The 60,335-nt window shown below is 31.0% G+C and overlaps 2 protein-coding genes across 5 annotated transcripts; one reads left to right on the forward strand and one right to left on the reverse strand.

The window, feature by feature from the left end:
• Nucleotides 1-27,221: 27,221 nt before the first annotated feature.
• Nucleotides 27,222-34,924, reverse strand: LOC132292246 (serine/threonine-protein kinase Nek6-like). Of its 4 annotated transcripts, none has more exons than XM_059790343.1 (14): nucleotides 34,653-34,924; nucleotides 33,968-34,103; nucleotides 33,499-33,565; nucleotides 30,582-30,647; nucleotides 30,406-30,452; nucleotides 30,044-30,089; nucleotides 29,870-29,950; nucleotides 29,747-29,789; nucleotides 29,603-29,652; nucleotides 29,165-29,246; nucleotides 29,033-29,082; nucleotides 28,834-28,907; nucleotides 28,619-28,670; nucleotides 27,222-28,535 (listed from the first exon to the last, which is right to left on the reverse strand). In XM_059790343.1, exons 2-14 carry the CDS (start codon nucleotides 34,084-34,086, stop codon nucleotides 27,348-27,350), a joined length of 1,965 nt encoding a protein of 654 aa, XP_059646326.1. In that variant the 5' UTR covers nucleotides 34,087-34,103; nucleotides 34,653-34,924; the 3' UTR covers nucleotides 27,222-27,347. The 4 variants fall into 4 exon arrangements, with proteins under 4 accessions (XP_059646326.1, XP_059646329.1, XP_059646328.1 ...); XM_059790346.1 differs by having other exon boundaries at nucleotides 34,590-34,654; XM_059790345.1 differs by lacking the exon at nucleotides 34,653-34,924 and adding an exon at nucleotides 34,199-34,540.
• Nucleotides 34,925-49,416: 14,492 nt separating this feature from the next.
• Nucleotides 49,417-51,765, forward strand: LOC132292302 (zinc finger A20 and AN1 domain-containing stress-associated protein 8-like). Its single transcript, XM_059790348.1, has 2 exons — nucleotides 49,417-49,586; nucleotides 50,845-51,765. Exon 2 carries the CDS (start codon nucleotides 50,858-50,860, stop codon nucleotides 51,368-51,370), a length of 513 nt encoding a protein of 170 aa, XP_059646331.1. The 5' UTR covers nucleotides 49,417-49,586; nucleotides 50,845-50,857; the 3' UTR covers nucleotides 51,371-51,765.
• The last annotated feature ends 8,570 nt before the right edge of the window (nucleotides 51,766-60,335 follow it).

Here is a 60,335-nt window from a genome sequence, read left to right on the forward strand (position 1 = left end):
AATTGTATAACCTATTCCCTTTAAAGTGGTAGTGAGGGATGCAAAAAGAATCGACGGAACAAGTTAGAACCGGTGCTTCAGTTCCTGAGCTTGGAATTGGAATCGAAACCGTACTAATAATTTTATATATATATATATATATATATATATATATATATATATAGGTTTTTTGTTAAAAATATTTATAAGGGGTGTTTTTTACAACTGGGTGATAGTCGAGGGGAATTTTTTGCAATAAATATAGACATACATATTAGTAATTAATATATATATACATATTAGATACCAAAAGGGGAAGCGCACAATAACTTAAAACAAGTTAAACATTAAATTAGATAAGGTGGTGTATAACCGACCAAGATACATATATAACAGAATAAATTAATTAAGGCAATATATAACCGACCAAGATATATAACAAGATAAATGACTGAATATTAAACTGATATTAGAATTAGAAAGTAATTACAAAAGATTACTGAAATAAACTTACAAATTAATGTAATTGATATATATCTGATGTATACAGCATACTGGTGGTGTATTACACTCAAAAAGGATAAATAAACAAAAACTGAATATTACAAATGGAACTGAATATTGAAGCCTGGATTCTCTCTCAAGCAAAGTCTGAAATCTAAGCCTGAATGAAGCCTGATGAGCAATGAAACTGATCACTGCATTTTACAAAGATCTTCACAAGCAATGTAAACCCCTATTCGATCGACTTCAAAGTAACCCCCCTCCATGGACCTCTGTCCATACTAATATAGTTAAATCTATTAAGTGTTATGTCAAGTCATTGCCTTGTCTTGGCATTCCTACTACTGATTCATTCAAAATAATTGAAACTGATGCCTCTGACATTGGTTATGGTGGCATCCTCAAACAACGAGTCAGTCCAAATGCACCTGAACAATTAGTTCGATTCCATTCTAGTGTTTGGACTAAAGCACAAAGTAACTATAGTACTATTAAAAAAGAAATTTTTTCTATTGTTTTATGCATTAGTAAATTTCAAGATGATATTTTAAATCAAAAGTTTTTAGTCAGAGTTGATTGTTAAAGTGCAAAATATGTTTTAGAAAAAGATGTTGAAAATATTACTTCTAAACATATTTTTGCCTGGTGGCAAGCTATATTAAGTATATTTGATTTTGATATACAATATATCAAATGAAGTAACAATTCTATTCCAGACTTTCTTACAAGGGAATTCTTGCAGAAATCTGATGGCAGGCGGCCAGCCTCCCCAGAGGCCCCAATTACTTAGAACATTTGATATTTGCTTCGGCAAAGCCCCAGTTACCAGATCACAAACCTAGTCACAATACTCTGCTTTAACAGTCACCAATAGATTCCAACCACTTTCTTCGCCCCATAGTTACCGATCAGCCTTAGTTGATCCAACCCCAGATCCTTATTCCAATTCCACAAAATCCCAATCACAAACACCTGATTACCCAAAGTCACCCAGTGATTACATTGAAAAACCTTACTCTCCTTTGTTTTATATTGAGCCTTCCCTAAGTCACCTTACTGACCCTGCCGAACTAGTCAAAGCTTATTTCCCTCCTAATCTCCATTATAGTGCCAGTCATCCCTTTAAGTCACTACAATTTTATAAGAATATTTTATATTCCACTAATTCTATTCGGATTAACCCAATTTATGATAAAATCAATCCCAAGAAAGTCATCTACTATTCACTCTATATCATCCAGATCATGTCTCTGGATGAATGGGGATCTCACCCAGCAATTACTAAACAATTACCAGATCATGATTGTTCATACAACTATCATGATTACATGAAAGCCTGGTCTGTTATTTTACTTCACCAAAACCCATCATTCACCCATTCATGGTTCCTTTGTTTTGATAACAAATTTAATTACAAAGCCCCTATTCCTACTTGGTTTCTCAAATGGTGGTCAACATTTGGCTCCATTCCAGAAGTCCTCCCTCTTACTCTTGCAGATCAAGTCAAGTATTTCCATACGATCTACAAGACCAGTAAACATAACTCTCAGTTCCCAATTTTATTCTTATTTTCTTGCAAATACAAAGTCCCCTGGATTTTCAAATCGCTATATGACATTCAGGGAAACATAGTCATCCGTCGCCACTATGTCAAATGGTGGGATGCTTTCAAAATTGCTAGGATTCTTGATTATATTAAAGAAGAATTCCCAGCTCCAGTTACAGTTGCTCCAATTACAGTTGCTCCAGTTACGGACATTCCTCCACCCCAGCCAGTTACTCGGTTAAAACAATTAACCTCTGCCACTCCTTCAAAGTCACGCAAATCCACTCCCAAATCAGAGTTGGATTCCCTCAAGAAAATTGTAGCAGATTTAACTACTCGCATCCAATAGATGTCACAAAAAGAAGAAGAAGCAGAAGATACCCCCTCTGCTGAAGAATCTAGTTACCCAGTTACCAATCTATATGATGACCCAGTATTCCAAGATAGTCAAAATCCCTATGATGATCCTTACTAAGGGTTTTCTGGGAATAGTCAACATTTCTACAGTCACAGGTCAAAGTCAGTATTTCTACAGTAACTGTCGGCAGAATCACTATTTCCACAGTGCTCCCGACAAAGAACTATTCATCTACAGTAACTGTCGGCACAAACGATAGGAACAGTAACTCACTATTCACCTACAGTTAAAAGCAGTCTGAAAAGTCAAAAGTTACTTTTTGAAAACCGGAAATTGCGCCTCAAATGTCTCTAGCCTCGCCTATAAATGCAGTGATCAGTCTCATTGCTCATCAGGCTTCATTCAGGCTTAGATTTCAGACTTCACTTGAGAGAGAATTCAGGCTTCAATATTCAGTTCTATTTGTAATATTCAATTCTTGTTTATTTACCCTTTCTGAGTGTAATACATCACCAATATGTTGTATTCTTCAGACCTCTATCAGTTACATTAATTTGTAAGTAATCTTTTGTAATCACTTTCTGATTTTAATATCAGTTTCATATTCAGTCATTTATCTTGTTATATATCTTGGTCGGTTATATACCGCTTTAATTAATTTATTCTGTTATATATGTATCTTGGTCGGTTATACACTGCCTTATCTACTTTAATGTTTAACTTGTTTTAAGTTATTGTGCGCTTCCCCTTTTGGTATCAAAGCCATTTATTTGGTTATTTGTATAATCTATTATGCGTCTTCTTTCTTAATTATCTTGTTTGATTGTTCTGTTTAATCCATTCTGTTTATTGATTCTCAAATCGTTGTACTCTTACTCCTTCCTATAAGTCCAGATCCAAACAATAAGACCCGAGCCAAACAGTAAGACCCAAGAGAGGCCTGAGCGGGACGGCATGAGGGGATGAGCGCGTGGACAGGAATTAGATACCACTTTGAGAGAATCATGAAACTAGTATGTTTTACCCAGTCGGTCAACCAAAGGTAGTTTGAGATAAGTAACCATGAATAGGTTATTCAGGTCTTCCTCTTCAATGAGTTCTAGATCCAGAACCAGCCTACCTCCTATTCCAAACATAGTAAATGAAGAAGAATACCAAGTTGAAGATATTAGTTTAGATTTTAGTGATTGGAGTATTCCAACCCGAGAAATCTACAAAACTAGTTTCTTCAAGTCAACTTTCCTTAGTGACTACACAGTTAAAACAGTAGAACAAATCTACTCCCTATCTAGAGGACATGAGAAATGTCAGTTACTCACTAGTAAAGCAATTAAGAGACATAAAGATCGTGGATCCAATTTCATCCACATAAGATTAGTCCAAGTAGCTATTAACCCATTTGGTAGAACCGATCTCAATGCCTCAGTACTCCTAGCCCTCCGAGATGCTAGATTCTTAGACTATGATGACAGCCTCTTAGGAATAGTTGAAACCAGTCTCTGCAATGGTCCAGTCCATTTTAATTGCTATCCAAATCTAACCCTTAGTCTCACTGATCCTCATCTATTAAAGGCATTAACCCTTAATATTTAAACTTCTGGTTACAAAATGCTTCCTGGTTCACAACCTCTAGGTCTTATCTATCGAATTTACTATAAGATAAGAGGAACGAATCTCAATATTAAAGCAATCAAAAAAAATGCTAAGGGCCATACTCTATTAATTGAGAGTAGCTCTGCTGATGCTAATATTCAACTCAAGAAAACTATTGTTTGGAAAGATATTTCTTTACCAAATGAATGAATTCTTGAGAATGAAAACCATCCAGTTAAAATACAAAATGATATTTGCAGTCTTGATAGAGTCCAGGAATATCTTGACGGAACAGTCAGAATAAGCTTTGATGAACAACGCCTTCTGACCCACTCTCGTCCTTCTACTTCCTCCAGATTAGATCATGACAAAGATAGTAACTCTGTCCCTCCTCTTGAAAGGAAAAATTCAAGACTTAATCATCAATCCAAATATCTTAAGTTAAAAGGCATTCACATTGAAGAACAAATTAGTCATCCCTGTTATGAGTAGACCCCTCCAGCCAAGTCTCAGTCTGCACCAAATTCCCCTTCACCTTCTGATTTTCTTGGTAACCTTAACCCAGTAGATCCCTCACTAAACACTATTAGTAAACCTTTCAAATATGATATCTGCCAGTTACATGAGGAATATTCTTCCCCAGAAAACAAGCTTAAAAGAAAAGCTTTCAGAAAGTCACATACTGAAAAAGAACAACAACGAATCCTACATCATTGGCAAAGATTTATGACAGAACATCAATTAGAAATCAAATTTTTTGATTATCTAGAAAACTGTTATAATCAAGTCAATGTCCTCACTAAAGTCAAGTGGAAAAAACCAGATAAATCAGTAACTTCTTCTTCCCATCCTCCTCTAGATCTATGTCAAATGGTGGGATGCTTTCAAAATTGCTAGGATTCTTGATTATATTAAAGAAGAATTCCCAGCTCCAGTTACAGTTGCTCCAGTTACGGACACTCCTCCACCCCAGCCAGTTACTCGGTCTGCACCAAAATCAAAAGGTGAAGGGGAATTTGGTGCAGACCGAGTAACCATAGGACGTGCCATTCCTGATGGAGTCAATACCCTTGTTATTCAAAAGGATAATGATGGTATAAACAAGGGTATATTTTCAAAAATGCTATTCAAAAGGATAGTGATGGTCTTCCTATTTTTGATGAAACCATAGGACGTGTCATTTCTGATGGAGTCAATACCCTTGTTTATACCATAATAAACCATTTTATAGGTACTCCAAGTAACATCACCTCCAGAATACATGACCAACTTACCAATCTCTCCTGCCCAACCATGAGTGATTTTAGATGGTATAAAGATGTATTCTTATCCAGAGTTATGATGCGAGATGATAGTAACAAACCATTCTGGAAAGAAAAATTCATTAATGGATTACCTAATCTTTTTGCTCATAAGATTAGGGATACTCTTAGTAAAGCCACAGGTAACATTGATTATGATAATCTCACATATGGCAATATCATCAGTTTAATCCAAAAAGAATGATTAAGGATGTGTATATGAAAATTAGTAACCAGTTACAAGATGATAGGAAAAGAGCTAAATATGAAATAGGAACCTTTTGCGAACAATATGGTCTTCCACCCATAACTCCTTCTAGACAAAACCCCACATCACAAAAGAAGAGTTACAAAGGTTATCGTAGAGATTACAAAAACAGGAAACCAGTCTTTCCTAAAAATGAATACTATTCTCAAAAACCTAAACCTAAAAAGACATTTAGGAAAAAGGATTTTAAGAAAAAGAGTACCCCTGCCAAAAATGATAAATGCCACAAATGTGGACGTCAAGGTCACTTTGCAAAAGATTGTTATGCAAAGACAAAAATCAATCAGTTACAAATCCCTAGTGACATTAAAGAATCTATTTACCAAATTCTTCAGTTAAAAGATACTAATGACAGTAGTAGTGATCCAGAAGTTGGTTCTTCTTCCCAGTCATCCGATGTTTCTCCTAGTTCACCTAATATTACACTAGGATGTAAAAATACTTGTTGCAATTAATATATATATATATATATATATATATATATATATATATTGTAATTAAGTAGTAATATGTATGTCTATATTTATTGCAAAAAATTCCCCTTGACTATCACCCAGTTGTAAAAAACACCCCTTATAAATATTTTTAACAAAAAACCCCTCTCAAGTATCATGAGGGGTTATTTTAACCGACTTGTGTATGAATGATTGTATAAGAAAAACTTTTCAGACTAAATTACCCCTTAATAGACTATTGTTCAAACAATTTATTTATTTGTCTCTCTTCTCTCCGTCAAGAAAGGCTTCTCAAAATTCAGACAATTTATAATCAATGTTTTTGGAAGTCTGGTACTGTCTCAATGGTTGAGAGCACAAGCCAGAAAACACTCATTGAAGGTTTTTCCTATTTGCAAGTATGTTAGACATACAATATATATATATATATATATATATATATATATATATATAGTATGTTGCTGATGCACATGATATATATTTCAAAAATTACAGAATGATGGGTTTGTCTGACTGTAAGTATTCAATTATTTTAGAGCTGCAAACTTGGTATTTTTTAACCGACTCTGATTCAAAACAAAATAATCAATCATACTATGTCAGTGTTTTAATTCAGAGTTGCTATGATTATTAGGGTATTAATAATATTGGGTTGAAAACTGATAGCTGCTTGGGTTTGGCTTAAAATTTTGATGGACTTAAAAAAAAAAAAAAAAATTATTGTCTTAAAAATAATGACTTGAACTCAAGTAACTTTGTTCTTTGTGTAATTTGAAAATTATTATGAGCTTGTCGACCCAATTGTGAACTAGACTCGTGTCACTTTTAGTTTTAATACAATGATAGAATTGCCTTTGCGTATATTGCAGGACATATGAGGTGGTCAAAAATGTCATTCGTGATGCTGCAACTATGTTCCCAGAACCATTCTACCATGCAGGGAGTGATGAGATCATCCTTGGATGTTAGAAAGCTGATCCATCTGTTCAGGCCTTCCTATCAAAAAATGGAACCCCTAGTCATTCCCATCATTGAGCCTCAGGCGAACTGAGTTCTTGAATACTTGTGCCTCAGTCGAAACCTTCGTGATCTGGGTGAGTGAATTACAAGAGGAAGACGAATGACACTAAGTGGATGATCGACCTGGTGGTGTAAGTCGAAGTCCTATAAGTTCATAGTCCAAGCAAGAACAATTGGAAAGAAAAAGAGAGGGAAGTCAACAAACAAAGAAAAAAGCAAAAAGTTAGTCGTGGGTACTTTACTTTAGTAATAATGATTTTGTTGTTAAGGGTAAAATCACCCCTCATGATACCTGAGGGTTTTTTTTTTGTCAAAAATATTTATAGAGGATGTTTTTTGGTAACTGGATGACAGTGGAAGGGTTTTTTGCAATTTACCCTATTTATTAAAATTATATATATATATATATATATACTTGTTTGGGCGTGCGTTTCGATTCGGTTTTGCTACCAAATTGGACCATGCTCACTCTTTAAGGTGAGGAGTTCAATTATGTAAAGAGCATTGATATATATACTTTTTACACATACCTCTTTAAATAATTGTTTGTATATAAGAGTAGTCAAAATTTAGACCTAACAATTGTGTGACAAAAAAAAACACATTGAAAATGAAACACATGGATGGTGTCTGGAGCACCCAATTGACAGCCTTAGAATTGGTGGTAGTGTGGGAGATGGGTAGTCATGTTTATCATAAAAACAGGTCAAATTTTGAAATGATACAGAAGATCTCGTGGTGCTAATAATTGATACAGATAGCCAGGCGGCGCTGTATAAAAGCTTAACACGTTATGAATGTCGGTAGGCCTACCTTTCTCATGTGTGTTGGTCTCTTTGTCAATGCCAATTCAAAATTTACTTATCCGTGTCTCTCTGTCTCACCTCCTTGTTTGCATCAGGTTACACATTCTAGCGCCAAGGTCTGTTGAAAATAAATATCAGGACTACTAAGGAATTAGCCAAATTAGGAGACAACACTTCCGGTTATACTAGTAAAATATATATATATATATATATATATATATATATATATAAAGTAAAAGTTTATATGATAAATTATATTGACCTAATATACGTCCCTTAATTTATTTATGGGTGGCTGAAAAGTGACTTCGAGCATAGTAATGCATTTATATTATAATAATTTATTAAATTGTATTTTATACAAGAGAATGGTATAAAATACACCAAATCTCATTATTAGAGTTCAAAGTAATATATATTGAAAGGTCTATCCATATGTAATTTGTCCAAATCTTATAAAAAGTCAGTGTAATTTACCTAAGTTTATAATAGCACTCCAGAGAGTATGGTCAAGTTTATATGTCACAATATCAGTATTTAATTTTATGTGTTGGACGTACACTTGGAGCAAAAACTTTGCCTACAAAGTAATATTTACTTTTGTGTCATGTTTGAAAGTACCGTGGTTTGAAATTGAAAAAAATAATAATAATAATAATAATAATAATTAAAAATTTTAATTAAATCTCAAATCCTAAACACAATGCTGCCAAATACAACATTAGAAATGTTTCAAGCGTACTATGTTATATAGGACTTTAGGTCTATTTTATTTTTATTTTTTTAAAAAAAAAATAAAAAATAAAAGGAAAAATAATATTATAAAGAACTACATCAATGAGAAGGCGAAGCCAGAGAGGCTCCACCTCCCATTCAACATCAGTTATATTGCAATGAAGAGCCCATTTACTCCACTAATATTTATGATAGCATACTGAATGTTCACATTTGTTAGCACATCACCCGTTTTTTTCTTTCTTTCTTTTCTTTTCATTTAAATGTACTCTTGTTGTTGGGGGAAATAAAAATGGATATATTGTAATCATGCTACTTATGTCCCCTATCATTTTTATTTAACTCTTTCTTTAGAGCCCAACGATGGAAGTATCTGGAAATTTCTTTAAAAAGTCTCATGTTCCGGCTTTAAACAATTAATCTAAAGGTCTTCACACACACAACGACACGAACACAAACATGCATATATAAAAATCTTAACAATAATATTAACAAGTAGTATAACTTTATTCCCTCATAATGTATTTATTGACAAAAGAATGGAGTCAATGGAATACAATAACAAAGTCTCGTCTCAACAAAAAATATATATATATATATATATATGGAATCAAATGGCTCTCAATACACAACCATCACACATCTCTGATTCTTCGCTCCGTCTTTCAGTCCAAAACTTAATGCTTTAACAGAGCGAGGAAAGATAACAGAAGAGACACTACCATAATGGCGCCGGGAACGGGCACTGTGAACGCCGCTCCGGTGGAAAGTCCAGGTGCCGGTGCCGGAGCCATCCCGCTATCCTGCGCCGAAACAGCAGCAGAGAAGATCGCCACGACAATGGCGAGCACGAATGCCTTGGAAACGCTAACTTGAGCCATCTGTGAGTGAGGTATTTATATGTAGTCTGTAGGTGAAAGAATGGAGGAGAGTTTGACGATAAATTTTGATTTTCTAGGTTTGCAACTTTGCGCTTTGTAAGAGGAGAAGAGAAGGGGGTGAGTTATATAGTGGTTTGACGCGGTGTGTGGACCCTACAAGTAAGAGTGGACAGCTGGGAAAAGAGATGGGGTTGTTCACCCCCAACAGCTTTGAGTCTTGAACGGCTATTACTTACTGGCTTCGTGGTGGTTATGATTGGTTTGCACGTTAGTCGGTTACAATGACGAATAGAATTTTGACACGTCGTATATTAGTTTGCGGCCCAGTTGGGCTTTCACACGTGTAAATTATAAACTTTCGCAGCTTTTACTGTTTGGAAGTGTGTATTTACGACTTTTACAGTTTACATAATAGAGGATTTTTTTTTTTTTTTTTTTTTTTTTTTTTTTTTGTGGAGTAATACGAAAAATATGTATTTGTAATTTGTACGTCTAGTTAAATCTCTTTTACTTTTTAAAATAAATAGTCAAATATTGAGTTTTCAAATGAGCAAAGTAAAGATGTATATGTTTCTTACCAAGCAAATAATCATAATAATATAATTCTCAAGATTTGTTTGAGTTTTTTTTTTTTTTTTTTTTTTTTTCCTTCAAAAAATGACAAGAAAGATCTTACACTCAATAACTTGTCATCTTTTATTAAGGCAAAGTACAGAAAACCCTCCTCAACTTATAACATTTTTCAATAAACCCCCTTATTTATTTTTTTACCAAAGAATTCCCATCGACTTATATCATTTTTTCAATAAATCCCCCTTGTCTAATTTTTTACCAAAGAACCACCCTCAACTATCTGAATGGAGTAAAAAAGTTGATAATTGGACCAAAATGTCATTTTATTTAAATATTAATTCTCCCGAATTTCAAATTTATATCTCACAAATCGTACATTTAAAAATTATAAATAATATATGTACGAAAAGCTTATAAAATTAGGATTCCAGCAATATAAGATTTGTACAATAAACCTTTATAACCAGAGAAAAATAGAAAATCTAAAAATCTACTAAAATAATCTTATTTTATTTTTAATAAATAAAATACTTGAGATATTTGCAAGAAAATTTTCAGAATTATTCATTTACATATCGAGCCAAATATATAAAAAAATTTAACTCTGACAGAGATCAATTTTATGAGATATCATATATTTTGCGTCAAAGTATTTTTATTCTTTTATAGACTCGTCATTTAAAAATATATAAAAATGAATATTGGGTCTCTATTAGGGCTAATTTTTTTATATGTTATGTTCCATATAAAAGTGAATAATTTTGAAAATTTTCTTTCAAATAACTCGAGTATTTTATAAAAAAAATAAAATAAAATAAAATTGTTGCAGTAGATTTTTAAGTTGTCTATTTCTCTTTGGTTATGAAGTTTTGTTAAACAAATCTTATATTTCTGAAATCTTTATTTTATAACATTTTCGTGCATATATTACTTGCAATATTTGGATGTATGGTTTGTGAGATATGAATTTTTGAAATTCAAAAAATTAAGGTTTAAATAAAATGGCATTTTGGTCCAAATATCAACTCTTTTACACCTTTTAGATAGTTGAGGGGTGGTTATTTGGTAAAAAATTAGACAAGAGAGATTTATTGGAAAGGGTTACAAGTCGAGAGGGGGTTTTCTGTACTTTGCCCTTTATTTTATAATAGAGTAAAATACAAAAAAAAAAAAAAAAAAAAAAAATTCTCTGACCTTTTGGCCAATCAGCAACAAACTTTCTAAACTTCAAAAGTTATTTCAAAAGTTACAAAAAAAATCTCTTAATTATATATTTTTCTTCCAAATAGTCCCATTCGACAACCGGCCGATTGAATGTCGCCGTTAAAATCATCATGTGTGGTCACATGACCATTCAATATATATTTATTGGCTATAATGAACTTATAAACATAAAATATTACCCCAATATCCCTTATTGTGACCATTACAACCAAACACACTCTTATCTTATTGTTACACTCAAACACGTCATTAGTTTACTGTTACACCTAATTACACAAACACACCCTTGTCACTTCATATATATATATTAGTTAATATTTACACTTCCTTTTTTCTTCAGAAAATTACAAGAAATATCTTACACTCAATAACTCGTCATCTTTTATTTTAGGGCAAATTACACAAAGGACCCTTCAGGTTTTTAACTTGTACATGTAGATAGAAAATGGCCACAATATAAAATAAAAAAAAACCCAAATTAACTGTTTGTGATTAGTAGATTGATATAGATTTACATTTTTGTCCTTAGAGTTAAACTATTTGTTTAATGAAAAAATGTAAAAAAAAAAAATTGTATTTTTAAAGTTATGATTTTACCCCTAAGACTCCGTCACAGCCAACACAGACCAAATTACAAAAACCACAAAATTATCTGCAACAAAACCAATCATAGACCCAAATCCAACCACAGAGCCATAATACCAATCACAGACCCAAATCCAACCACAGAGCCATAAATCATTCCGACCTCATCACAGTCGAGTGGCCCGAGTCCTCTGTTCCATGCGCGTCGGTCCGTCACCGCCATCACCACACAACTCTCCCTCGTCCGAGCTCGCTGCCTCCTCCATCACAGCCGACATCCGCCACAGCCAAGCTCATCCCATCCGAGCTCACCACCACCTCCATCACAGCTGACATCGGCCGAGCCTATCAAAGCCTAGTTCGATGCCATCTTTTCTCTCCTCCAATCTCTCTCTGCACAGACCCATCCGGCAAAACATTCAGGATTAGATCGAAAAACGAATTACAAATGCTACTTCCATGAAGTCCTCACAATGGACCTCAACTACAAGGCTATGGTCACCGAGCTGTCTGTCATCCCCGCTGTTCCCATCTCTCCACCATCTGAGCTCTCTACCATCGATCTTTCCGAGCACTGCCGCGAGTCATCCACGGACACCTCCGGCTAGATTGAACTAGCTAGAAAGGACTCAAACGGCACCGCGAAAATGGAGGAGGTGGCAGTGTACAGCGGCAATGGTGGATGCCATTGGGAATTTAGGACTGTTCAGGGCGATGTACTTCGAATCGGCAAGTACACGAAACGGCGAGGCACAGCATGGTTGAAGCGTCAGTGATGGCGGTTCACAGTCACGGTTCTGGCAGCATTAAGGGACGGCGAGCAAGGTCTGATCCTCGTACTAGAGAGGATTCTGACGGGTGAGCAAGAGGGGGCTCGACGCTAATGGATGATTTTTCGGTGCGTGTTTAGAGAGAGAAAAGAGTGATGTGGTAGGGAAGGGATATGGTATACCCAGGGGCAAAAATGAAACTTCCTACTATATAATATCTTTTATTTTTTTATTAAAAATAAATACTTTAATTTTAACTTTTAAGGTCAAAAATGTAAATTTATATTGATTATTTGTGGTCAAACGGTCAACATGGACCTTTCTGTAATATTGCTATAACTTCTATCTACATGCACAATATAGAAATCTTGTGGTTGATTTGTGTAATTTGCCCTTTATTTTATGATATGATACCCGCTCTTTATATTACTAGTATAAACTAATTGATGACTGTTTTTCTAGGGGTTGTAGAATTAAGACATTTTCTTTTGTTTTCCTCTTTCTTTTCTGTTTTTTTTTTATGGTTGTTAAGGCAATTTGAAAAAAAAAATTAAATTATTTTCTTCATTATTTGAAAAGAATAGTTTTTTTTCTTTTTTGTACAAAACGTTCTGAAATTGATAAATAATGCTACAAATGTCCATCAAGTTATTGTATGACTCCAATAAATAAACAGTGTTCAACAAGAACTCTTATTAGTATTAAATAAAAATATACTCTCCCCTCAATGACAAATTTATTCCTTGTCAGTCAGTTGATAAAAACAATTGACAAATTTGTTTTTTCTTGATGAAAATATGTAGGCCTATCTTAAACGAAATGAGACTTATAATTCTTAACTTTATAAGTGAATGGTTTTTCTTTTCTTTTCAAATTACACCCTATTTTGCTTGCACTTCCAAGTTTCCAACCTCTCTCAACTCTCTCTTTTTCTACTTTTCTCTTGTCCCTCTTTTTATGTTTTGATATTGATCTTTCTTGTCCCTCTTTTTATGTTTTGATATTGATCTTTGTAAACATGTAACAACAAAGAGCTCACAAATAAAAGAATGGTTGAGTTGAACGAAGTAATTGATCTTATTAGCACCATAGTTATTGAAGAACTATTAAAATTTTATGAACCATACCATTCAAGTTATTCAATGCCAATAGTACTGATGATCATATTATTATTATTATTATTATTATTATTATTTCTTTTCTTGTTTTATGCTTGGAGTTTAGTTTTGGACTTTTTTTTTTCTTTATGTTATTTTTAATAATTAATTTGAAATGTCTTTGAATATAAGTTTACATATGATAAAAATAGAGTTACTCATGCCTTGAGTAAGAGAGCTCTTGACATAAAATAGCGTCATTTTAATTATTTTTGTTTGACTTGTTTAGGTGTATCAAGGTTTTCTCTTCCATCACATTATTGTTGGGTAAAATCAAGAACTTTTAAAAAGTATATATTATGCTTCTTCTGAACACCTTTTAAGAGTCGACCCAAAAAAAAGGCCTTGTAACAATTAATTTTATTTATTAATGAGTTTATTTATTAAAAAAAAGTGAATGAAATTCCCAAAGTCATTTGAGTACGAGTTTAAAGAGTAGATACAGAGTATAATATTATAAAATAATAAATAATTCATTAATTAATGAGTTTAAAGACCTTCTTTATCTTTTTATTTTTTCTTTAAAAAAAAAAAGTGGAGCACAATGGTAGAAGATGTGAGTATGAATATAGTCTCCCTTTTAAAATATATATATATATATATATATATATATATATATATATATATATTTCATTAAAAATTTTAAATATTGTCCAAAAAAGGGTGAGGAGATGAGAAAAACTCCAAAACCGGTATGATAAGTTTTAGCAAGTGAATGGTAAAGGCAGTTAACACAGTTAGGCAGTTAACGAGATCAACATCAGTTTGATTCTGACTAAAAGGATTAATGTCGGGCTGAATGGATTCTTATGATTTTTGTGGTGGGATATTAGTTTGTAGAATTAAAAGAGTGCTCAGACTGTCAAAAGTATCAATGATTAATTTTTAACATTGAAGTAAAAAAAAAAAAAAAAAAATACGACATATATAATGGTAGTATGCATTTAAATGTAACAAGTGACTAGTGGCCCATGATTCAAATCCTTCCTTCATATACATAGAATTGCTAGCAAAACTATAAACTTAATTATATAAATGAAAGAAAATGCGTTTCAATTTATTTAAAATCATATATCAATACAATATCATAATCCACAAACAAACAAAAAACAAAAATTCATAATCACATCCCTAACAAATATTATGATTTATGACAAAAGAATACCAAATAACTCTCAAAGATCATCTCCATCACCACCGTGACATACACAAGCACTCCCCATGCAAGAAATAGTATGTGCCCAATTCCAAATCTCTAAAAATCAGTTCAAGAAAAGGGCAATGAGAGAGAAAAAAACAGAAAACCCAATCAATGTCCCGGAAACCGGCAACGCCAAGCCAGCACCGGTGTCCATTGCTGGTGAAGGTGCAATCGATTGTGCCATTGCTACCGATGCATAGAACAATGCCACGGTGAAGGCAACCAGAATATGAGCTGCAGAGGAACCAAATTGTGCCATTTCCTCTTAGAATGGAGAGCAATGGATCAGAAAATAAAGAAAAGTGTGGGAGAGAAATCAGAAATGGCTTGTGGTGATTGATTTGGCTTTGGGTTTATGTTTGGGAGAGTCTGAGACTATCAATATATAGTGTGGTCTGAGTGTCTGACTCCTGTTTGGTGAGTGTGAAAATGTTTATTGTTTTCGTATTGTTTTGTCGTCACGGCTTGTGGGGCCAGTAAAGTAATGACAGGTTGGCTTTGCATCCCAATCGTGGGGTCCACAAACGGTAATATTGGACCGGAGTAATTCAGATGCTACGCGATGTGCAAAGAAATTTTCCTTTTGTTTAATGTTGTTGTCTAATGTCGACATGGCGGTTTGTTTGCATTTATTTGACGTGTTGGATAGTAAATGGCTGAAGTTGGACCTTCATACCATGCGGTGTATTGTATTTTCCCACCTTTCCTGGTTGGTGTGAATGCTTTATCAGAAAGCGCGTCGTCGTGACGTAAAGGCAAATTCTGTCCGTTAGATACGCGACACGTGTGGGCACAGGAAGTTCCATAGTCCACCTCACGTTAAATCACCCTACCTAATTGTTTGTGGTAAAACTATTCAGTTCAAGAGATGAAAGACCCCAAAAAAAAAAAAAAAAAAAAAAAAAAACAATTTAAATCTAATAATGTAATTACAGTATTTGCTACAATCAAAGTGAAAGAAAAGTATTTGAGTAGATTTATATATATAATTAATTAATTTTTTCTTTTTTTCTTTTTTTCTATGAATGGTGCAAAAGTAAATAGTGTGTTACTTGTAAAAAAAAAAAATAGTGTGTCAACAAAATTATATGATATTATCATTAAATCAAGTTTTTTTTTTTTTTTTTTTTTTTTTTCTAGAGAGTAGATGTAGATCCTGAAATTTGAAGAAAGATACAGGTGGCTACTTTTAATCATGTGAGAAAAGTAAGCTGTCATTGTGCAATAATGGAAACAATAGGAAGAGAAATTAAGCCGTTACACCTCTTTCTGTCTAATTGTGTTTGATTTTAAATGGTCATGGTTTCTTACGTGGACCAACCAGATTTCTTTGAGGCCGATTGGGAAAGTTCTATGTCTAACTGTTTTTTTTTTTTTTTTTTTTTTTGGGGTGAAGTGTAGAAAACACTATGTATATTTCTTTAAACATCAAACGGAAACACCTCTCAAATTACTTTTCATACAAATTTTTTTTTAGAGCAAAAACGGACTATCAAATGAATTTTTTTGGAAAAACATAAAAAAGAAATTCCTCCCGAAATCGAGTTTTCTACCCGGCCAAAATTACTTTTCATATAAATTTTTTTTTTTGATAACCCAGAACTCTCCAAGACACAACCCTTACGAACCCCACCCTGAAGTACTAAACTGGGGATACGGCAACCTACCCCACAACTGCAATACCAGGTAAGTCGACAAAACTAGAGGCTTGGTAGAGGACTCGAACCCTGGCATCCTGTGTGGCAGTCCCAAACCCCACCATTACTGCTAGCCCGCTGGGGGCCTTTTCGTACAAATTTGACATAAAATAATGTTATGATTATGTCTTTTTTTATCTTTTTTATTCTTTCGAAAATGTTCAAAGGAGTTTTGTGTAGATATCATTTGTTGATGGGTTAACCTAGCTTCAATTTAGGGTAGATTCAAATCAAAGCGGGCTCACCTGCGAAAAAAAATCCTCTCCAATTACTTTCTTACTGAATTGGTCTAGTGGGGTAAAAAAATTTACTTGGCAGTTAAGTTAAATTCATATTTATCATTTCTAATATATACATACAACTACTGTATACAACATATTTATTATTTAATGAATTGATTTTCACTTCATGAGTCCCAATTGATTTCTTTGGGAAAGTGGAAAAAGGAAGGAAAGGGGGGTGGGGGGTTGAAGAAAGAGAAGAACACGAAGTACGAGGGAAAAAAATAAAACCTAGCTTAGGCATTTTTTTTATTTTTTTTCAATCATCCTCTTTAGAATTTAAGGTTAGTGGGGTAAGATTTAGTTTGTAGTGCAATAATTAAAATTGTTCAAATCGATCGAATCCTACGCTACTATGATTCAAAATTTTGAGAATCGAGTTATTTGAATCTATTTTTGAGGTAGGGGTATACTAATCCTAATAACCCATTATATGATTTGTTCTTCCTTCTAATTTGTTTGAGTAATATGTTCTGCACAAATATTTTAATTTTTGTTGAATTGTTTTAAAGTGAGGTTATTTTGCATTTTAATTTTATTTTAATTTCAGTAAAAAGGTACAGTTAAATTGTATAATAATATACTCTGTATAATATATTATATAAAGTATAACGTATAGAGTAGTATTTTTACATATGATAAAATAAAAGTAAATTTTTTCTTGACTTGGTATGACAAGGCTAAACTGAAAATGTGACGTTAATCACCACCATTAGATGCTCACTGAATATTGTCCAACGAGAGAGTGACTGAAGAGGATTTTTTTGAGCTCACATGTATACTCCACCCCTGTTCCTAGTAAGTTAGGACCAAGTGGGTGCACAAACCCTTATTTGGATCTGTTTTTGCGAACCACAGAGCTAAGCTCTCTCGCACATCAAGGTCTGGCGACCATGGTCGTCGGCCTTTGGTCTAGCAAGGTCACCGCAATCCAACGGTGGGCGATGACCCTTCTATTTCTTCTTTTTTCTCCATTTTTCTTTTCTTCAATTATTTTTCTCTCTCTCTCTCTCTAAGCTCTCTTCATTTTTCTTTTCTTCTTTTTGTTTTTTTATTCAGATCAATGGTGTTGTGCCTTCTTTGATCATTTCATAAAATTATATTTTGTTTTATATAATTTCTCAACAAGGACATTTTAGTTATAATTTATCTTAAATATGTCAGGAATATGTCAGGTATGACTTATTTGCACAATGTGATACTTTAGTGATATTTTTTGCACTTTACCTTCATGTTTTTTATCATATAAATCATTATACTAATATTTATAGTTCAATCATATGAATCTTTAAACTAATATGTGGACGTGAGATATATCTTGCTCCTCAAAGTGTTTTATATAGAACTTTTTTTTTTATTTTTTTTGGTCGGAACTAGCTTATATACAACACTTGTACTCTATTTCTTTTATCCTTTTATGGTTTTGGTGAAGAAAGAGTAAATAACAGGAATACTCCTTAGAAGTACACTAACGCTTCACAATTATTTGATTGAAGTCCTCTTAGACTCCACATAAGAGGCAATTGTATTTTTGTAAATAGAAAATAGTAAAAGGGGTATATTAAATATGCAAAGTGTTTCAGTATTTCAGTATTTATTTATTTATATGAAAAAATATTTACTATACTATTATTAAATGTGCAAAGTGTTTCAGTGTTTAGTATTTCAGTATTTTAGTATTTATTTATTTATATAAAAAAATATTTATTAATTGATATAAAAATAATTTTTGTAAAAATAGTTTCTATAAAACTCTAAAAATTACTTAATAAAATCAATCACATTCTATACAAAACTCTTATTTTTAGTTATTTTTTATGGATAATTATAGTTTCTATAAAACTCTAAAATTACCTACAAAAATGAATCACATTCTATATAAAACTCTTATTTTTACATATTTTTATGGATAATTATCATAATATAATCGGCCCGACCCAGTTATGGTTTTGTAATTATCAGAAAATGACACATGTCATCATCCTATTCATCCAAGAAGCTTATAAATAGAGACATGGAGGAAAAAGGAAGGGGTACAGAAATTGAAAAATTCTAAAAATCCATAATTTCAGAGTAAAATACAAAAGCTCTGCTAAAGAGTTTAGTATTTCAATAGTTATTTATTTATATAAAAAAATATTTATTAATTGATATAAAAAGAGTTGAATTCTGAGTTTTTATCTATACTATTATTAGATGTGTAAAGAGTTTCCGTGTTTATTTATTTATATAAAAATAATAATTTATTAAATTATATGAAAAGAGTTCTTACAAAAAAAAAAAAAAAAAAAAAAACACCTCTATAAAACACTAAAATCTACATAATAAAATTTAAATTAACCTATTTATCTATTTATTATTATCCATTTTTTAATAAAACAAAATCTAATTATACAAAATTTATTAATATAAAAAATATTTATTAATAGATATATAAAATAAAATAATTTTTATAAAACTCTACCACAAATTAACTTTTATTATGAGTATCTAAATAAAATTAAATCTAATTAAACAAGTTTATATATTTAAAGAAAATAAAATAATTTCTATAAAACTCTATTACAAATTACCTATTTTATTATCAATAAAACTCTATCAACAAAAATATATTTAAAAAGTTTCTATAAAACTCTAACACAAATTACCTATTTATCAATTTGTTATGAGTTTTTTAATAAAAAGAAACCCAATTAGACAAGTATTATTAATATAAAAAATTATTTATTAACTGATACAAAAAGAGGTTTTAAAAGAGTTTTTAAAAAATTCTAACAAAAATTATCTATTTATTGATTTATTATGAGTTTTTTAATAAAAGTAAATCTAATTAGACAAGAATTATTAAAATAAAAAAAATTATTAATTGATATAAATAGAGTTTTAAAAAAAGTTTATATTAAACTCTAACACAAATTACCTATTTATTTATTTATTATAAGTTTTTTAATAAAAGAAAATCTAATTTACCTAATAAAATCAATTACATTCTATATAAAACTCTTATTTTTAGTTATTTTTTATGGATAATTATAATTTCTATAAAACTCTAAAAATTACCTAATATCAATCACATTCTATATAAAACTCTTACTTTTTAGTTATTTATTATGGATAATTATCACAATATAACCGGTCCGGCCCAGTTACGATTATGTCATTATTAGAAAAGGACATATGCCATTATCCTATTCATCCGAGAAGCCTATAAATAGAGAGAAGGAGTGAGGGGTACAAAAATTGAGAATTCTAGAAATCTAGATTTCCAAAGTAAAATACAGAAGCTCTGCCAAATAATTTCAGTATTTCAATATTTATTTATACAAAAAAGTAGTTATTAATTGATATAAAAAGAGATCAATTTTAGAGTAAAATACAGAAACTCTGTCAAAGAGTTTCAGTATTTATTTATACAAAAAAAATAATATTTATTAATTGATATAAAAAGAGTTTTTATCTATACTATTATTAGATGTGTAAAGAGTTTCGGTATTTATTTATTTATATAAAAAAATATTTATTAAATGGTATGATAAAACACTAAAATCTACATAATAAAATTTAAATTATCCTATTTATCTATTTATTATTATCAATTTTTTAATAAAAGAAAATCTAATTAGATGAATTATTAATGTAAAAAATATTTATTAATTGATATATAAAATAAAATAATTTTTATAAAACTCTACTATGAGTTTCTGAATAAAATTAAATCTTATTGGACAAGTATATACTTAAAGAAAATAAAATAATTTTTATAAAATTCTATTACAAATTACCTATTTTATTTTCAATAAAACTCTATCAACAGAATTTCTATAAAACTCTAACACAAATTACCTATTTATCTATTTATTATGAGTTTTTTTTAATAAAAGGAAACCTAATTAAACAAATATTATTAATATAAAAAATTATTTATTAACTGATGTTTTAAAAGAGTTTTTAAAAAACTCTAACACAAATAACCTATTTATCTATTTATTATGAGTTCTTTTTTAATAAAACTAAATCTAATTAGACAAAAATTATTAAAATAAAAAATATTTATTAATTGATATAAAAAAAAAAGTTTTAAAGAGTTTATATTAAACTCTAATACAAATTACCTATTTATTTATTATCAGTATTTTAATAAAAAAAAAAAATCAAATTAGACAGAATTATTAACATAAAAAATATTTTTAATTGATATAAAAAATAAAATAATTTTTCAAAAACTCTACCACAATTACCTTTTATTTTCAATTTTTTTAATAAAAGCTAATCTAATTAGATAGGAATTATTAAAATATAATAATATTTATTAATTCATATAAATAGAGTTTAAAAATATAATTCTATAACACTCTAACACGTATTACATATTACAATTTTTTAATAAAAGAAAATCTAATTTTCAGAGTAAAATATAGAAGCTCTGCCAAAGTGTTTTCATATTTATTTATTTATATAAAAATATAATTGATATAAAAAAAGTTTTTACTTATACTACTATTAAATGTGCAAAGAGTTTCAGTATTTAAGTATCTATTTATATAAAAATATATTTATTAATTGATATGAAAAATGTTTTTCTAAATAAAAAAAAAAAAAAATCTCTATCAAACTCCAAAATCTATTTAATAAATTTTAAATTAACCTATTTATCTATTTACTATTATGAATTTTTTAATAAAGGAAAATTGAATTAGAGAAGAATTATTAATATAAAAAATATTTATTAATTGATATATAAAATAAAATAATTTTTCTAAAACTCTACCACAAATTAACTTTTATTATGAGTTTCTTACTAAAATTAAATTTAATTAGACAAGGATATATTTAAAGAAAATAAAGTATTACATGTGCAAAGAGTTTCTATATTTCAGTATTTATTTATTTATATAAAAAAATATTTATTAATTGATATAAAATGAGTTTTTATAAAAATAAAAATAAAAAGAAAAAAAAAACTCTATAAAACTCTAAAATGTACCTAATAAAATTTAAATTAACCTATTTATCTATTTATTATTATGAATTTTTAAATAAAAGTAAATCTAAAGTTTCAGTATTTATTTATTTATTTTAAAAATATTTATTAAATGTGAAAAGAATTTCAGTTTTTATTTATTTATTTAGACAAAAAAAAGTTTTATTAATTGATATGAAAAGAGGTTTTTTTTAAATAAAAAAAAAAAAAAAAAAAAAACTCTATAAAACTCTAAAGTCCACCTAATAAAATTCAAATTAACCTATTTATTATTATTAATTTTTTAGTAAAAGAAAATCTAATTTTTAGTGTAAAATACAGAAATTCTACCAAGGTGTTTCAGTATTTATTTATTTATATAAAAAAATATTTATTAATTGATATAAAAAAGTTTTTATCTATGGTATTATTACACGTGCAAAGAGTTTCAGTATTTAAGTATTTATTTATATATATATAAAATATTTATTAATTGATATGCAAAGAGTTTTTATAAATAAAAAAATAGAAAAAAAAAAAAAGAAAAGGTCTATCAAATTTTGAAATCTATCTAATAAAATTTAAGTTAACCAATTTATCTATTTATTGTTATGAATTTTTTAATAAAAGAAATTTAATTAGATAAGAATTATTAATATAAAAAATATTTATTAATTGATATATAAAATAAAATAATTTTTCTAAAACTCTACCACAAATTAACTTTTATTATGAGTTTCTTAATAAAATTAAATATAATTAGACAAGGATATATTTAAAGAAAATAAAATAATTTTTATAAAACTCTATCACAAATCACATATTTTATTTTCAATAAAACTTTATCACACCAGACAAAGATATAATATTTATAGAGTTTCTATAGAATTTTAACACAAATTTCCTATTTATATATTTATTCAGAGTTTTTTAATAAAAGGAAATCTAATGAGACAAGTATTATTAATATAAAATATTATTTATCAATTGATCTAAAAAGAGGTTTTAAAAGAGTTTCTATATAACTCTAATACAAATTACCTATTTATCTATTTATTATGAGTTTTTTAATAAAAGGAAATCTAATTAGACAAGCACTATTATGATAAAATATTATTTATTAATTAATATACAAAGAGGTTTGAAAAGAGTTTCTATAAAACTCTAACACAAATTACCTATTTATCTATTTATTATGAGTTTTTTAATAAAAGGAAATCTAATTGTAGAAGAGTTATTAATATAAAAAAATATTTATTAATTGATATAAAAAGTGTTTTTCAAAGAGTTTCTATTAAACTGTAACACAAATTACCTATTTATTTATTTATTATAAATAGATTTTCAGAAAATAAAATAATTTTTATAAAATTGTACCACAAATTATCTATTTTATTTTATTTAAAACTCTGTCACATATAACTTGTTTTTATCTATTTATTATAAGTTTTTTAATGAAGGAAATCTAATTAGACAACGATATATTTAAAGAAAATAAAATATTTTTTTTAAAGAGTTTGTATAAAACTCTAATACAAATTACCTATTTATGTATTTATTATGAGTGTTTTAATAAAATATAATATAACTAGATAAGAATTATTAATATAAAAAATAAAATAATTTTTCAAAAACTCTATCACAAATTATCTTTTATTATGAGTTTTTTGATAAAAGAAAACCTAATTAGACAAAACTATATATATTTAAAGAAAATAAATAATTTATATAAAATTTTAACACAAATTACTTATTATATTTGCAATGAAACTCTATCACATTAGATAAGGATATATTTAAAGAATTTTTATAAAACTCTAACACAAATTACCAAAATTTTACCACAAATTAACTATTTTATTTTCTTTAAAACTCTATCACATATAACTTGTATTTATCTATTTATTATGGGTTTTCTAATAAATGGAAATCTAATTAAATAAGGATATATTTAAAGAAAATAAAACAATTTCTATAACTGACAAGGATATATTTAAAGAAAATATATAATAATATAATAATAAATATAAATAAAATATAAATGTTAAAGAATTTGAACATCTCAGTATTTATTTTTTAATATAAAAAATATTTATTAATTAATATAAAAAGAGAACTCTATCATATATAAGTATATAACCCTTGTATTTATGTATTTATTATGAGTTTTTTAATAAAAGAAAATCTAATTTTACAAAGATATATCTAAATAAAATAAAATAATTTTTATTAAGCTCTACCACAAATTACTTATTTAAAGAAAATAAAATATAACCTAGGGTCTTCGAAAAACCACAAACTCCATATAATAAATTTTTATATCAATTTCAATCTAATGTATGATTAGTGTAATTGAATCTCTATTTTAAAATTTAATTAAAAATTAATATAATTGAATTTCTATTGTAAATTAAAAATTATATTAAATTTCAAATTACCTAATAAAATTCAAATTACAAATTACCTAATAAAATTCAAATTACCTAAAAGAATTTATTACTTTGCAAAACTCAAATATTTCAGTATTAAAATAAAAAATTATTAATTAATAAAAAATAAAATATATATATTTCAGTATTAATATAAAAACGTAAAAGAATTTGTTAATTTACGAAACTTAAATTCTATCACCAATTTCAAAATATTTTAATACTTATTTATTAATATAAAATAAATATTTATTAATCAATATAAAAGAGTTACAAAAAATTGCAATTTATTTGTAACGTTTATTGTTACAAGCTTTAAATCAACCATTAGAAAAAAAAAAAAAAAAAAAAAAAAAAAAAAAAATCTATAAGTTACAAAACATTCACCACGTGCATCGCAAGTGCTTTTTCCTAATATATATATATAAGTGGTACTGATATATTATATTCATTTATCTATGTATACTTCAGAAAAATCAAGCCGACTAGTTGAGTGAAACTTGGGCCCACCTACTTGCGTGTTAGGCCACGCCATTTTGCCTAAAGGCCTTATGGGCTTTGCAGTGAATTATTAGATTTATTATTTTTAATTGGTTATTTATGGAATAAATAAGATTGTAAGGTGTTTTACTTATTTGTATTTAATATAAATAATCAATCAAAAATTATTTAATTAGACAATTCACTACAAATCTTCGATCTGAATATTACTGCTCAATTCTTAATATTGCACTGTTGTTGTCTCGTCTGGCTATGGCTTCACATGAAATAGTTTGGGGTTAGATTTGGAGTTATATAGGTCGTCGGAATCATTATACTCTCCTGCTTCATTTTGGTCTTTGTGTCTGTATTGTACCTGATACAATAATTTTAAATGGTGAACGTTGTTTTTGTTACAAAAATTTTACATAGATAACCTTTTTTTTTTTTTTTTAAATCAATAATGCAACAATTAAATAAATATGTTGAAAATTTTATTTAATAGAATTATAATGTTACATAACTATCAAATATATTACTTCATTTGTTTCAAATTAGGTGTTCATTTTGGAGAGTCTAACATCATAAAGAGATATGTAATTATTGTATTATCTCCTTTTAAAATTACTTAGTTGTCTTTTCAAGTTTGAATAAATATATAAATAAGTTTGAATTTTTTTTAAGTTTAACGGTATCTTATGAAAAGATCTTAAATGTGTTATTTGAATTTAGAAAGTATATACAGCTTAAATATATATATCTAGAGAGAGAGAGAGAGAGAGAGAACTAAATTGCTACGAATGGGGGTTGAATTTTTTGGACGCGGTTCACTCATGTTGCACTAGGCAAGTGATGAGTGTACTAGTGCAACATGATAGAGTATACTTGAAAGACACAAATAGTTCTATTTTGTTTGGTGCTAATTAAATGAAATGCAATGCTTGCACTATCCTGATTGTATATGTTTACACCATAAATTTTTTTTCAGCTAAAAAGATTGTCGTGGCCAATCCCAATGGAAAAGTGATATGCAAATAAGGTGCAATCATGAAGTAACACATGGCTTCATCAAATGAAGCCATTATTTGGTACGAGCAACTACACAGGGACATGTGGAGGTAAGCAATTACTTACAGTTGGAAAGACATGACTTTCCAAATGGACACGTAGCAGGCAGAGAAGGAAGCAGTTACTTGCAGTTGGAAAGACATGACTTTCCAAGTGGACACATGTCGGCCAAGGTGGGAATCACTTACATTCAGTTGGAAAGTTGTTACTAATGGGACACGTGTCAGCCAAAGAAAAAGATAGTTACTTTCAGTTAGAAAGACGTGTGACTTTCCAAGTGGACATGTGACAGACTTACTTGCAAGTTAGGGGCAGTTACAGGCAGTTAGGAAATCATGGCCCATTCCATTTGTCAGTTCTAGAGTGTGGCTAAAAGACTTCAATTAGAATTGAATCACCAAAACCATTCCTTCAAAACTAAAATTCATGGGACATCATGTTCTTACATGTGTCAACATTATGAGAAAACTAAGGAATACATGGGATACGTGGCACGATCCGGACTTTCCAGATGGAATTTCTCAACTACTGCGGGAAACCGCAGCCTTTCCATTTGGGCAGTTCTAGAACGTGGATAAAGGCTTGAATACATGCATTCAATTGCCAATACCACTATTTATCAGTTGTAGCTTATGGGAAAACGTGATCTTACACGTGACAACATTGAGAGAAGGATGAAAAATCATGGGACACTTGGCAATCCAAGGAAAGGCCAAGTGTAAGCTACTGAAATTGCCACATTTCCAACTGCTGCAAAAAAACTCTATAAATAGAGGACTTAGGCTGAACATACAAACCATGTTCAACACACACATTATATTTTATGTCTCTTTATATTCATGTAATACACCTTCAATATGTTTAATTCAAGCCATGCACTTATTATTCCTACTTTCCAATACTTTACATTAAAGCCCTGCACTTTCAATACCATTTTTCTTTCCACTAGTCATAGAGTAGTCCAAAAGTGCTTTTTCAAGGCAAAAAGAACCTCCAAATATTGTAATTCCAGTCCTTTGTACAGTCGTCTAATCCATACAATCTCCTACTGGATAATTGTTCGGATACTCACTTTGAAACGACAACAGTTCCTGGCACACCCGTAATTCACCCTCCTTTCCATACTTGGAAAGGACCACGGTTTTTAAGGAGCCGAACAGTATACTTGTCCCATCAAAGAAAAAAAAACTTAAAAAATTATCCGTCGTAAGTTGTAACCATTATGTTCCTCTGTAGTCATTGTGATTTAGTATCATTCGGTGTGTACATATATATTATATAAGGCTGTTGGGTCTCCGTTTCGTCTCTGCTAAACCAAAAATTTCATACATGTTTTCGAAGGATAGCATAACCGGCAGCAAAACATGTTCTCATCAAATTATATTGCTCACAATCGTAAACATCCAAGTAGAAAAGCATTTTATGTCAACAGTTCTAACAACACACCATCTCTTGGGAAAAAAATATATAAATGCCTCATAATTTTTGTGCATTTATGAGGCTTTTAGTCAACCAAATTGCCGTTTCTCTGGATGAGACAGCGTCTTCCCCAAACGGTTTTAGCACACCAGCAAGTTCATCAAGTTTGTTCTGTTTAAGTAATCGGGCACATAGCTCAAGCAGAGACTCTAGAGCATCGGCCCTCTGCTGAGTTGGATTCTCCCATTTGCTCTTACTTTCACCACCATCAGTAGCAGTTACTGTACTCCGCAATGGAATCTCAGTAGATGCCCGATTTATCACTTGAATGTCCTCCTTCTCTACTTGCATTGACTCACTAATATTATCTGTTTTTACTTCCACTCCAGCTTTGCAAAGAACTATATCATTACATTCAGATGAAATGTAGTCTCTATGACCATCTTCTGCATATGAAGAATCGTGATTTTCCACCTTTTGTATAAAACCGTTGGGTTTTGTATCAGGTTCACATGCTGCAGTTTGTACAGCCGAAGATGAACTTCCTTCATCAATGGACTCATCCTTGCCGCTACAGCCTGAGCTAGACATTTTCGTTCTCCCGTAGTTCTGCAAAATAGTATGCTCTTCCACTATTTCCACTTCCCCAGTAATTTCTTGATTGGGGAATGCCTCAGGATCCTTTGTTGTCTCACCCTCACTGACATCCATTTGCAGCTGTTGAACACATTCGGGAGCAAGTTTCTCATTTTCTTCATGCGGATAATTTGATTTGCTCCTTGAGGTAATCTGAGTATCCGAGCTTTCTTTTGTTGGCAGAGAATTAGAACTGTCCTGCTCATCTCCATCGCAAATAGTTGTTTCACAACTTGTAACTCCTCCTTTTGAATCATCACTATCATTGGAAACAGTCGCGGGATAGCTTGTAGGATCAACCCTCTTGGTTTCAAGATTGTCTTCCGCCATATTGATGAATGTTGGATCGTCACTTTTTGGTGAACTTCTTGGCTGCACATCAGCATTTCCCTCAAACTGAGGAACTGTCACCATCTTTTTTAGTACTGGGAACTCCTTTTCTCTTTTGTCTTTTCCACCACTAGGTTTGCTAGGTGATTGTTTTTTTGTTGTGTTATCATTTGTGCTGTTTGCAGACTTTACTGGAAATACTGGAAGAAAGACAGAAGACGGGTTGCGGCATCGAAGGAGGTGGGGCTGTATATGTGGATGCCTCAACAGTTCTGCAGCCTAAAAATTTAGACATTTACGAATTAGGATGACTTCATAATTTTCAAATTGATCAGAATTACATAAAAGCCGCTTTTACTCACAGTTGGTCTGTGCTCTGGACTCTTCCTTAGCATGCTCTTGATAATCTGTTTCCTACAATGCTCAAGCAAATTCCATCCAATGAAATTTATTAGGGTTGTAATAAGATTGAAAAATTTGAGGGTCATTGACACTGAACAATCTATCACAATACAGCACAAGAGCATATATAAACAAAACATCTGAGATTTGTCTCGGACTTGAAGAGAATACTTACAATGTGGAGGAATATACAATTGGGAGTGGAGAAACAGTGGATCTGTTTATCTTGTTGATAAGTCCAGCCATATCCTGTTCAGTTGAGTTATTAAAGGATTTTAATTTATTTTCAATTTATCTGAAAGTATAGATGCTTCATTTGTGCTTATATATGATATCAGAGTGCTGTTATACATATAGCACAAGCGTGAACTTACCAAAGCTCTAAAGGCTGGTTGATGTGCCGCAATTTCAAACATACAGCAACCTGAAACAATGAAAAGATGTTATTCAGAGCAATAGCATGGACATAACTCTGCGAACATATTTTCATTAAATTGTCTTCTTACCAAGCGACCATATATCAGATTTGTAGCCATAAGGTATATCTGCAAGGAGCTCAGGGCACATGTAGGTGGGAGTACCAACAACCTATTTTAAATATGATGGTAAACAGAAAAGGTTTATGTGAAAATTAGACGTAGCTTTTAAAAGAAGAAGACTTGAGCTTTGTATTTTCAACATAAGCTCCTCAAATCTTGAAGTGCAGAACACTGAGCACTAGAGAACTACCATCACTATAGTTTGTGTGCATATAAAACTGATGAAAAAAAACAATTAGGCTTCGATAAGAGCTCGTCTCTAACAATAAGGCTTCGATAAGAGCTCGTCTCTAACAATAAGGCTTCGATAAGAGCTCGTCTCGATCATGATAGGGTTGCTTCCTTGAAACAGGTTGAGGAATTGAGATGAAAATAGATCTGTTAAGTAGAGAAGTAAACACATACCGAGGAAGCGAGGTCTTCTGCATTGAGTAGTTTTGCGAGTCCAAAGTCACCTGCATACTCCATGTAAAAAGAATATCTTTTAGAAGGAAATGGAAGCAGAACCTGATGCCAGATAAATTCCATCACTATTTATGCCCTTCTTACCAAGCCGGACGTCATTGTCCTTCGTGAGGAATATGTTGGAGCACTGCAATCAAATGGGTTTGAATTACAGGTTAGCATCAGTAAAAGCTTCTCTTTACTATGTGGATGAGTATATATGTGTACCTTAAGATCCCTGTGAAGGACGCGGTTTGAGTGCAGATAGTCCACAGCTAGTAACAACTGAGCAAGCCATTTGCAGAGTTTCTGAGGAGCAACACAAAGGAACAATGAGTACGAGCAAGTTAGCTAGTGTAGGAACCAAAATAACTTCAATTATGTGAATTTTCTTTCAGTTACCTCCTCTGGGAAGAAAGCACCTCTAGCCTTCCTTATAATCTCAGCCCTGATTATCCAGAAACATTTGAATTTTTGGTTTAGTGTCAAAGAATGCTGAAACTCTCATCTTTCTTTTCTTTAATTTCAAAAATATTGGTCGCAACATATTTCATCCTTCTTAATTGCATTGTAAAAATCAAAGATGAGCATATTCACAGCTGAATAAAAAGGATATATATATCTACGTCTTTGCTGGTTGAGAAAAATGACTTTATGTTTTGTGCACAAAATTTCAATGCAAAATTACATTTACCATACCCCGTTTGTACTTAAATGAGAGAAACCACATCTTATGCTAGTCAAAGTTATGGGTAGTCACTTACATGTCGCCTCCTTCACAGTAGCCAGTTACAATGCATACACAACAACCCTAGAAAACAAAACAAGCCTGTTACTGTAGATAAAGCTTTAGCAGCAACAGTTTTCTATATAATATTGAAGTTATGTGTTGCCTTTCAATCTCAATACAGATCTATACATACAGAAATTATGCATTTACCTTGTCTACCCAAGCATCTTTGTAGTCCACAATATATGGGTGGTTCAAGTTAGCTATTAAATTCATCTGCAACAGGAGTAATAAGATTATTTTTTATATGAGTGAGGATCATAATTCTTTAATCATATCTCTAATCAATCAATGTCTTTGGTCAAGTGAAAAAACCTGTTTAATTCATGCCAGGGCCATCTACCACTGAGTTTATTTTCTTAGTTGATGAAAAAAGCTAATTCTAATTGATGTTGAATTATTTACTAAGAGCTGAAGAAGAAAGAAGCTACCCTAGAATATATGACCTCTGCAAAAGGACCTTTTTTTTCTCACGGTGAGTTAGTATATTAAAATCGAAGGAACAAAACTACAAGGATAGTAAAGCCCCAAGCCAACAAAACCAAATACATCCAGCTAACAAGCTGCACGAAACAGAGGTTACAACCCTAAACCAACATTCTAAATTTCTAACAACCAACTTGAGCAAACAGATAACAACAATAGAAACAAATACAGATAAACAGCAAACAAGAAAATGAAGAGATCATGCGCAAGAGTATTAGAAACTGGAGAATCCATCTTCCACAGCAGATATACCCCACTGCAGAGCTGAAGCAAGCTATTGATCACCAACATAAGGCCACAACTATCTGATACACACATCAAGAAGCTCCCATTGACCCATTAACCATCTATTGGCTTGAGTATCTTTGACTTTCAAATTTAACGATTGCAGTTTATGAAGAATAATAAAGATGATGTCCTGCTAAACATCAACTGCAGACCTTGCTTTGAGTAAAAATTCTAGCATTCCTTTCTCTCCATAAAAAGTACACGGTAGCTGCTAGACATAATTTTCCACTCCTTTTACTGAAGCTGTGACCTTTTAACTTAGAACTAGATCATTCCAAGATGTGCTTTGGAGATTAGGACCACATTAGCCATAATACTCCAAACAGAGTTAGAGAAGGCACAAGAGAAAATTGTGATTATTGGATTCCTCAGCAGCTTTGCACAAAGGACATTTTAGAGGTACAACTAGTAAAAAAAGAGAGAAAATAAATGAGATGATGTTAAGAATTATTATACATCGTGCCAAGGACTATTTAAAAGTCTCCGTGTTTTTCATAGATTATGAAGAGGTTAGTTGCTCATATGGGGATATGTTTATTGTATATGCAGGCTTTGTGTTATTTGCGTGTAGTGTCAGTAGTGTTCAACTGCTCCCTAGTGAGCAGAAACAATATATTTTTAGTTGTAGCCTTAGGATCTAATCTAACGGTTAATTAAAAGAATAGTTGCTTTAGGAAATTACCATTTTTTTAATTAATCACTAATTAAAATTGAGGTGGAATGACTATAATGAATAGTTTCTGAAAATTAAATAAATAAATTATTTATTTAATTTTCAGAAACTATTCATTTAATCTTATTAACCGTGAACTGCCACCACCACCTCCCCCATGGCTATAATGGATAGTTTATGAAAAAGAAAAAAATAATTTTTTTTAATCTTATTAACTGTGAACTGCCACTGCCACCTCCACTGCCACCACCACCACCACCTCCCCCACCACACCACTGCCACCTCCACCACCACCTATACTACTGCTGCCTTCCACCACCGCCACCATCTTCCACCACACCACCGTCACACATACTATTTTAACATTTACCATTGATGAATAAACCAGGCTACTAAACTAACAAGTCTAATAATGAATGTTATTTTCACAACGGCAGTTTCAATTGATAGATATGAATAACATCTTGCAGGTAAATAACAAGAAATTCTGTAATCTAACAGGTTTTTGACAAAAAGTCAGAAATGTGGATTTTAATAAAATTAAACATCATAAAAGAACAAATGGTTAAAATTGATGACAAAGAGTAGCTTTAAACCAAGCGTTATCTGAATCTTATTTGATTGATGATAATATATGAGGTAAAATGCAAAAATAAATAAATGTTGCCATAACAAGATCAAATTAGTGGATAGCTGCTCTTAGAGAGAAAACCAATACAAAGGACAGAAGAAGAAATAAAGCATGCTCTAGAGGAGTGAAATCTAACATGCAAGGACGAGTATGTAGATTATAGACGAGAGAATGAGAAATGAGGCTGTGGCAGTGGCGGTGGTGTAGTGGAAGAAGGTGGAGGTGGTGGCGGGATGGTGGCAGTGGAGTGGTGTTGGAGGTTGTGCGGTGGTGGCAGAAGGCAGCAGTGGTTCACTGGTTGGTTAATCAAATTAAAATATATATATATATATATATATATATATATCCCTTTCCAGAAGCTATTGATTATGGTCATTTCACTTCAATTGTAATTAATAGATAATTAAAAAAATATGGTAGTTATTCTTCTAATTAGCGGTAGGATTAGATCCTAAGGCTACAACTATAAGTGTGTATAGTAGAACATTACTGCGTGTTGTATAGTATCAAACATTCAAATGAAAATGTGATGACACAGGTAAATAAAAAATTGAACATACTGGATGCAACTTCAGTAAGATAATTAGTCACCTATCAAATATATATATATACATAAATAAATTATGTGTAAATACTTCTATAGTTAAGGTTGATGATCAGAAAGTAACAAATGCATCTATTTTCAAATGAGCCTCCCTGGACTGAATTCGAGGTTATCCAAGAAAAGAAATATATATACACTTGAACTAGATGAGATTTGGGCATTTAGATGTCTGAGACTTCAGATGAAATCTGTTTGGTTGCCGAAAAATTGGATAAAAGAAACTTCAGAAGATGAAAAATGGATTGCATTAATGCTAAATTTGGTTGCTGATAATACAGAGACCTGAAATTTGACATTATGGATGAAATGTAGCGTTTGATGAAACCCAGTGGATGAACAAAGCAGTGGCATTCTATATCTAATAACATCCCAGTAATGAACTGACCTCCTGATGTGCAGTTTGCTTGAACTTCTCTGTTTGCTTAGCCAAACGAATCTTCTTCAAGACATACCTATTCAGATTTAATAACAAATAGAACATTAGACCTCCACCAAACGCCCACAACCAAGAATACACAAACGGATCAGAAACAAAAGCAGGGAGATAAAATGATAAATTAAAAATATTGGTACTTTAAGTACAATTTTGACTGAAAAATTTCAGTTCGATTGCAGATGATTTGCACAATTAAATTCAGTTTTTTCTTTAGAATTGTTGAAAAATTTGAGGTTTCTTTTAGGTCATTTTATCCTAATTGTCATTTACAGAGCTTTCTTATTTATACTGAATCTTTAGAAAAACAAGCATGGACGTTTAAGCATTTAATGTGATGCACTAAACTTGATTCTGTAATGCAGAGGAAACACAGATATAAACATATACAAATTCAATATGGGGATGGGAATTCTCTTACTTCTTTTTCTCAATTTTATGGAGAACGAGGAAAGCTGCTCCAAAAGCTCCTCTGCCAATCTGCTCTATCACTTCGTAATCTTCCATCTTCGACTTCGTATCGCCGTTCTCCATCTCCATTAAAGAACTTCAAAAACCTAAACATTTACACAGAAAAAATCTAGCGTTAGTGGGTAGATCCAAATTTTGGTGAATTGAATTGGGTCAACTTCATAAATCACACAGTTCATACAGAGGGCGAAATTTCAGATTCTGACCCAAAATCTCATGCAAAGAACCCAGAAGATGCAAGTGTTTGTGTGCACAGAAGCAATTAATGAGTAAAAGGGTTCCAAAAAATGATTATTGAGACTATAGAAGTAATAATAGCCTTTAGAGGGGATGTATAAGTAGGGAACATGAGCTTGAATAAAGCAACATTCGAGAATTATGACAGCAAGCTCTAGAGAGAGAGAGAGAGGTGGAAAGACACACTCATGTAAAGCAACACATCACAATAATAAAAAGTTGATAATCTCCAGAGAGGTAGAAAAGCAAATTGAAGTAAAGCAACACAGCACAGATATAATGATAGTTAAGTTGATTATGGACCAAATTGAAGATGAGAGAGAGAGAGGGTTTACCGAAAGATAAAGTGAAGTAAGAAGAGAGAGTAGTGAGGTTAATTAGGAAAGTTGCTTACTTACCAATTAGAGAGAGAGAGATGAGTGATGGGTATGGAGGACCAGAAAGAGGCAAAACTTTGCTTGGCTTGACAGTTTGAGAAGGGATCGATCAGATCATATCATATCATATCATTCACACCACGGAATTGGAATTTTCCCAACCTGCACGTAGTTGCGATGTCACCATCTTCAACCGAAAGAAAGCCTTCCGTTTTTGTATATTTTAGAGTATCCCAATGCCCACCATTCCTGAATTTGGAATGATGGAAGACAAAATTTAAACTAAATGCTTTTTAATTTTAATTCTAAAATGGTAGTAAAATTTATGCATTTTATTCCATCATTGTATCATATCTGATTTTATTTTTTAGAGGGTCTTCCTGAAATTTCCAATTTTTGATCAAATTTGACCTATCTAAATAATTGTTAAATGTCTTTATCTGAATTCATCAGTTCTTATCAATTACCAAGTATATAAATTATTTTAGAAGTGATTAATGCAAAGGTAGTCATTATTTAGCCTCATTGTGGATGATGGAACGTTCATAATGGTTGTTCCACTGCTTAGACGAATAAAATATAGTAAATCTTTAGACCACTAAGCCACCGTATTCGTTTCTGGGTCAAAGCATTAGGTAAAATGTCACCATTTGGTATTGTTGAGAAATAATTAGGAAAAAAATATATATATATTTAATAAGACCTGGATGATAGCTTTTCTTAGTTGTCGGTAGGCATGACGTTAGACTTTTCCATGACTACGCAAGACGATATTAAAAGTTTTATTCAAATATATATATATATATAATCTTTCAGATCCTTCTCTGCTAGAAAGAAGCACGGAAATTATAATTAAGCTTCAATGTAAATGAAATACTGCATGATACCTTCCCCTCGTAAACAGAATTTTAAGCCGGTGATGACTCAATTGCAACAACCGGGTCTAATGAGACATTATTAGAATTTCTGGACCATACCCTCAATTACTCATTTTCCAGTTGCTGGGAACCAAAATTATCATTACAGACCAAGAAAGAAGTAGGAAAATAGACCCAATGGACCCATCCACTCTCAATTTCAATTACATTTCAGCATCAACACATTTGACAGAATCTTTAGAGAGAAAAATAATTCACACAGCACAATGCTTTCAATCACTTCCGCCTGGATTGTTTTGGAGCCTTTCGACTTTCTAGTTTTTTCTTTGCAGCTTCAAATTCCTCTTCAGTGGGCTCTGAGACCGCTTCTGCTCCGCCGTATTTGGACAACAGAGGTGAGAACATGGAATGAAATAGACTCTAGAAAGAGAGAGAGAGAGAGAGAGAGAGAGAGAATTTCTCAAAATAAATAAATAACATGAATGAAAAAAAAAAAGAGGAGGAAGAAAGAGAAGTGAAGGTCTGATTCAGGACAGTAAACGTATATAAAAAATATGAAGTAACGGTGTGAAATTATATGGCACAAAATAACGCAACCATCCTTTTTCACAATATGGTTCTGAGGAGGAATGAAAGAACAATTATTTGGTTCTGATCTCCTACTTCCAAGTTTTGAGTCTAAGACGGGAAATTGAAGTTCCACATTTCATATGACTTATTTGCTAGCCAAAAGTAGACTCAAAGCTGATAGAAACCCTCACCTTGCAAGTATTGCCACATCAAGAATATCCTTGAAACACTGTGAATCTAGCTTAGGATGATCCGAGTAGAGCATTGAACAAAACAGCCTATGAAAGAAAGCACTTTAGAAGAAACAGACAAGCCCAAAGGAAATGAGAGGAACACTTACCATAGGACTCATATGCCAATGAATTTTCTGCAATGATGACAATTGCGTTCACTACTGATTGCATTATCAAGGATGGTTTTGGCACTATTAATTGTTAGCAAATAAAAGAAAAAATTAAACACGCACTAAATTATTTGTTCTAAATAGATACAAATAAAAGGTTTGGCAATTACTCACAGTGCTTGTTTCTCCTCGCTCACCAAGGATTTATATCACCTTTTGCAGTTGCCGAAATTTCTCTTTGGCTGCCTAAAAAATAAAAAAGTAGGGTTACAGAACCACAAAATATCCAACTAAAAAACAAATGGAGAATGAGATTCAGCTTAGTTGAAAACCAATTTTCACCTCATCACCAAGATTCTCATCAGGGTGAAGTCGCAACGCTAACTTAAAGTATGCTTTCTTAATTTCCTGTTGAGATGCTGTCCTTTCCACACCAAGAACCTAGAAGACATTGGCTTATTATTTGGTAATTGTCGGCCACCTTTATATTGAATTGTAAAATCAAGCAATAGTAGACTACAAAAGCATTGATAAAACAAAACGAGCGCAAGAACTAAATGTCAAAGAATAATATTGAAACACCACGAGGTAAACATTGCATTTCCGGATTAATCAGAAGCCAAACATGGTGCTAATAGTAAGTCAATACACCTCAAGTACTATCCAATGCAGTTTATTCTCGCTAAACAATCTTCAGTCCAGCTAATATTGATGACATGTTTCCATTAGAATCATATTCTCACACAACTTAAGATAAAATGCAAATGAAATTATTATCATAGGGTAAACAAGGCAGCTAAAGAAGACCTTCAATGTGGATTTACAACAAAAATCCTCTTTATCAGAAAACAAAGCATTTAGCATCCACCATTAAACAAATATATTCCAATAAAACTAAATAAACCAATAGTCTACGATTCTCTATAACAAGACCAATTACATTAAATTGTCGATTCTCTATAAATTCCGATGAGAAGAATAATGTTATGAAGACTGCAATAAGGAATCATAACAAGGAAATGAAAATCATAGTATCATCAAATCTACCGAGTCTCCAATTATCAGAATAAATGAAAACAGAAGATTTAGAGATTGAACCGATCTAACTGAAAAATTAGAATGCAAAACAGTATTTTACATATCAAGATTGACGTTACAATGCAAACAAGTCAAGTAGTTTGATATTTTGAGTTGATTCAATTGGGCCAGGGGAGAGATCAAGCTTGTCTAAAGTTCAAATTAGGCTCAGTGAATCATGTTCAAGCTTAGGTCCTTGCACCATGCAGGGTGCTTAAGCTTGGCTAACTGCAGCTTTGCAAGGAAGCCAGAGACAGGTAGATAAAGTTTATATGATGCCAATCGTTTGATTGAGAAAATAATGTCTATGTCATTTATGTAGTTTAATAGCTGGTGAAGAACATAAGTTTCTTTTCCAATCAAGTTAGATAAAAAGGAAAAGGGAAGTACTAACAATAAGTTACATCACTATAAATTAACTAATAAAATCACCTAATTCTAAATTATCTTGGTATGTGTAGAAGTAGCATAACAAGAGAATCCTCAAAGTGTAACAACTCTTGCCAAGAGGAATGAAAGTTATCATGCTCTTTATTGAGTTTATCTCAATCATATGACTTCCTAGTAATTTTTTTACTGGAATTATTTTATTTTTATTTTTTATATCAAAGATGCTTTTGGTGAGATTCGTGTTAACACTTTTTGTGGTCAAAATGTAAGTAAAAATTAGTACCTCAGCCGCAGCTCACAGTCAGGTGAAAGGAATAATTAGTACTTGAATGACTTGGCACTTCGGATTGAATGAGGTGACAGATAAGCAAGCAACCAGTAACTATGCTCTTAAGTTCTTAGGATACTCTTCTATATTCTCTTTTTACATGATTTTTCAATAAAATCCTAACCACTGGGACCGTGAAAATGACAAGTTGGTCACAAGTTCTTAAGAAAACATAGTATGCTTCTCTGAGACCTCTATTCAACCTAAGTTGGTAAGCTTTCTCATTATACGTCCAAAAAACTTTTGGGCTTGAATCCTTAATCTTTAAAGTTTAATGCTACGGTTGGGAGCACTAAATCGGCGCCTTGGAATTGGAATCAAAAGAAATTCGGTTTAAACTTTGAACTAAATTTCCTCCAATTCCAAATTCAATGTGCCGATTTGGTGCTCCCAAACGCAACATTAACGACTATCATCTCTTCCTGTTATTATTATGATTTTCTTTATATTTTATCATTATGGGATAATCTCTACTTGCTTACATTCACAAATTCCACTACGTATAAGAGTTGGAATTCATACCAAATTGGCAAGGCAGTTTGGTATTTTATTGTTCACGTAATTGAAAAAATGGTTCTCACATGGCAAAGAAGCTCTTCTTCTTATCGAATATTTTAATTGATTTACATTTATATTAGTCTTGCTTCATTCACTATTATTCTATTTATTTGTACTGTAAAGATTGATTTTCTTCTAATCTCAGCTATCGTCAATGGGTCACAATTTAGCATAAGGGCCACGACCCAAAAAATAAAAATAAAGCCATGAACCAAGCAACATAGAATCACAAACTAGAAGAGCGACCAAACATACCATAGAGTCTGGATCCAAAAATAAATAAATAAATAACATGAACCATATAAGCAATTCCTTTGTGTTATAGGATGTAACAATTTCTTTTACTATATTTTTTTTCCATAAACAAACAAAAAACAAATTGCCTAAACATAGTTCGCCAAAAAAGGGAATTCAAGAAGTGCCAATATCTGTAAAAGACTCACATATTCATCAATCGCACATAGACCTGACTAACAAATTAGGGGAAAGGAATAATATATATATATATATATATATATATATATATAATGATGTGTTGAGGCAACTTAATTGGCAAGATACCTCGTACAAGCTCTTGGCGATTGAAGATTGTCTGCTCTCGTTTGTCTCCGTAAGCCCTGGCTTTCATTCTCTTCCCCATTTTAAGCAAATATGAATTGTGTATTTGTATCTACATCTATATCTAATATACCTAAAATGTAGAGACTAGAGAGCGAAACAGATGGAAAGAAGAAGAGTGGATTTTATCGGGGCCATGAGTTCCCGCCATTTCAATCTTGTATGTAGTAACCGCCTTATGATGAGGAGATGATCTGAAGCCTTTTCAGGCGATGCAGGATGATGATCTTGCCAAATCAAATCGGCGGACGTACCAATCTATTTTCAGCGATACCGGACGACGGATCCTCTTAGTGCGTCCGACTTTTACAGTGAAGGTGGTGAGTCGATAGTGTGGTGTGGCCAAGGGGCGCCCCTTCTCCATCCCCCCACCTTGATTTGAGTTTATATTCAAAACGGGTGAAATGAAAATAAATAAAACTCTATGTATTAAAAGTACACAAATACCCTTTATGTTCAAATCTATTATGTAAAGTGAGTAAATAAAAACTTCAGACAAATCTATATATATATGATAAAAAAATAAAATAATAAAAATAATTTAATACCAACTCTATCTTTTTTATTCCGAAATTACCCTCCCTCAATTCTATATATATATATATTAAGTTTTCTCTCTATTTCTCTCCTTAGCATCTTAATTCTCTCTCAAACACTTTTTCTTATTAAACAACAAATTTTGATCATAATATCATTAATTATTTGTTTATAAAAATAATAAATTATTAATTACATTTTTTATAATACAACAAAGGAAATAGTGATCTCTTCAATAGGCTGGTCTAATGAGTAAGGCAAACTCACATGCCTAAATCTAAACCTAGGAGTACTCAATATATTGGCCTCTTCCATCTTTTCTTCTGTTCTTCCAAAGACCACCATGGAATGCTTGTCTCTCACACATACAAAATAAACGCGGATTAAAAACCCCATAGCCATGGCGAACCCAGGAAAAAAAACAAGTAAAAGTAGTACACAGATTCTACTAATGATCTGAAATTATCTTTTTTGATGCATTATGAAATAAATTGATGTTGGAAGTAGTGGAAATTCCATAAATTCGATTTCATCATGTGTGTCTTCTCAAAGAAACAATCTTGTATACGAGGGCTTGCTTGATGGTCCAGCCACTTCCATTGTGCCCCCGGTCTTCAATGCAACTCCGGACAAGATGGGTGTCTTAATGCATTTCTCCCGACATGGGTCTCTGTACCTCGGTGCTTCGGCTTGATGTTTGGTCGGAGCTGATCACCGGAAATAGAACTAAAGCTCGCTGGATGGTTGGGTCGTTGTATCCCTGTGTTGTTGCCGGAAATAAGTAGTTCGCGGAAACTGATGTTGATGGAGTTTGATGCTCCACTGATTTTCAAATTACTGCTCGGAGCTCGCCGGACTGAACTGGGTCGTGGTTACTCTTCAGTTTGGCCGAACTAAGGCTCACAGTACGGAGGCACTTTTCAATTTGATCACTCACTGAAACAACACACCTTAAACAGCTCTAGTATGGTTTACGAATTTTTTGATTCCTCATAGTTTTTGTTTGGGTTGGAGGAATTTAAAAACAACGTGGTTTCTTTCTATCTCTCCTGTTAGGTAATTTTAACTTTTATGTATGTTTTTTTCGAAAGTTTTTTTTTTTTTTTTGAAAATTTTTTTTTTAGAAAGTTACTTTTATGTATGTTGTTTGCTCATGATTTAGGTTTGCACACCTTGATTGCATTTTTACCTTATCCAAAACTTTAAAAAAGCACGGATGCTCGTCTCCTGTGGTGTGAATAAACAACACGTGTTAAATATGATTAGGAGTATTTAAAATTGCATAATTTTATTTTTTAATATGTTAGGATAATTTTGTCTTTCCATTCCAAATTAATTGTCTATTTTTTTTAATAATATTTCTAAACTCTTATTTTAATTAAACAAGTGCCCTAATTATCAATATTTTGCCTTTTAATAAAGGTATATTTGAAAATTCAGTTTTATCAATATAAAAAAAATTATTAAAACCTCACTACCATAAAAAAAATTAGATTCTCCAAAATTATCAAGTATTTTGGGACAATAATTAATTATTATTATTTTTTTAGAATGTGATTTAATACAAGTTAAAATATATTATAATTTAATTTGAAAATTAATATATTTTTTAAAAAATAATAATAATTAGCTCTAAGCTCTAAATAAATTATTTTACTTGAGTATATATATATATATATATATATATATATATATATATATATATATATATAATAATTATTATATTATTATTATTTTGACTTCTTCATGTCAAATTGTCAGATCTATTTATTTTAATTGGCCATCTATGAAATAAATAAGGGAGTGTGCCCTCCACTTACTTATATTATGCATAAATAACCAATCAGAAATTTTTGTAATTCATTGCAACAAATCGAATCGTGTCTCTCCTGAACCAGAGACTTTTCAAGGGTACTACTCTGGAGTTTTGGTCACACATAGTTGCCCATAAGGTCACCACAATTTCTCCACAGCATCCAATAAATTTCAATTCCATTTTAAAAAAAAAAAACAAAAAATCTACACAAGTGTTAAAAATTCATACTATTTTGAAATATAAATCTTTGTTTTTTTCTTTTCAAATTTTAAACAATTGGACCAAATAAACATTAACATTAACATTTTTTCAACAATAAAATAATTTTATATATAACATAAGATATAAAGACAAATAATATTTTTGTATGTTGGACGACAAGATAAGGTTACCTTTCTCATTCCCACTCAAAATCATTAAAGAGGCTTTCAAAATCATTTTAAATAAGGGGAGCTAGCAATTTTACCGTCCTTATCAATTACTAACAGTTTAATAGCTACAAAGATTTTTCACACTCTAATATATACTCGTATTCAATTAGATAAATATTCACGCAAATTTAAAAATATCACTGTGAGACTCCAATTTTTCATCCCATGTGAGAAGTGGAATTAAACCAACTAGCTAATGAGCAATGACTTGCTGGTATATTTTAATTAGGGATGGCAATTCGTATTCGGGGGTCGTGTTCGTGTCGTGTCGATATAAGGGTATTATACTAAATAAGTAAACCTAAACCCAACCTATTTAATAATCGTGTTAAAAATCTTCAATACCAACCCAACCTGTTTCTTAAACATGTAAATGTGTTAACCCATTTAATGACTTGTTTAAAAACTATAATTAATTCGTGAAAATCATTAATCACAAATTTACATGAATCTCATATCTTAGAATTTCATGATTTTCACATATCTATAATGCATAAATAAATAGTTAGATATAAATACTTCGATCTGTAATTATAAAACTTGAAGAGATCAAGGCAAACGTTGATATCCTTCCTGCAGAACGAACAACATGTTAAACTGCAATAGTCAAATTGTGAAAACCGATTTTTCTCTTTTGACATTTTACACATATAAATATTATACGTGTTGTTTTCATTAGCGTACATAATTGATGGGATATATGCACTTTTATAAAGATAGAGAGATGACCAGCTTTCCTTTTTAGTAACCTTAATTCTACTTTCAATCAAAATAATAAATAAATAGGAAAACACTTCTCCAATAATTAATTACCATAAAGGTAATTTATAAGTTGACTAAATAATATAATATTAATCTAATACTTATTTACTTAATCACTAATTAATGAAATATATCACATGTCCAAATCATGTGGGTCACAAAATTAATAAATAATCTTACATTCTCCCACTTTGCCCATATGATAACTTCTGTAGTGGTTTAGTAAAATAGTCATAAGTGTGCACCAAAAATCAGATTAAGTCCTTAAGTTGGTCATCATAAATACCATGGTAAATAAATTACCAATGCGAGTCATGGCTGTTATATATCACTAAATGACACAGTCTCTTACATGTACCACAACACTAGTAACCTATTCAATGTAGTTAATAAATGAGAAGTATCAATAATGATCTAACAATAATGTCTTTTCCAATACTATTCTATTACCACTTATTAAAGCAATATGTACATGTACATTAATTAATAGGAAATATCATAAACACATTTAATAAGTGCAAAATGTTAAATATATGTAAGCATTGTTAAGCAATCCACAATTAAAAAATAATCAACATTGACTACATTCAAGACCCATTCTTTCAACTTGTTCCATAAATGTCTTGGGTAGTAGTCCATTCGTTAATGGATTGCAATCATAAGTTGTGTGCTTATATGTTTAATAGACATTTGTTGTTTCTAAATATCTTATTTAATGATAAAGTATTTCAACTTTAAAATACTTATCATTTTTCTTACAAAAAGATCAACAATTGCAGTATAAATTTTCAGCAATCTGAAAATGGTACCTGTAACTCCAAATTCTTAAATAAATTCTGCAACCATAAATTGTAACTTCAAAGCATGTTATAAATTTAAAAATTCATAATAGTCAAAGTAATAATAAATTACTTTGCACTTTTTCATAATATTGTTCCTCCAGCCAAAAAGAACAAATAACCAATTGCGAATTAATTATTATCCACATATTCATAAAAATGTCTTCCTAAGTGTGAGCATATAATCTTTTATCATCTACCAACTTGTATATATATCAAACTCCACAATATATGCATAAGGAATATTTTTCGTTTCTTTACCTTCTAACTAACTCATTCTTTGGGATTGCATTAGGCTGAATTTATCCCTTTTTATGTATGGAGCAATGCTGGTTAAACAATGTTTCATACCAAATCTTTCTAAGACTCTTTCAATATATACTTTCTGAGACAATCCTAAAAATCTACGTGATTTTTCATGAAATATTTCTATTCCTATCACGTAGGATGCCTCATCCGTATCTTTCATTTCAAAGTTCTTATAAATAACTTTTAGCTTCATATAATAAACTAAAATCACTACTAGCAAACAAAATATCATCAATATATATAAAATCATAAATATAAACTTACTCCCACTAACCTTCTGGTTTATATACCGATCAATCGTATTTTCATTAAAATCAAAAGAAATAATGGTATCATTTAATTTAATATATCATTGTCGGTGAGCTTGTTTAAGTTTATATATTGATATCTTAAGTTTACAGACCATGTATTCTTTACTTTATAATGTGAAGCTTTCAGGTTGTTCCATATAGACTTCTTATTTCTAAACCCCATTTAGAAAATTTATTCACATCTATTTGATATAACTCTAAATCATAATAAACTACTAATGCCATGATATTTTAAAAGAATCTTTCTTAAATACTGAAAAGAATGTTTCTTTATAATCTCTTCATTTATGGCGCTAATTCATTTAGTAAAATCATTACTGTTAATGGTTTGTGAATATGTAACCGGATTCGTATATATCTTACTATATATCAAAATCAGATTCTTGCAGATATATCACACAGTCATCCGGAATAACAAAGCTTCTTTATCTTTGAGATCGTTTTAATGTTATTCCTTATGATTTTTCTACAATTTATTCATTGGTGACAACATCATTATGAAGTTGTTGATTATTCAATTGTTCTTCGTTGTTATACGGTTCAACAACTGAATGAATAATTATTTTCTTAGAAGTTATAGGTAAAGAGATTTATACCATAACTTCTAGAATGATCACATTCTTATTTTTATCACTCCCATTAATTTCACCATTCTCAATGAATCTGACATTACTGATTTCAATAATTATCGTATTATGTTTAGGATAGTAAAACTTGTACCCTTTAGATTACTTAACATCCACAACATTATAGGTAACGAGGAATTACGTAACATTGTACGATTATGCATTTCAGCTACACGTTTCTGTTGCGGCATGCATGGCATAGTGTATTGAGCACAAATGTCATGCATCTCAAGAAGTTTAGCAAACGGATAGAGTAGTAATTCGTTTAATCATACTTTCTATAATATTCACCACCTCTACATGACCTTATGATTTTTACTTTTCTATCTAGTTGTTTTTCAACCTCATTTGTGTATACTTCAAGAGTACCCACAGTTTGAGATTTTTCATGCAATAAATAGATATAACCATAACGTGAAAAAATCAACTATAAAGGCGATAAAATACTTTTTTCTACCAAAAGATGGAACATCAGAAGGTTTACAAATATTTGTATGAATAATTTCAAAAAGTTTTGTACTTCTTGTGATTCATTTATTTGTGTTTTTGGTTTCTTTACCCTTAATACAATCTACACACACACTAAAATCAGTAAATTTTAGATACAGAAGAATCACATCATTGACTAATTTTTCAAACATTTCACTAAATATTATCCAGTCTTTTATGCCACAAGATAAATGAATTTTCATTCATTAAGCTGCACTTAATTCTAACATTATGATGGAAGGTCAAAAGGATTTTAATAAATAAACTATCAAGTTTAAATTTACAGAAATTATCAACAATAATACCATAACTCACAAATTAGAATTTCTTGAATAAACATCATTATCAAACTTAAAGGAAAAAACATTAATATAAAGTTTTGAAATAAAATCAAATTGAGAGAAATTGAAGAAATATAAAGAGTTTAAAACAATTTTAAAAAAATTTATTGTCTAAAACTAAACAAAATGCCTATATGGTTTCAACAATTTTTTTTTCCAATTCTTGTAAATAAGAAATTTTCATTTGAATTTGTGGTTTAGGTCATAAGAAATTCTTGCATCTATTAGAAACATAAACATTAGTACTTAAGTCAACCTATCATATATTAGAAGTAATATCAATAAGTGATTCGAAATATACAAAAGCTAAAAGCTTACTATTCTTTTTCGAATCATCATTTATGTTTTATGTAATCTTTCTAAAAGTATTCAATATATAAATGACACTTTTACATTATTACATTCATTTCTTTTAGTAGATTAATCTAAATCTTTTAATTTTTGGGTGTTGCTCTCTTAATGTCTTTTCAGGCTTATTCCCAAATTTCTTTCTAACTTTTTGAGTCATCAAATAAACAAAATGATTACCTTGCTGCTTAAGCTTCGTCTCCTCCTAAATTAACATAATGGTCAATTCTGTCACTTTCCACTTGTCTTAATAGTGTAACTTCGAAATGACCCATACTAAGTAGACAAGAAATTGAGAATAAATTGAACGAGAAAATTCTCATCAACAATCATCCCTAAGGTTCTTAATTTTGCAGCAACATTAGTCATCTCATAATTATGTTCATACATGGTACAAGTACCAACAAAAATGCATAATAGTGATATCAGTTAATAATTTTCGTTTAAGATATTTATCTACAATACGAAAACATTCTTACAGTAAAATATTCCTTAGCACTATCACTATGGGGAACAATCATTCGTATAACCATAATACTTAACTTACTCATTCCATTATGAGAAATTAGTCATATTGAGAATCAAAATAGATGTAGCATGCAAATTAAGGGATGTAATAAAATAAACATAATAAGATAAATTGCTCACAACAATAATGTTTTGAGTTAATAACACGTATGTATAACTTAAAAATATAAATACAATGTATAACTATAGTACCCCTTTGGGTGTCAACTATAAAATACTAATAATGATGCTTAAATGTATTTATATGTATATTTTCATTTGTGATGCATTATTTAATTAAACAAATAAATTACTTTTGGATATCCTATATCTACCTAATTAAGAAAATACATACAATTCCTTAATTTTTATTTAATCACTTGAAAATCAATTCCCTTTAGAGAATTATTTCTCATAATTAAATAAAGTCAATATTCATGAATACCATCAAAAATCATAAGCATCATAATTCATGAAATATTGTAATTATGTCTACTAATAAAATTAATATCCAACAACATTATTGTTAAGCCACTTTGGTAGCTACCAACCTTTACATATGTGAATATTAAATTAGCTAGTGACTAATTCATCTTTAATTATATTTACTACTAAAATTAATATTCATCAATCATTATGGTTAGACCACTTTGATAGCTACTAACCCTCGTAAACATGAATATTAAATTAGTTAGTTACTAATTCATCATTAATTTACCCATTTAACATTATGCACACATATTCATACTGATCGATCCAAATTTAAGTAGGTTCGATCTCAGAAATTTAATAGTTCAAAAAATTAAATAAAATATCATTTTATTTATATACATAATAAAACATATTGTTTTTATTTTTAGACTTGAAAATCATAATTGAATTAATTTAAAATTGATTTTCCATCATGTATGTATATTTGGGTACAAAATAATAAGTTATTTGCATGTCCAATAATATTAGATTAAGTTTCTAATCTCACATATTATTCTAAAAAATTAGATAATAAAATCAATAAATACATGTGCTTTATGTATTTAATAAAATAAAATCTTTCATCTCAGTGGACAATAATTGATATACAAATTGGTTTTTCATTAAAATAATAATAAACAACCACATTTACTACCACTTTTCAATTGTTATTTCAATAATGTACAGAAATAAAAAAACAATCACATAAATAGACAGTATTTTGTAATCACATAAATAGATAACATCTAGTTTGTCCATATCTATATAATACAAAACTCACCCAAATAAAGAAACGAATAGTCATATTTATGATTATATTACCATAAGTACAATTTAAATATATATATATATATATATATATATATATATATATGCTTATTCAAGAAAACAAATTATACTCCGTATATATTTTTCTTTATACGTATTATTTATACAACTTTAATAAAAAATAATGAGTTCCTAAACCGTGAGTTCTGATACTACATGAAAACTATAATTAATTCGTGAAAACTATTAATCACAAATTTACATAAATCCTATATCTTAGAACTTCATGATTTTCACATATCTATAATGTATAAATACGTCGAAGAGATCAAGGCAGATGTCGAGATCATTTATACGGAACGAACAACATGCTAAACTGCAATAGTCAAAGCGTGAAAACCGATTTATCTCTTTTGACTTTTTGCACACATAAATATTATACGTATTGTTTTCATTAGCATACATAATTGATTGGATATATACACTTTTATAAAAGGCAGAGAGAGGATCAATTTTCCTTTTTAGTAACCTTAATTCCACTTTCTATCAAAGTAAGGAATAAATAAGAAAACACTTCTCCAATAATTAATTACCATAAAGGTAATTTATAAATTGACCAAATAATATAATATTAATCTGATACCTATTTACTTAAGCACTAATTAATACAATATATCACATGTCCAAAACGTGCGAGCCACATATTAATCTTACATTGTTTATCAAAACGAAATATTTAATATTTAATCAAATATTAAATAATAGAAAAAAAATTGTCATAATTAATCCAAATATTCAAAATAAAAAGAAAAATCATAAGGCATAGACAAAACTTATGTTGAAATGACTTAACTATCTATAGTAATTGGGTTTAAATAGGTAACATATTACATATGTCATATTTACGATTATAACATGTTGAGTTAAATGGGTTATAAACGGGTTACATAGGTTGAATTCCTCAATTCTAACCCGACACAGTTAAGTAAACGGGCCAATCGTGTCGACCCTTCTATGACCCAAACCCGTTTATGTCAAACCCAAACCCTTTTAACTCATATCGTGTAATTTGCCACTCCTAATTTTAATACATGTTAATTCTACTAATCTTTTTTTTCTCCCCACTCAAAATAGGGCTTAATAGTATATTTTCTATCTTTTAAAATAGATAGTTAGAATTTCAATTTTCAAACGTACAACTAAGTGTGTGGGTGATATGTGTTCGATGATAAATTGATGAAGCTGGTCATATAGGAGGAGGAAAGCCCAAGTTTAGTAAATGGGCCAAAACTAACAAGGTTGGGCTACCGCAGCCCCAACTTGTACGTACCAACTAAAGTGGTCCAAGAAAAGGAACTAATTAACTAATCATAAATAAATAACGCCAGAACGTATTTAAATCAGGTAATGGCAAAATGGTATATATGTAGTTTGGTGAGGGCGGTATGTTGGCCTCACCGACTAACTCGGTGCAGGACGTTCGTTGGCAGAGAAATACAAAACATGAGTCTTAAATAGGACGAAGAGCCAACAAAATTCGACCCCAAATACCTCTATTTCTCTCTCTACCTGCGCTCGTTTCTCTCTTTCGTCTCTCGATTTTTCCGATTATCTGCACGAATCGATCATATTTTTAAGGTACTTTGCTATTCTCTCTCGATACTATTTGTGTGTGTTTTTATTTTTTTATTTTTATCATCTAATCCCTAATTTGGTTTGGGGGTTTAGGTTAGGTAATCTATCAAATATTTCAATTAAGCCTAATTAGGAACAACCGGGTTCGATTTTGCAACTCAAGATCGGCCAAAGTTGTCGTTTTGATAAGGTTTCTTCAGATTTTTGTGTCTAGTCTAGGGTTTCTATTTATGCCCTCCACTTCGACTCCTGCCCTATCTATTTTCTCAGGACAGGACGGGGATACTTATGCTTATAAGCTGATTAATCAATCGTGTACTTAACTATTTATGTTGTTCCTCTTTATTTTTATTTTTATTTTTATGAGATATACGTTTAATTATTTCTTTTAAATGTTTGTTAACTTGTAAGTTGATTCCTTGGTACTACCAAAAGGTTATGGAAGTTGGAAAGATCAAAGATTGCATTTTTAACCTTGTGCTGTAAGCCCGTCTGAATTTTTGTCAGCTTAGTTCATGATAATTGATGCTTAGAAAGTACTTCGTGTGATATATGATGGGTTTCTAGTATGTATTAATGATTTGCATTAAATGGTTAGATGTGAAGTTTTGGATTTACTGGAGGTAGTTGTTAGTTCGGTTTGTTTTCATAATGTCTTTTTTGGGAGATTTTTCATTCTTCATGTGTTGGTTTGATAGGATATGTTTTGAATCATAGTATACTATACTGTTGGGATATGCAGCTCTGGATGGTCACTTTTTATTACTTAATTTCCTACTTGTAAATGAGGTTCTGAATGACTAATATCTTATTTATTAGTTTAGAGCAAATTCAGTTGTTTTGTATTTTCTACAAGGCTTTTTAGGGAATCTGCAAAATGATTTGGGAAGGGGAAGAAATTTTTTCAGATTTTGGAAGTGCAACTTTTTTTATTTTTATTTTTTCAGTTTCTCGAAAAGAACTACCACTTCTCTCACATCACATGAAAGTTACCTTTTTCAGCGCTGTCATCCTAGATGAATGCTGTTTAGGGGTTTCCTTTTACGATTAACTGGCCGTGATTACAATGCCCATATGATTGAAATTGGTTAAGTTTTTGTTCTTTATGTATTTTCTTCTGGCAAAGTTACTCATGTGATGCACTTCACACGAGGCTTACTTGCTTTTATACTTTTGCTTTTATACTTATGCAGTTGGGAAGCAGATTCTCTGTACTGGTTGTAATTTATACTCCCTAGTCATTGAGATCATGTTGTTGCAGGATAGCGGAATAGATGGAGTCTTCCGAAGAGACAGGATGTCAAGCTCCAGAAGGCCCCATTCTTTGCATCAACAATTGTGGCTTCTTTGGTAGTGCAGCCACTATGAACATGTGTTCCAAATGCCACAAGGACATGATCCTGAAGCAGGAACAGGCGAAACTTGCAGCTTCATCAATTGAGAATATTGTAAATGGCAGTTCGGGCAGCAATGGGCCTGTGGTTGCTGGTGCTGTGGATGTGAAAGCTGAACCAGTGGAGTTGAAGGTTATTTCTACACAAGCAAACTGTGATGCATCCTCAAGCCAGAGTCCAGAGGTGAAGGCAAAACAGGGTCCGAATAGGTGCAGCACTTGTCGCAAACGTGTGGGATTAACAGGTTTCAATTGCAGATGTGGAAATCTTTTCTGTGCAGTTCATCGCTACTCTGACAAACACGATTGTCCTTTTGATTATCGGAGTGCTGCTCAGGATGCTATTGCCAAAGCCAACCCTGTTGTCAAGGCTGAAAAGCTTGATAAAATCTAGACGCCGTGGACTTAAAGGTTTATGTATTGAAATGTGAAGTTTCTCTTTATATCCATGCGTCTTCTTATAAGTTGGCAGCTTCTCTTGTTAGGTGTCCTTTAGCGATATGAATGGTTTAAAGCATGAGAATGCAGGCACCATTCCAGTCTATTGAACTCTGTGTTCCTCGTAGAATGCTGAGGATTACTTTGGTTGCTCCAGTGTGTAAGTCTATTTGTGCTGGTTTGTCAAACATCTTCATGGTTATTGTATTGTTCCTCTGGTTCTTTTGCATTTCACCTGTAGTAGATGTCATAATGCTGTGGTGTGTCTAGCATGGCAGTAGTAAAGAAAAATTTGTGCGACTGTGATTTGTTTCTTTATCAGTATCAATTTCTAGTATATTCTTTACTTGATGATTTTGTGCACAACATGATAGAACTGAAACAATGTGGCTAGGATATGGTTGTTGATTACATATGACAATCTTCACCCCCCTTGCCCTCCCCTGCAGGAAAAAAATGGACTTGAGGCCCCCTCAGCCGGTTTAACCTCCACAATGCATTGTTTACTTACAAAAAAATTTATATCAGTTAACTCACCAAAAAAAAAAAAAAATCATTGGCTTGTTTGTCTTCTATGCCTTTTCCCGTGTGGGGATTTTACTGAATTTTTAACTTATGTCTATTTAGGGAAGAATAAATCATTTATAGGCTGCCTTTTTGTGTGTGTGTAATATATTTATTTAGGAGGCATTGGACTGACATTAAAATTTTCAATTCCCTTCTCCTACCTGTGGTATGATGAGGGTTTATCCATGAAATTGGTGCTTTTTATGCATTATATATGTGCAATAATTTATACTTCAGATGCCATGCAATTTTAAGGACTCTAAATGAACCTTACCTAGGGTTAAATTTTTGGAATATGATGACCCGAAATTGATTATTGGCTTTATAAACCTTGTTGAGACAAATGATGTAGTTGTGACTCGCCGGTGAGTGTATGAAATACATGTAGCATTTAAGTAAGTTTTGGTCGATCCGATTCCTCCCTCCGGCCTCCCTGTTATCTGTAGGAGGGCACATTGAGTGGCATTGTGTTTGCTGAAAACTACAGTAGGATTTAATTCTACTTTTATTGTTGTAGAAAGATGCATTATACTTGAAAGGTTTGGATAAATGGAATAAAAAAAATAAATACAGGTAAATGATTAAATGCATCAAGTATGATTTTGTTATTATGAATGGATCATCAGCAAGAGTACAGCAGGATATCTAATTTGATTATATGATTCACAATATATGTTGAGGGAGGGTTTTTCGCTATGGTTGTAAGAAAATCATGATGGTTGGTGGTTTTTCGCTATATCGAATTAAATGTCATTGGGTGGGTGTTTAATTATGGATTCATCAAGTTTGCTTAACAAATTGGTATATTGAGTGAGTTGATTAGTGAAGTTAATTATCTTTTTTGTTCATTGATGACATCTTTCTATTCTTGTTGTATTACGCTGTTTAATTTGATTCTATATGTTATGTCCTAGGTTAGCATAACCCTAAAATTTGAGATTCTAGAGTGAAGTTGATTATCTTTGTTCATTGATGACATCTTTCTATGTTTGTTGTATTACATACTTTGATTTGATTCTATATGCTATGCCCTAGGTTAGCATAACTCTAAATTTTGAGATTCTCGAGTGTAGTTGATTATCTTTTTTGTTCATTGATGACATCTTTCTATTCTTGTTGTATTACACACTTTGATTTGATTTATATGCTATGTCCTAGGTTAGCATAACCCTACTTGACTATGGGTAAAGGTAGGATATTTGATTTGGGAGTAAAAGGGGTGAAGGTCAAAATGATCTTATAAATTTTTTTTTTTTTTTTTTTTTTTTTTTCTTCCCACTTTCTGATACCTAATATTAGTGTAACTGAGTCGTTATTTATATGGATTAGGTTGCTAATTGTTTCTGCAAGTTTGCTTGTTTCTTGTGGGCATTTGTTTTTCCAGCCTCTACTTTCTCTCAGTTTATGCTCTCATTATGACGTCTTGGGTATATATATAATTGTGTAACATCTGGTATGTATGTTTTTCTCTTGGCCATTTATACTTCTAACATTCTGTTTTCATTCTTCAGAACCCGATTTTGATGATCTTACGATACTTTTTCTAGTCATGAAGAGCCATAAAATGTGATATTGAGTTTAAGGTTTGTTTTAAACGATACAACACCTTGAAATGGTGTTTGTGAATTGTTTAACTGTCAAGATAACTGGTACCTTATGTTTATGTCAGATGGAAAGTAAAAAATGATGTGATTATATATGCTATTGGTTGTGTTCTATGTGGGCCATGGTAGGTTAGTGGGCTGGAGTACGGCTTATAAATTTTGTCATTTTTTTATTAAAAAAAAATTAATTCCGAGAAAGATAAAGGATTTTGTGATGTTCTTGGACTATTTTGTTGAATGCCATCATGTTGAAGATTCAGGTTACCTAGTTTATGTAACCATATGGCTGAAATCTGGCTAGCTATCTATCAAGTGGTGAGTTTGGGTCATTTGATGCCATCTGCTTTTCAATAATCTTGTATTTGGTGGTGTTCCTTTAATACCTCTTGTGGCTCTGTTTGATAGGTTCATCTGTTGAGTTCTTGTTATATAAAGATGACTATTAGTGTATCACAGCAAAATATTTAGACTTCTTGGAAGGGCTTTTTTGTAGTAGTTTCTGATAGTTGAATATTTTTGTGTGGTTTTGGTGCCTTTTTCTGATAGTTGAATGTGTGTGTTGATGCCTCTAGGGAACTTTCTTTCCAGATGGAAACTTTGCCCATGTGATCTTGAGCAAATTTGGCCAGTTTTGTTAAACAGCAGTGTTCTCCTTTCCTTTTTTTTTTTTTCAATTTATAATCATATGCTTTTCTTCTACCATTAGCTATACTATCATTTATATATATAGGCTGAAGCAATGGAACTATAAAGGTATACTTTCCCTCATTGAGATTGTAGAGTCTCTCTCTTTAACTTGTGATGGCCCTTTCCATTTGCTGGGTTATTTGATTGCTTCATACGGGTGCTCATAATGTTGAATGACTTTGCAAGGAAAGGAAGTTGAAGTCCTCTTCTTCGGCCATGGGCATTTGAAAAATCACAAGATTTGATTTTTGTTCGTCTTTTGTTCCAACAGTTAGGACAAACTTCCGACTTGGGTTTCTATACAATATAGATGAATTAGCAGCTGGGGCTAGATGGTGCATTCTCTTATATCCTATATCCTGAAACACTGACGATCATTCTTGAGACATTAGCTAGCAAGGACGTCTATCTATGGTTTCTGTACAATATAGATTCTTCGTTAGCTGGGTTAGATGGACACATTCGACTAATATACTAGATCTGAAGATCGTTCTTGAGACACTGATGATGTTGCCTGCATAGCCTATAAAGAAAATTTAAATTTAAATAGATCTATCTATATGTGGATGGACAAAGAAAACAAGAAAAGAAGATACATGATGGGTGAGAGTGGTGACAATGGTGTCACAGCTCCGTTTATTTTGACAGGGCAAGAATTTAATTGAAGACAATTTTGAGGCAATACATTGTAGGTCATCTCCTTTGTATTTGAGAGCATTTTAACTGAGGAAGTGTGCAGCAGTTTGCTCTCCATTTATAATGGTTGGGTAATTACTCGCAAATAAAGAAGAATGAGGCTTTACAAAAGTCAATGACATCTTGAATGATATGTATGTCCATTTAGAGAAATAATGGGACTTTTGAAAAGATATTTTTAAAATATATATTTATAATTTAATTTGAAAAAAAGTACTAAAATGTAAAAAAATTGAACATTGTTGGTCATCTCCTTTGTATTTGAGAGCATTTTTACCGAGCGAGTGTGCAGCACTTGCTCTCTATTTATAATGGTTGGGTAATGGTCACAAATAAAGAAGAACGAGAATGGTTTTTACGTGTATTTAGAGAAATAATGGGACTTTTGGAAAGATATTTTTAATATATATATTGATAATTTAATTTGAAAATAGTACTAAAATCTATAAAAATAGTACACCTATAAACTTTTAAGTAGTGGCATACTAGTTTTTATCTTGTAGCCTGATTCCAGCCTATAAAGTTTCAATAGTAGCATAGAAGATATTACCATGAGGCCTGATTACAGCCGAACTTTTTTTTTCTTTTCTCTTGGAACTTCTGGTTTTTGTAGTTACATCACAATTGGCAATTAAATTGTTTTAAAAAGACTTACATCAGTAGACTTTTAATGATATTGCCCGTAAAAAGAAGGGCCATAAAGTAAGGAAGGTACTTGTTGGTTGCCAAATGGATTAATATCATGCTTCTGTTTTATCTTTGAGTAATGACAGGGAGTGTGAGAGTTTCATCAATTGTAACAGCATTCAAAAGTCTTATACTCCCTCCGTCGCAATCTTTAAGTGCCTAACTATTTTGTGACGGGAGTAGTTTTTATTTTTTTTTAAAGATAAATTGCACCTGACACCTCTTGAGAATTTAGTCAATGCTATACAGCAACTAATTGTTAACTTACTTTTTAACAATAACACTGAGCTTTAAGATCTTTTAAAATGTCTTTTTAACCTTTTAATTTATCAACAAATACATAAAAAATGTAAATAGACCAATTAGCCATTCCTAACAAAATTTAAAGAAATAACATAACACCTTCGTCTCAAACACCTAGCCACAACGTTGTCACTGCTGTCACCACCACTTCTCACTCTCTCATCCTTTATTAAATGAGCGTACACACATATACATATATATTACCCCTCTTTATCATTACACCAACCATAAATATTATCCATCATAATGGGACTTGTGAAATTTTTTATATATTTTTAAGACACCTATTAACTGTTATTTTCTTTTTTATTTTCTTATTCTTCACATACTTTTCCCCCACTATTTATTTTTTCTCCTCTCATTATAATTTTTTTTTTTTTTTTTCATCTTCTCTGCTCTTACAATTTACAACCTTACTTCGTCACAAGACTTTGAATGAACTTTTATTCTATTGAAGAATTTTTTGGAGTATTAGACCAAATTATTGGAAATCAGTTTCTATTGTTCTATAACTTCAATTAGTTTATAGTTTTATTAAATTTTGTTATCATAAAATTATTTATTTTGTTTGTCAGTTCTCATCATTTTTATTTATATTGTTGAATACTTCTTTTAGAAAGTACATAGTCAATTAGTTAACGATAGAACTAGAGATTGAAAATTTTTCAGTACTAAGCATAAAAATCACAAAATAAATAATGAGTATATTACTAGTATGAACATATGGGTAGACTCTATTAAAATGCCATTTTATTTTTTTTCACCTAAAGCCTTAAATTATATTGAGCCGCCCTGGCGGCCGCCACCACCACCACCAAAACCTCTAGCCTATCTCTCTCTCTCTCTCTCTCTATATATATATATATATAGATATATATAGACACACACAACTATTAATCTATCTATTTCCGAAATATATATATATATATATATATATATATATGTAGGGTAAAATCTTTATTACTTGAAATGATTGTAGGAGAGGAAACTGGAAGACAATATAGCAATAGCATATCCCTAAAAGGGTAAAAGCTTATTGAAGAGGGGTTGTCATGCAATGTTGATGAACATGGGAAGCAAAATTAATGGTATTGTCCCCACTCCTACTCCTACATCTTCTGAAAGCAATGTTGGTATTGAAAATGTATTACATTATTGTTTTTTTTCGAAAGTTAAATGTATTGCATTATTGTTGTTTCTAGCTTTCTTCATTGTAATTAATGAATTTTGATTTGATTGTAGCACCTTTGGCTGGCTCACCCCCACCATCCCATGTTGGTTTCTGCAACAAAGACAAAAGGGCATACTTGCAATGCATTTGTTGGGACTTGGGGACTTTCTTATCTAGGGAATATTACACACAAATATCACAAACACCCATGAGTCATGACCCTCTCTCTCTCTCTCTCACTCCACACACACACACAAACACACTGTATAATGGCTTTAAGCAATATCACACTATATGTGAACAACTTTTTGCAAGAAACAAAACGAAATGTCTCTCTCCACTGTGGCACACAGACATATTATAATATATATACACGTAGATGCTTTAATATTAAAATGTTAGACTATGAGAATACGTGTGTATACAAACAAGCTTTTGAAAGAAACAATATGAAATGCTTCAAGAAACGTTTTTATCCCTTTTAAAACACAATCACTTATTGTATATCTTACTAATTAAAATAGTCATTAGCTTACAAAAGTTAAAGACCCTTTCAAGGGTTGACCACAATAATCGATTGATTGACATTCTTAGTTTTGTGTCACCACCACGCCTAATTTAACTTTATTATAATAATATTCTCATATTTTTCATTTTCATATATATTTTTCCAACATACACAACTTGGTTATTTAGGAAGGTGATATTAGTTGTGAACATGATTGACTGACTAACGACCTTCTAAACAAGTTTATTATACAAAATTGCAAATAATTTACTTGTTTGCTTTGTTTTTTTAATTAATTTTTTCCTTGATTGATTACTCAGCATCGAGTTTATATTAAGGTATGATGGTGGGTAATTTGGATTTTGTAGTGTCTCAACCTGCTTGAAATTTCCTGATGATGATGACAACATTGACCATTTTTAAGGGCAATAATGTGATAACATGGTTAATCAACTAGGTGATGAAAGAGGTTCATTGTCTTTGGACTCGTGCATGCCTGCCTAACATGTTTGGCTTCATGCGTCGGAAAGGAAAAACTTCCATCATCTTAGTTGCAAAATGCTTGGGACATATATGTGGTACTAGTTTAATTAAATCTTGTAAGTTATTGAGAATTATTGAGTGTGGTTTAACTCTTAACACAAAAAGTAAATTTAATTAGTGAACATAAAAGTCTCATTAATATCATAGAAAGTGCAAAAGACAGTACCCAAGTATTAGATGAAACATAATAGCCTTTAAAATGAATCTTGTTTGAGTCCAAAACTATTTTACTCAGAACAAAATGTGTTGGATCAAATTTTGGTTGCTTAGTATTTTGGAATGTGAGGCGATTTTTCGTCACGTCCTTCTCCTAATGAAGCAAATTTGGTAGTTCCTAAATGAATTTGGGGCCAGTATGATAAAATAATTGAAAATCTGAAATGAGTTTGGGACGGGAACAGATTTAGTGATGAACTAAATATATGTACTTTTAAATTTTATACATATATAAAATATACATTTATTATTTTACTGGAAGTGTCCATTAATACATTAATATTCACTATTTAATAATTTTAAAGCTGTGTACTTATTTATAAGCCCAATTTGAACATATTGTGCTATTTTTTTTTTCCTATATTAAAAAAGAGGCATAACCCATCCTATTCTTGCTCCGCAATTAAATGCAGTATGCTATACAAAATCGATACTTTATCTACCAAAATAGATGTGAGAATAATATACTAATTACAAATTTGTCTCGAAATAAGAACAAAATTTGTAGGACAAATTTTTTAATAAAGTGAAATAGAATTTAACCAAATCGATCACCCATCTCAGTTCCGACCCGTTGTCACCCCTCGTACTCATAATAAGTATTGAACTTTCTGTCCCATTAGATTTCACCAAAATTCAACCAAATTAAAAATTTACAGCAAACATGACACCAATGAATCTCATTCATTGGCCGGAGTATTTACCAAAAAAAAAATTCTCATTCATTTCACTTGGATCATGGTAAAAAAACAAATCAAAATGAAACTCGTCGTCGACTAAATGCTTTTTAAGCTGATGTGACAGGCAAATTTTCTTTAGATTTTCTTGCAGAAGGCTGATAACTTTTTTCTTTTCACAGTAAAAGTCAAAATTTCGTAAAAATAGTCAACTGGTGTGGCTGCTGCTTGACATATTCACCCCTCCACTTTTACCCTTTTAGACTTTGCTCAGTACGAATATGCTGTCCCCGGCATCATCCCATTGGCTTGTGAATGAGGTCGGATTCCCATAGTCCCATTTGTGAAATTTCTATATATATATATATATATATATGCGCTTGGGGATTCAAATTTTGTGCTCATATCCTGTGCTACTGAGGTGGTGGTGTAATTTATCAATGCATTAATTATGTAAAAAAACATATTTATTTTACTTTTTAGTACAGTAATTGTTTAACACATTAAATTTGATTAAAATAAATAAAATTAATTAAGTTAAAAAACTCTACAACACATATTGTATACAGCAGTCCAATGGGGATCCGGGATCTTTAATTTTCTGAGTTACATGTATAGTGTATAATGTTGTGGTAAGATCGATTGGACACGAGTAACTTTATTTTATATACACACACATACATCCGGCAGTACAAGATAAAAAACTTTATTATTGTAACATGTGTCACTTTTAAAATTATTCATAAAATAAAGAATGCTAGTCATTGTCAGGATGAAATGATGAGGAGAGGGCGGTTGAGAGGCGCCTTTACAAAAACTTACTATAAGAAAATATGGTAATACTCTATCATCATCATCATTATTCATCATTAAACAAATCCCGTGATTCGTTAAAATGGTAACACAAAATATGATTGTACCATCTGCCGGCCACAAAAATAAATTTTTAGGCTTCTAACACAAGATTTCGATTGTTCATCCAAAAAGTGAATCCTATATCGTTTCAACTACAATTTGTTAGTCAAATATCATCAATGCATTCCCAACTATCTCAATTTTAACTGTAACAATGTGTACTAATAATATGTGGCGTAGTTGACAGTCATGGCGAGCTCTAATGCTTTGTTTAGTTAGAGGAATGAAAAAACAGATGGAAGAGATAAGGGGCGAAATGGATGAGATATTTCTAAGAAAGGGAGGGTGTCTTTTTCATTTTATTTTTGGTTGAATGGAATGGATAGTAAAAATGATGAATAGAATGA

The sequence above is a fragment of the Cornus florida genome, unplaced genomic scaffold, assembly GCF_030987335.1.
Source record: "Cornus florida cultivar Cherokee Brave unplaced genomic scaffold, ASM3098733v1 CherokeeBrave_3.0.0_Hap2_Chr02, whole genome shotgun sequence".
In the NCBI taxonomy this organism is placed as follows: domain Eukaryota; kingdom Viridiplantae; phylum Streptophyta; class Magnoliopsida; order Cornales; family Cornaceae; genus Cornus; species Cornus florida.

Coding starts and splice junctions, on each gene's coding strand:
- LOC132292246 (XM_059790343.1), bottom strand. CDS start 34,086: ATGGAGATGGAGAACGGCGATACGAAGTCGAAGATGGAAGATTACGAA. Junction 29,951..30,043: donor GTGCTTTCTTCCCAGAGGAG/GTAACTGAAAGA, acceptor GTTGCTCCTCAG/AAACTCTGCAAATGGCTTGC. Junction 29,083..29,164: donor ATCTGATATATGGTCGCTTG/GTAAGAAGACAA, acceptor TCATTGTTTCAG/GTTGCTGTATGTTTGAAATT.
- LOC132292302 (XM_059790348.1), top strand. CDS start 50,858: ATGGAGTCTTCCGAAGAGACAGGATGTCAAGCTCCAGAAGGCCCCATT.